At 35.6% G+C, this 72,089-nt stretch overlaps 1 pseudogene; it reads left to right on the forward strand.

The window, feature by feature from the left end:
• Positions 1-23,927: 23,927 nt before the first annotated feature.
• LOC114023821 lies at positions 23,928-25,780 on the forward strand (annotated as a pseudogene).
• Positions 25,781-72,089: the final 46,309 nt, after the last annotated feature.

A 72,089-nucleotide genomic window follows, 5' to 3' on the forward strand; every position in this document is an offset into this window, starting at 1 on the left:
CACACACACACACACACACACACACACACACACACACACACACACACACTGTCCATGCCTGAGAAGATAAAACTAATTTTATAGCTATATTTCTGCTTCTCTCTGCCATGAATGAGATGTTTTCATCTTTCCTTAAAAAGCTTTCTCTTGATCCAACTATCCCAAAAACTTATAATACCTTAAAAAATTCTATATTTCTCCTGTTTCACAATCAATCTCCAAGAAAAAAAAGTTTTCTATACTTAATACCTACATCGTCTCATCTCCTACTCATTTCTCACTCATCTTAAGATCGATATCAAGACTAAACATTCAACTGAAACTGTTCTAAATAAAATTAACAATGGCATCCTAATTGACAAATTTGATAACTTTTTCTCACTTTTTATACTGCTTTCCTTCTCTGCCATATTTAACATTCTTGATTATCCCTGCCTCATAGAAAATTTCCTCTTCCTCTATTTTAATTACTCTGCTCTCTCCTAGTTATTCTCCCTTTTGGCTACATGTTCTCAGTATCCTCTGTTGGGTAAATATCCACATCTTACCTCTTTTGTATGGGCACATCCTAGAGATCTGTCTTGGGCCCTCCTCTCCTCTCTCATCTCTCACTTTTTTATGGTCCAATACAATTCTATATGTTTAATTACCACCTTTATACTGATTACTTGCATATGTACACATATACATATGTGTATATATATACTCATGTACATGTGTGTTTACATACATAAAGAGATAGACATGTGTGTATACACATGTATTTATACATATATGTATTGTGTGTATACACACACATACATGTAAATATGTGTATTCTGAAAAGATAGGCCATCTTTAACTGATGCCCCACAGACTCCATAAACTTAATATATCTCAAAATAAACTCATCATCTTGCCTTCTAAGCTATATCTTCTTTTTAATTGTTCTATTTCTGCCAGGATCACCACCATTTTCCCTAATTTCATTGGCCGGTAGGCAAGTGGAAAGTATCTCAGTATCAACCTTGGCTCTTTCCTCTCACTCATCTTTCATATCCAAATATTTTCTAATATTTATTTTACCTTTTATAATGTCTTTTATCTCTCATATGTTTAAGAATTCCCCCTTTATCCATCATTTTGAAAAGTATTTGATCTTTTTCTATTCTTATTTTTTATGTCTTAGCTTTTTTATATGCAATCCATGTGCCAACTTTGTACTCAGTGAGGCATGTGACATAAGATGTTGACATAAACCTACTTTGTGCCAAACTGCTTTCAATTTTCATGTTTTTTTTAATTAAGCAGGAAGTCTTTCACTCCATTAATTTGTGTTCTTGAGTTTAAATAAATACTAAGAAACTACTTTTTACCATTTCTGTGCCTTGCTTATCTACTCTGTTCCACTGTTTTTCCTTCCTATTTTTAGTAAATATCAAATAGTTTTGATGATTACTCACTCAATCAATCTAATAAGCACTATCAACTTTTTTTTTTTTTTTAGCACCTGGCTGAGGAACTGAGAAAAGGTCAGTTTGGCTAATCTGTATTGGGAAAGGGATTTATACATATTATATTAGAGACATATTGTGATGGGCTTTGAAAGAAAAACATAAGAGTTTATACTTTATTCAAGATATAATAGGGAGTCAATGGATTTTATTAAGCAAGGGAGTGATATGATCAGATCGTCTGTTTCACTAAGGAAAATCCCTTTGGTAACTTTTTGAAAAAATGAGTTGACGCTGGAAAGAGACTTGAGGCAGGGAGATAAATTAGTAGACTTTTCAGTGGTATAGGTAAGGGTTAATTGGGACTCAATCTAACAATGTACCTGTATGATAGACAGAAGGCATCATGTGTGAGAGATATTGTAGAGCTACAAACAGCAAAATTGGTAACTGGATGGATATGTGGGGAAACAGAGTAAGGAGTTGAGGATGATGCTGTTGTTAAAACCTGAGAGGTTGGAAGAATGGTACTTTAACAGAAATAGATGTATTTGGAATGGTTTGGGGTAAAATGTAATCAGTTATGTCTCAGTTATTTTGAATTAGAGTTGACTCTGAGATATTTAGTTTGAAGGGCAATTGATGATGTTGTAGAGTTCAGGAGAGAAACAGGCTCAATAAATTGATCATGGAGTCATCTAAATAGGAATAATAACTAAACTGAGGAAAGTTGATGATAACTAAATATTGAGAGAGAAAATGGAATCCAAGAAAGAGCCTTTGGGTATACCTAAAAATAGGAGTTGTGATGTGAATGATAATTTCTCAAAGGTAATTAAGAAGTGATATGTAAGAGAACCAAGAATGAGAATAGCATCATGGAGATCCAAAAGATCTTTAACTGGAGAAAATTGTTAGCAGAGGTCAGAAAGGATGAAAACTGACAAAAGACCTTGCCATCTCAACTTCTACATATGACATTGTTTTTTCCTGAACCCAAGCAAAAAGCTTTACAATATTTAGTAAATGTCATTTTAGTAGATTTGCCTAAAAAATCTATTCATGATATTTTAAAATTCTGAGTCAGCCATCCACTGTTAGCTCTTCCTCTCAGCTTTGTGTTATTAGCAAATTTGACAATGATGCCATCTTAAGAAAACTCCAAGGTTTGCAATCTTAGTAACTGGAAGGATAATGGTAGCATTGCAGAATGTTGGGAGAATAAGTCAGTCAAGAAACATTTGTTATACACCTACTGTTTATTGTGCACTGTGCTATGCACTGAGGATACTAGAAAAGGCAAGAGACAGTTCCTGTCTCCAAGGAGCTTATGACTATTGGGGAAGTTAACAAGCAAAACATATGTACAATCAATATACAAAATAAATATGAAATAATTATAAGAGGTAAGACTCTACAATTAAGAGGGCTAGAGAAAGGATTCATGTAGAGGATGGAAAGAAGAGGGCAGTTCTGGGGGAAAATATGAGTAGTTCAATTTTGGACATGTTAAGATTGGAATTGCAAAAACAATCCAGGTAGAAAAGTCAACTAGGCACCTGAAAGTTCCAGTCTGGGTTTACATATTAAGCACAAGTGAATAATAAATCCTTGCTGAATAAACAAATCATCAAAAGATTCAACAGAATTTGATAAACCTACGCAAGGGTCAAAAATCAACCACAAAATTCAGAATAATTTCAAATACTTTGAATTTAAGCATGAAACCATTAAAATTGAAACTGGATTCAACCAAAATTGAGTTAATTATTTACATCTACATTAAAAATGGTGATTTGAGTGACTATATTGTTTTTTTTTCTCAAATGGTTTTAGAATTTTGAAGATCAAATTTCTAGTATAGCTTTAATCCCAAAGAGCCACATTTTTTGAGAATTACACTTAATAAAGATGTTTTCATAACATGAAGAAGGTAGAGAACATTTTTTAATTAATAAGTCTTATAAATAGAATATATTCTTGAAGAAACAAATGAATGAAATAGAAAGATAATAGCAATGAGTATTCAGAAACTTGGGCTCCAATCTTTATTCTTCTACTAACTATATCCAAGATCTTCTACAAAACATATAGCCTCTCCATTTCTCAGTTTCATTATTTGTGATAGAAAAGGTTTAGATTAGATGATGTGTAATATATCTATCAATTGTAATATTCTCTTTTCTATTACATTATGTTCCATTTATACACTGACTAAAATGGCATTGCACTGTGTTCTATTTGCTAATCTTGATTATTTCCCCTCAGCCAGATTTGCCAGAATTGTGACAGCTGAAATCTAACAGAAATCCCTCACAGATTCAATGGAAGATGAGACAGTCTTGAACCTAGCTATTATCCTATTTAAACAACCCACCCTGTAGAATTTAAGTGGTCACAATTATAGCTGCTTGCAGCATGACAAGTGTTTGGGAAATAGAATCAAGCCCAGTAATTGGGAACATACCTCATTTAGAATCCAACTTGGCTACTTGAGAGGAAGCACCCAGGAGAGGCAAGCAGAAGCTCTCCCTGAATTGTTCTCCCCAAAACTATAATTCTGGATAGTTTTGATCAAAGTGGGACAATTAGAGAGCAAGAGGTAAAACAGAACCATGATTTTTCCCAACTGATTTCTGATTTGTTTGATAATTATCTTGTACAAAAAACAATCTCCAGTCACATAAAGTTAGATTTAAATGGTATAATAATTAATGTTTCCCAAACAATATAATTAAGGATTTTACATAGGGTTTTCATCACAATCCAATTTGATCAGCATTTATTGACTGGGCTCTGTGCTAGGCACTGAGGACAGAGAAAGGAAAGAGACATAATTATATCCTTTTGGGGGGGGCACTACTACAGATAACTAAATATATAAAATGTGCAAAGTATTACAGAAAAGTTATGCCTAAGTAACCAACTGTCCCCTAAATAATCCACTTAGCAAATGTTTTAAGGCTTCAATATTTATCTGCTTTAGAGAGTATTTTTAATGATGATAAACTTCGCCTGGAGCAACAGAAAGTTAACATGTATGTCACATAGTTAAATGTCAGAAGAGGTTCTTTAAGCCCAATTTACATTTTAAATAATTTGGTTAAAGTACTTTATTTTTCCCAAGTCACTAGAAATTTACACTTAACTGGCCTAAAATCACACACAGATAGGCTTCTTCAAGAGTCTGCTAATGGAGAAAGTGGAATGATGATCCCATTTAATTAGCATTTTGAATGCTAATTCAAACCACAAATGATGGTTTTATCATTCTTCTCTGTTACCCCAATATTCCCCGTTCCCTTCTCTGCTTGATGAAATCCCTATTAGCTTGATTTTTTTTTTCTTTATGAAGGATAGCTTCTGACACATGTGTATGTCTCTGTGTGTGTGTCTGCGTATCCTCGATTTTTTTTCCTTGCAACAAAATGGAGAAAGCCTATTGTGCTTAATGAAGTGATTTCAATGAAAGACATGCACAGACTTGTAAGAAGTGTGTTCTACAAAAAGTTAGAGAATTTGACTTAACATTGTTCTATGGGATACTTGTGTAGTACCCTACAGATCAACTTGTGGACACAAACAGAATCAGTTACAAGTTTAAACCACTTTCAGAGGGGTAAAGAAATGTTTCACATTCCTATGTGAAACATTGTTCTATGTGAAAAGCCATATGCCTCAAAATGCTCTTGATTTTAAATGGCAAATATGTAAGAAAAAATACCAATTCCATTCTCTTTGATCCTTAAAAAATCATAGCCACTAATTGACTCTGGAAATTAAGGAGAGAAATAGCTCAAGAACCATGGAAAACTGATTATAAAGCTAATTTCCATTGACACAAGTTTCAATCAATCAAGAAACATTTATCCTGCCAGGAACTGGGATAAGTAAGTTAGATTACTTTACAAAGGTGCAGCAATTCTGGCTCTCAAGGAGTTTATATCATACTAGAAGTATGTAACATGCTTATAAATAATTAAGTGGGACATGTATAAAATGGGGAAGGTTGTTAAGAATTGGAAGAGGCCTCTTGAAGACGTTGGTTAAAATGGACCTTGAAGGGAGATAGGGTTTCCGTGAGGCAGACGGCATGAGGGAGAACATTCTAGGTACAGGCAAAACTATATTCCATTTCCCATCTTCCAAAGCCACCAAGATAGAAGACGGAATAGCAGTACTAGAAACAGCAAATAGGCTAGTTTGATTAAAGCAGAGTGTGTAAGAAGGAATATTATGTTATTAGCCTTGAAAAGCAGGATGGATACAGACAGTCAAAGCATTTAAAGACTCAACTGAGTATTTTGTGTTTTGTCCTAAAGAGAATAGGAAAAAACTGAAGATTCTAGAACAAAGGATTGACATGACCAGAACTACTCTTTTGAGCTCTCAATTGGGATGAATGGAATGGAGATAGGAAAGACTGGTAAGGAAAAACTTTGAAAGACCCAAGAACTCTGATCAAAGCAGTGAACTATGATGACTTCAAAGGATTAATAATGAACCATATCTCCCACTTGGCAGAGAGGTGATATACTTGTGTATATATGTATTTCTAAGCAAAGAAGGATTTTTTTTAATGTGGGGGGAAAGGTCAGTGTCTAATGATAGGTATATCTAAAAAGCATAGATAAAACATTCATAGAAGAAAAGAAGGGGGTGTGGTTAAAATTATATATATATATATAAAATATGTGTATATATATATTTTATATATACATGCACATATACACACATGCATAATACAATACACACATATGGTTGTTCAGTCATTTTCAGTTTTGTCCAATTCTTTGTGACCCCATTTGCAGTTTTCATGGCAAAGGTACTAGAGTCATTTGCCATTTCCTTCTCCAACTCATCTTATAGGTGAAGAATGCATTTTATCATTATGCCATACATTTTTTTTCTGAAATAATTTTTATTTTTATTTTTAATTAATTAATTAATTTTTAGTTTTCAACATTCATTTCCACAAGATTTTGAGTTCTAAATTTTCTCCCCATCTCACCCCTCACTCAACCCCAAGAGGGAAGACATTCTGAATATCCATTCCCCTAATGTACCCTCCTTTCTATCTCCACCCCCATTCTCTTATTCCCTTCCCTTTCTATTTCCCTGTAGGGCAGGATAGATTTCTGTACCCCATTGTCTGTATATCTTATTTTCCAGTTGCGTGTAAAAACAATTTTTAACATTTGTTTTTAAAGCTTTGGGTTCCAAATTTTCTCCCTTCCTCTCTCCCCACTCACCGTCATTGAGATGGCAAGCAACTCAATATAGGTTACACATGTGTTGTCATGCAAAACACTTCAGAGAAGTCATGTTGTGAAAAATTAACCATATTTACCTTCATCCCATCCCACCCCACCCCATTTATTTTATTCTCTCTTTCGACCCTGGCCCCAATCTGAAGTGTTTTCTTCTGATTACTCCTACCCCAATCTACACTCCTTTCCACCCTCTCCACTTATCCCCTTTTCCCCTACTTTCCTGTAGGGTAAGATAGATTTTCATAACCAATTGAATGTGTATGTTATTCCCTCCTTAAGCTAAATCCAATGAGAATAAGATCATTCATTCCCTCTCACCTTCCCCCACTTCCACTACACTTCCACTGTAAAAGCTTTTTGTTGTCTGTTTTATGTGAGATAATTTACCCAATTCTACCTCTCCCTTTCTCCTTCCAGTATAATCCTCTCTCACCCCTTAATTTGATTTTTGAGATATCACCCCTTCTTCAACTCACTCTGTGTCCTCTCTCTCTCTCTCTCTCTCTCTCTCTCTATCTATCTATCTATCTATCTCTCTATCTATCTATCTATCTATCTATCTATCTATCTATCTATCTATCTATCTATCTATTTATCCATCTATCTATTTATCTATTTTTCCCTCTCCAATTACCCTAATACTGACAAAGGTCTCATGAGTTACAAATATTATCTTTCCATGAAGGAATGTAAGTAGTTCAATTTTAATAAGTCCCTTATGATTCATCTTTCCTGTTTACCTTTTCATGATTCCCTTAAGTCTTGTATTTGAAAGTCACATTTTCTATTCAGCTCTGGTCTTTTCATCAAGAATGCATGAAAGTTCTCTATTTCACTGAATGTCCATTTTTCCCCTGAAGGATTATACTCAGTTTTGCTAGATAGGTGATTCTTGGTTGTAATCCTATCCCCTTTGGAACATCATATTTCAAGCTCTCTGATCCCTTAATGTAGAAACTGCTAAATCTTGTGTTATCCTGATTGTGTTTCCACAATACTTCAATTGCTTCTTTCTGGCTGCTTGCAATATTTTCTCCTTGATCTGGGAACTCTGGATTTTGGCTATAATCTTCCTAGGAGTTTTCTTTTGGGGATCTCTTTCAGGAGATGATCAGTGGATTCTTTCCATTTCTACTTTACCTTTGGTTCTAGAATATCAGAACAGATTTTCTTGATAATTTCTTTCTTTCTTTTTTTTTTTAAGGCAATTGGGGTTAAGTGACTTGCCCAAGGTCACACTGCCAGCAAGTGTCAAGCGTTTGATCTGAGGCCAGATTTGAAGTCAGGTCCTCCTGACTTCAAGGCCGGTGCTCCATCCACTGTGGCAGCTAGCTGTCCCTCCACTGCACCACCTAGCTGCCCCTCCACTGCACCACCTAGCTGCCCCAATAATTGCTTGAAAGATGATGTCTGGAATCTTTTTTTGATCATAGCTTTCAAGTAGTCCAATTTTTTTTTTTTAGTGAAAGACAAGGTTTATTAGAACATCTGCCATATTGGACAGACTCTTAAGGAGTCTGAACACTAGTGAGCTATTGACTAGATTATAAGAATCTGAGCCATGGCTAAATTATAAGAATCTAAGCCTAGTCCAATAATTTTTAAATTCTATCTTCTGGATCTATTTTCCAGGTCAATTGTTTTTGCAATGAGATATTTCACATTGCCTTTTATTCTTTTCATTCTTTGGTTTTGCTTTACAATTTCTTGATTTCTCATAATGTCATTAGCTTCCATTTGCTGCATTCTAATTTTTAAGGAAGTATTTTCTTCAGTGAGCTTCCTTTTCCATTTGGCCAATTCTGCTTTTGAAGACATTCTTCTCCTCATTGGCTTTTTGGACCTGTTTTGCCATTTGGGTTAGACTTTTTTTTAAGGTGTTATTTTCTTCAGTATTTTGGGGGATCTCCTTTAGCAAGCTGTTGACTTGTTTTTTTATGATTTTCTTGCATCATTCTCATTTCTCTTTCCAGTTTCCCTTCTACTTCCCTTACTTGCTTTTCAAAATCCTTTTGAGCTCTTCCATGGCCTGGGACTGATTCATATTTTTCTTGGGGGCTTTGGATGTTGGAGCTTTGACTTTGTTGGATTCTTCTGGTTGTATGTTTTGATCTTCTTTGTCAGCAAAGAAATATTTTTTTTGCACTGTTTGCTCAATTACTTGACTTTTAAGCTCTTTGTTAAGATAAGGGTCTACTTCCAATCTGGAAAATGTACTGTCCCAAGTTTTGGTGTTTTCTGCAACTGTTTTCAGAGATACTTTTAGGGACCTGTAAATTTCCAGTTCTTCCAAGGTGGTGTGATCAAAGGTGAGGTGTTTACTCCTTTCTTGTCCTGTGCTCTGATCTATGAGTGACCAGAAGCACTCTTTTCTGCCTTGGAACTGTGAGGAGGATTTTCTCTCCACCACTACCATGAACTCCACCACGTCAGCACTCCTCCTCACCCTAGGACCGCCACTCGGAACTGTGACTCAGATCCAAGCACAGAAAGAGCAATAGAATCCTCCCTCAGCACCAGCAAAGAGATCCCTGCAATCTCCCTCTGATAAGTTGTTCAATCCTCCCTCAGTCTGTGGACCAAGAGCCCCAAAAATAGCTACCACCCTGGGGCTGTGCCAGGACTGGGGCCAGATCAAGCTCCTCTCTCGCTGAGATCCAATAGAACTTTCCTAGTGACCTTCTAAGTTGTCTTTGGTGTTTGTGGGTTGAGAAGTCTTCAAGCCACCACAATTTTCTCTTATTCAGTCCCCTGAGGCCTGCTCCAGGTTCACTGAGACCTGGTCTTTCCCTTCATGGCCCACACTGAACTTGCTCCCCTCCCATCCTGGTGCAACAGAGTTTTCCAATAAACCATCCAGGTTGTCTTAGGCTGGAAATTTGTTTCTCTCTGTCTTTTATGGGTTCTGCTGCTCTAGAAGTTGTTTAGAGCCATTTTTTACAAGTATTTGGAGGGGTTTGGGGAACAGCTCAAGAAAGTCACTGCTTTTACTCTGCCATCTTGGCTCTGCCCCCTAGAAAATCTGTCATACTTCTTAACAGTACAATACACTTACATGTGTGTGAAGTTCTGTAAAGTCACAATCTCCCTGTTCCTCAGCACCCTCATTTTTAAATCATGGAGTTAGCATTAATCGTGCCTAAAATATTTTCATTTATTAAATTATCATATTGCAAAATATGTTTTATTAATGATTTGTATTTGACATAAAAGAGCAAAACTTCCTCACTTGCATGCATAGATGCTTTGAGAATAATTTATTGTTGTTCAGTAGCTTCTATTGTATCCAACACTTTGTGATAACTTTTTTGGATTTTCTTGGCAAAGATACTGGAATAATTTGCCATTTCCTTCTCCAGTAAATTAAGGCAAACAGTGGTTAAATGATTTGCCTAAGGTCACACAGCTAGTAAGCGTCTGAGGCCAGATTTGCACTCAGTAAGAAGAGTCTTTCTGTCTCCTGGCCAGACACTCTATCCACTGAGCCACCTACCTTCCCTAGACTAATTTGGGCCCTATCAAAATTGCAGACACATAAACATTTAATCACATTGACATTTTAATGTAATATACTTATTATTTCATTATGGTTTTAAACTGTCCAATCACTTTGTAATAGTTCAATCAGTAGTTTTTTGATCTATAAGAGAATGATAAAGATTATCATTTAAAAAGATGCCCAATATGAATGTCATCCAATCTGCCAGGTTCTGGTTCCCCTAAACATGTGAGTTAACTCTTAAAAGGTACTTGGGCAGCAGACAAGGGAACAGGTACATAGAGTAAGGTTCAGAAAAGATATAATGTTGAAGTGAAGATGTGATTCCCAGCCTAACTTTCAACAAAAGGTTGACCAATCATGAAGCATATCTACAACTAAGGATGGTACTAAAATTTGCCAAAACAAATGAGTTGTCATAGCAAGCTGGAAGCAAATGTTTCTGGTGAAAACATCCTGGGTTAAATTATATAACATTCACCAGCATGTGAAATCAAATTATTAGTTTATCAGGATTATAAAGGTAATCTCTATTTGAACTACAGGGGCTCATTTTATGCAGTTCTAGCCATTTGATTTGTGCCATGTTGACTCACATTTCTTTGTTGCCCTTAATCAAAAAGGATCCATTCCACTTAAAATTACTGTAAGTTAGGTTTTTTTTTTTCTCAGAAATCCTTGTTTCTCAGCAGTCTTCAGAGTAGTTGATTTGTTTGGGGTTTTGTTTCACTGTAGCCTTCAAGTATATTATGTTTAGTTGAAATAGAGCACCCCATTTGTAGTTGCATGATGTCAACTAACCATATAACAGCTTCTTGGGTTCCCTCTGGTTAAACATTCTTCACACATACCCAGCCCTGTCATTGCTTTAACAATGGTCAACTGGCTTTGTTCCCAGAGTCTTTAGAAATTTTTGCCCTGCCTTTTGTTAGGGCACTGTTGATATCAGACCACTGCAAACTTTGTTGACCTTTCAGGTCTGCATTTCTAAAACAATCTTATTACACATAGTGGGCAGATGATGGAGGAACAGCTAAGGAAAATTAAAATGATAGAAACTTTAGCACTGGATTTATAGATTGTGACACTTTCTATATGTGCATGTGTTTAGACAACTGATAACTTAAAATGTAAATATTTAAGGCCTCTATCTTCCCTTTAGTTCCTGTGAACATCACCTATCATGAAAACCACCTATCCCAATTTCTTTTTCAATTTTTGTCTTATTTAATAAACTGTAGGCTGCTACAGTGTTTTGTATTATGTAGGAAAAAAGTTTGTATACTCTTTTCTTTCTTAGCATAGTTAAGAATTGTCATTATCCAGAGGTACTTGGAAGGTCCCCAATCCATACAGCCATCACCTTAGTCTTCAGCAGTTAAAATCCATCCACAAAGTACAATATTCTGCTGGTCTGTTGACATTCTAACTCTTGTGCTGACTGAGATGCTGCCTCTGTGGATCTTGAATCAACAAGCTAGAGCTGTATGTCACAGAGTTCAACAGGCCTCTCGTTAGATCTTTTCAGATAAACTCCATTGCATTCATTCTTGCATATTCATAGGCTTTAATGTATTTTGTATTCCCTTGCCTACTTCTGGAAGATGAAGAAATTCTTTAAAAAGTGGCCCATAACAACCACATCTTAAAAACTGAAATATTCACTGATCTGTGGTTCCTGTTGCAATATCACCAGTGTTGGTGAATAATTCAAATTAGAGTACTTGCCTATATATTCCATTTTTAAAGGGACTTCATTTACTTCTTTCAATGGTTTTCTCTTGTGCCATTCTCACCCTGCATTATTCATGTGCAACCTTGCAAATTGCTTCGAGTTCGAACAGTGCTGATATAAATCACAGGGCCATTTTCTCTGGAGGACTTCAGCCTTAAGCTCCACAGCTTGTTTTAAAATGAAAACTGTGTTCAATTAAGGTGATTTGTTTGCTACAAAAATTGTTAAATATCTCATATTGCCATTTTCAGGAACAGAAGACTGAAGCTGCATTCCAGGATATGGATATTTCTTAGTCATCTTATTTGCCGCTTCATTCACTCTTTGTAGCCTTGTCTCCCACTTTGCAGTGAATTTCTTTACAGATGGGACATAATCCCCTGGTTGAAACTTTTTGATATTTAAACTTGCATTCCTGGAACTGCTTTGCAATTTGACTTTCAGATAGGACTATTGTAAACTGGAATAACTGAGAACTTCCATCCTTTTCATTTCAGTTTTTTAATAAAGACAGAGAAAAGGTAATAGTTTTTTTTCTTTCATAAATGAATGTAAATGCTAGAAACCTTGCCAAAAAACCAGCATGCTCGTTTTGCAAATATATGCAATAAAGTAGCAGTTCAAGAAAAGGTATGGACAGGAACTGAGAATCTACACACAGTGCCTTAATTCCAGTCCCTAACAAATTGGAGATACCCATGCATGCTCAGAGATACCAGCTGCTCTCCAAGTATCCAAAGACTTTTCAAATCCAAATAGTTATCAGAAGCTGAGTGCAGACACCTGGGCATGATATAGAGTACTGCTTTTAAACATGGACAGAACCAGAGAACTAAAAAAGCCTGATTTATTTTTATGGTGTTTTCTCTAGGGCCACCCTGAGCAACATATCATTTTGGTTGTCTCAACAACCACTAATTGACTAGTTTGCCTGGAAACCTAACCTTGATATGACAGAACACAATGGTTTCCACTATAGTGATTTATAAAGTGTTTTATTTGATAAATGTAGTCTCATCATTAAGAGAATGACATTTGGTTCCTTCCCCACATGTTTATTCCTTAAATGTAATCTCCCTCCCCGACAGGTAGATGTGGCCATAAGGTAATTGGAACTTGTTAAAAAAAATGAACAAATGGAGAAACTTTAAATAAACTGGACTTACTTCATCTCCATTTATTAAAAAAAAAGAATCAGAAAAAATTAATCTCAAAGTAGCATAGAGGGGGGGAATGCACTTTACGCAATAGAACAGTTGTTCTGTAGAAAAAATACTTTTAAGAGAAGGTTCTTTTTTAATTGATTGATATAATTTCATTTTAAGCTTCCTTACTGTTTAAAATATTTCAGATATGAATTCTGTTTTCCTGTAAAATTCTAAAGATATAATGTATTCCTATTAGTTGTCAACTTGGAAAAAATAAATATTGCTTTAAAAAATAAAAGGAAATTATACCTGGAATAAACAGATTTTTAATAATATTACTATGTTTCTTTTGCAAGCAAAGATGCAAATTAGAAGATATTTCATTTCTTCATAATCAAAGAAATAGAATCACATATTTTATAGGCAAAATCCATGGGCCAATGCTACCAAATTCTATGCTCCAATGAATTGTGTCTGATTTCGAGGAATTGGTCTAAAAGATTACACTCTCTTTGGTTCATATTGTCTTCATCCAGAGTTTCTTCTGGGAAAATAATCTCATATACTCCTTGTCTATGTCTCCAAAAATGTGGGTAAAAGTAACCCTAGTTCTCTTATATGTGCTTATATATAAGGTAAATATCATTTCATGCCAAAGAAAATGAAGGAGACTGAATCACAGGAATGCTTAAAGTCAGGGGAACTTATTGGGGGTCCATGAACTTAATTTAAAATATAATATATTATACATATATATGTATATAATTATAAATACTATGTATTTATATATATCATATATATTATAAATACTATATGTAATATGATATATTATATATACATATATAGTTGAGATATATAATACATGTCAATTGGTTTCCTTTGTCATCATATGTATTTCATTTTATGCATATAAAAAACCTACCCTGAGAAAGAATCTATAGGCTTTATCAGATTTCCAAAGGAGTCCATAGCACAAAAATAATGAAGAATCCCTAGCTTAAGCAAGAGAAAAAAAATGCATGAATATCTTAAAATAACCTAAAATCAACCAATGCAATTCTCCTCCCTCTCCAGAAGGTGAAACTTTTGCCCAGGGCTTAATGTTCTCCAAGAGGCTGTGTTACCCGATTTATCTTAGGGGCAACTAGCAGAGAAACCCATTCCCCAGAACCTGACAAGGGGCTTTTACAAACCAATCAATCCAAGGTAGAGGGGAGGGGAGGAAGGGAGAAAGAATTCCACTAACTGATGGCTTTAGTATCTCAGTGGGGTGACAGTAGGAATTTTCATGCCTTGGAGAATAAGAAGCTTTTGAAAAGTCTAAAAGTCTGCCTGCCCTCTGAGCTTATTGATTGGAAAGGGAAATTCTTTGATCAACTCCCTATATAAGTTAATGCTACTCATAACAAATTGTAATTGCTAATGTTCATTTATGGTCTGGTGTCTTCTAAACTCCATTATTTGGGCCATTCCAAACCACATTCTTCATTCATTGAAATGAGCCTCTTTTCTAAATCAATGAAAATAAGCATAAAATTTTATCTCTACCATAGAAACAGTAGAAATAAAATGCCAGAATACTCGGTTGATTCCATGTTTAATTGAGATATGTTTCTTATATTTAAAACTCAAATTGTCTTTTGAACATATGCTTATTAAATTCACATACATCCCACCTACTCAGCTTCTGTAATATCTATAGCTACCATTTTCCAGTGTTTTAAATATCAACTGTAACTCCATTTTCTTTTTAGCAGTATATTCTCTGATAATGAGCTGGTGACAGTATCCAAATGATCTCTAATGCTTCCCTTCCAACTGGCTTGGTTATTTTTACACTGTTTCATCCAATCTGATGTGAAGATTCTCTTGAAGCTTTCAGCTTGAAAATACCCTTGAGAAATGTGCCTATTTTTAATGAAGGATATTCTGCTTATAACAAACTCAAGGACAGTAACAGCATTTGGGTAACCACTGCCACTTAACATTAGACCAGTCCATTACCAAACTACCCACTGCATGTATTCATGGATTTCAGGACATTACAACTGATCTTGACTTTAACTTTACTAGGCATTTAGGCAGGGTCAGCCCCAGGCAAAAAGGATGAAGTAGTATATTTTGTCTTTAGCTTTCTCCTTTCTTTCTTATTTTGGATCCACCACTTTTATTCTTGGCATCTAGTATTCTCATACTTATGTCTGGCTTCTGGACAGCTCTCCATGCTCTCTTGTAGGCATTTCATCCTCCTTACTCAAAACTTACCTCTCCTGAAACCCATCCTCGCAGATTTACAGCTTCTCCCCTATTTCATTGCTCAGATAAACAAATACAGGATAAGGTGATAATGAAAGTTATCATTTATTACACTTATACAAGAGAACAGGTGATTTCCAGAGGAAGTTCTTTAGACCTAAAGAGTGGCACTATTTGAGAGAGCCTTGGCTGTCTAGTTGAGGAAACATTTTAATTACAATTTCAGCTTTTTTTTTTTCATGGTCCTTTAGATGAAATTAGTTTTACTTGGCTTCAAGACAGAGTGAAGACCAGTAAGTGGAAAGTGCAGAGAGGAAGACCAATAAAATGTAAGGGAAAATGAAAATAGAAACATAAAAAGTGAAATGAACTAGCTCAGGTGATAAAGTCTTCCCCATCACAAGAGATATCCAAGCAGACACTGTGATGAGTTATCTGGAATGTTGTACAAGGGATTTCAAGTTCTCTCTCATCTCTGAAATTCTATAATTCCATGAACACTATTCTAAAATTATATAAACATTATGCTCAAATCAGTTTTACCATTAGATATTAAATGTATCTCACATATAAGTCTGCTAAAAATGTGTATGTGACACATAGAAGCAAGTTCTAATATCTATGTTGCTTACCACATATTGCTTGCTATAGCCACAAAGGCTATCTCTGACACACGCTAGTTGTGTGGCTTTGGGCAAGTACTTCACTCTCTCATTTCCCAAGAAAATTCCTAAGACAATGAGTTGCGGAAAGAGTGTCAAACTGCTTTGTTAGAGGCAGTTTTTTCCTTAGGAGTTGCCTATGCTGATGAAATCGCAGGTCTATTCTCTACCCCTATTTCTTACTCATTGGGAAATACATCACTTAATTGTAGAATTCTGAGGTTATAAGTTCTGTGACAACTTTACACTTCTGGATAGGTTTTCTGAGGTTGAATTTGGTTGATGACCATAATCTTCAGCAATACTGTACCTTGCCTTTGCAAATTGTATCATAATCTTGTGGGGGCATTTCTTAAACATTATCAGTTACAAGCATGACATCTAGACATGTTTTTTTAATGCTTTAGAATCAGAGAGATTAGAGTGGAATATTGAAGAAGCATGGTACAAGAATTGGACTACTTTTCTTGGAGTCAGGAACACCTGAGTATTAACTGTTGTGAAGGTATGCAAGAAGAATAATTGTCCCTTATGTAGCCTGATTGTTTAGTGAAAGGGTCCACTTCAACAAAGAATCTGGGTTTGCTATAAAAAAAAGCTGTCTTATTAGTAAAGTGAATATTTCTAACTTAAAAGACACATATGGTTTTTAAAATTAAGATAAATGAGGGGGTGGGAAAAAGCTAAGTTAGCAGAGAATGGGCAGCAACTCAGCTGAACTCTCTTAACATTCCCCTTCAAACAACTTTAAAATAATACCTGAAATAAAATTTTGGTATTGCAGATCCAACAAAATGTTGGGGAGAGATATTTTTTTTCCAGCTGAAGACAACTTAGGAGGTAAGCAGAAGTCTGTGACATCAGGTTGGCAGCCAGTCCAGAAAGTAACAGCAGTAGTAGCATGTTCTAGAGTGCACAACACAGAAATGATGAGGGAGTTGGACAACTGCTCAGAAAAAGATTACAGGGGACGCTTTACTGGCATTGGATGCAGTTGGCACTAATTAGCAACTCTATTGCCCATAAGCAATTTTAAGTCACAGTTTCAGGGTAGAGAGGGAGTGCTCACAGTCAGACACAAGGGAACAGGGACCTTGCTCACAGTTTCAGGGTCAAGAGGGACACTAGTATTCATGGCTCTAGGAATCCAGGGCTTCTGTCTAGGTAAAGACAGGAATTCAGACCAGGAGAGCAATAACCACACCTCTCCCAAGATAACACCATCTCTTGGGGCAGCTAGGTGGCGCAGTGGATAGAGCACTGGCCCTGGATTCAGGAGGACCTGAGTTCAAATCCAGCCTCAGACACATAACACTAGCTATGTGACCCTGGGCAAGTCACTTAACCCCATTGCCCAATCAAAAAAAAAATGATAACACCATCTCAGAAAGTGGTAAACTCCTAGAATTAACTTTGAAAACAGCAGCATGAAAAATCCTAAAGCTTAGGACGGCGCCTCCCCACCCCAAAGTGAGTAGAGCCTAACTTTAACATACAGTTCAAAATTAAGAAATAGACTGGAAAATTTAGCAAACAACCACAACAACAGAAACTTGGCCATAAAATGCTACTGTCAGGGAAGAACAAGACATAAACTCAGATGAAGACAACAGTGAGAAAACAGCTAACAGCAAAGCCTCAAAAAGGAAATGTTAATTGTACTTAAGTCCAACAAGAGTTTCTAGAAAAGTTAAATGGTAAGAGTGGTAGAGAAAAAAAAATTGAGAAAATAAATGAGAACAATGCAAGAAAATTATGAAAAGAGAATTAGCAGCTTGATAAAAGAAATACAAAAACATACAGAAGAAAAAAAAACACCTTAAAAATAGATTTGGCCTAATGGTAAAAAAGAAAAGAAAAAAAAATTAAAAAGCACAGAGTTCATTAAAGAAAAGAGCTCCTTAAAAAGCAGAATTATCCAAATGGAGAAAGTACAAAAGCCCACTAAAGAAAATAAATTTTTTTGCCTTTAAAAATATTTTATTTTCAGTTCATAGAACAAAATAAGCATTTCCATAACACAGTACAATTAAAAAAAACATGATTGCACACAAAACTGCAAATCTACCATGTAGAACTTGGTATTCCCTCCAAATATACAACAGTTATCATGCATGAGAAATTACTCATTCAGACTCAGGAGGGATGAAGTTAAAAGCCCAGGTTATTACATAGTTGCAAAACTCAGTGTCCTATTGATTAGGCACCAATGCAATAGATCACTATTTATTTCTAATCCCAGCCACAAAGTCCCTCCTCTGTTTCCTAATTGGCTGAGTACTCCAGATTGTATACTTTCAGGCATGCCTATTACACATCTACTCCTTGACATGTCCTCCTTCCTTCTACATACATTGCATGTTCAAAAAATGGTATCTTAGCCCCACCTAGAGATGGAGAAGTTGATATTCATGAGCCTATTATGCATGCCCACTCTAAGCAAAACTTAACCTTTGTCCTTCTTACTGATTTCTAACCACAAAACAAGATAAGACTGGCTGTATCCCATTTTACTTAGTTACTTTTTTAGTGGTTGTTGCAATTTTATGGAAAGAAACATTTTCATTATATCTCTCACATACAAATTTCTTTTTTTTCTCCTTTTTTCCTGCCCTCCCTAGATGGCTACCATTAGATACACATAAGTATATGTAAGTAAAATTATTCAATGCATACTTATATTTATCACTTCTTTCTCTGGATGCAGTGTCTTTCTTCATGCGTTCTTTATTTTTAATTTCAAAGCTGTTCTTAAAACAATGTTGCTGTTACTGTATACAATGTTCTCTTGCTTCTGCTTACTTTGCTCTTCCATCATTTTGTGCAAGTCTTTCCATGCCTTTTTTTTTTTTAAGGCAATTGGGGTTAAGTGACTTGCCCAGGGTCACACAGCTGGTAAGTGTCAAGTGTTGGTTCTGATGCCGAATTTAAAGTCAGGTCCTCCTGACTTCAGGGCCAGTGCTCTATCCACTGTGCAACCTAGCTGCCCTTTCCCATGCCTTTCTAATATCAGTGAGCTCATCATTTCTCACAGCACAGTAGTACTCCATCACAACCATAAACCACAACTTGTTCAGCCATTCTAATTGATGGGGATCTTTGCAGTTTCCAATTTTTTGCCACCCAAAGAGGGCTGCTATAAATATCCCATTCACATTCAAAGTTATAATGGCCATCTTATTTTTATTCACTGTTTTCTTTCTCAGTCTCTTTTTACCCTATCCCTGTTACTTTATCTTCTCCCCTCACTCTCCCACATCCACTTCACCCACCTCTCCAAGGGTTCTTTTAAAAAAAAAAGTTTAATTAATATTTTTTGGTTTTGTATTGGCTTAATTTCTAAATAATTCCTTCTTTACCCCATCCCCTGTAACAAAAAATAAAAAGTCAGAGGTAAAAATAGTTTAGCAAACACATCAATAGTCTGCCAGTGTATGTAAAATTCCACCTCTACAGTCCCTTACCTCTTCACTCCAGCTTCAGAACTTAACAAAGCATTTGTCTGGTGTGAGGGCTTGCTGGGCCCTTTCAGGGATGCTCATCCATTTCTGGTGTCTACCTTTCACCCAACTCTCACGTGGTTAAGAATTTGATAGAATCTTACTTAACTCCTTGAAGGCAGGATAAGTTTTCTATCTTCTCCCGCTGACCATTTTTTCATCAAAACCCACCCCTTCCATACTTCTGTAGTTCTGTTGAGATTACCATGATCTTCCTAGTTGCTCAGGTTCATAATCTCATAGCCATTCTTTACTTTTCCTTCTTCTTCACTCTCATCCACTGTATAGGTTGATCAGGGAGGACTAGCACTTCTGGTTTGAGGACTTGCTGAGCCCATTTCAGGGCTGCTCATCCACTTTTGGTATCCACCTGCCACCCAACTCTACCCTGTGGCTCCAAGAAGATGTATTGGCCATACCGCAGTAAAACCATCAGACCAGGTTGAGGATAACTGGCAGGCCTCAAACCCATAGCCTGTCTGTGAGTTAGGAGATGTCTACCCCAAGCACATGAAGACTTTTCTCATTGGGAATGGGCAAATGAGAACAATTTGTTCCAACGGCTGCGAAGGTGGTTGAAGCAGGCAGTGTGGAGCACTTAGAGCTTGGTCAGGCACTGAAGACACCAAGTTCATCCATTGCATCCTGGGCCATCGCCAGTCATCCTGACTTTTGTCTTGGCACTTGACTTCTTTGACTCAGGAAAGACTTCTCAGCAATGCAAAGACCTAAGACATCTACAAAGGTCTCATGATGGAAAATGCTATCCACATCCAAAGAAAGAAGTATGGAATTTGAATGCAGATCAGTACCTGCTGTTTGCTGTCAACTGTATGTGAATGGCCTGTAGTCTGGAATCTGACAAAAAAAACTGCAGGGCCCAAATGATAGGATAAAACATCCTTAGCTCTGTTTGGATTCAGATAACTCAGTTTTCCAACCATGTAGTATCAAATCCACCTCATAGCCAGACTCAGGAATAGCCAGGTGGGTAACATTCCTTTTTTAAAGGAACATAAGAGGGAAATTGAGCCAGGAGGATACTGAGGCTAAAATTGTCCTTTCAGCTTTTCCAGATGCTAACTTCTCACTAGTGCCACATTCTCTGAATAACTTGTAGCATTTTTCTCAGATGGTGGATTGTTGATTATCAATGGATTATGATCCATCAGACAACTCAAAATAAAATCCTAGGAACTTTTACCTCAAACAACAAGTTTCATTAATCACAGCTTAGAAAAAACTTCTCCAGGATTTACATCTCAAACTTAAATTTGTCCTGATGTAAAAAGTCAATCAGTAGAGATTTCTATACACTTGCAAATTCTCAGCAAGCCATACATAACCCAAACAAGCTTTTGGCTAGTTTACATATTAAAACAATAACCAATAATAGCCAAATTATTTTAGCGGTAACCAAATTATGAAAAGTTGATTGACAAAACTGACACAAAAAATTTACCAATTTGAAACTTGAAACAAACCCATTACCATTCAGGTGACTTCAGTTTTTTTAAATGCATTTCCAAATTACTTTACACAGTGAATCAACATCTCATCATTAATAGTTAAAATTAAAAATTTAAACGAGCATGCTTACCCAAGTTCAGAGGTTAGCTTCATTACCTTGAGCAGGATGTGCTGAATCTGGTTGAAGCTTCCAGGCAAAGGTTGCCCTAGGGCCCAGGGCGGGGGGGGGGGGGGGGGGGCCCACACTGTAGCTGCTGCCCCTCCCATCTCCTTCCTTTCCCAGGTGGAAAAGGGTAAAATCAAAGGTGAGGGGTAAAGGATGAAACTCTCTTCTCCTATGAGAGGGATTAACAGATACTCTCTTGACTCAAGGGAAGGGAGTGGGAGAAAAGAGTGACCAGGGTTGTAAGGAGGAGTTTCAAAACTCCTTAATGATTGATCACAAAGCCTCCAGAATTTGCCAAGATATTTTTGGCTGTTCTAACTTTTCCCTGTAACCTCCATGAAGGAGGATTCAGGGATGTAGAGGGAAGGGAAGCCTCAGGGAACTAAAAAGCAACTGCAGTTTTCCCCAATTCCCTGGTGCCAAAAGAATTGACAGAATTGGGCATACACTTCCTAAATAGGGCACCTGTCCTTGTCCTCTATGCTGCAGAAGGTGTACTCAGGTCTATGGCCTCAATCTGAACCAGTGGACTGAGAGCCTGAAAGTGTCAAGCTGAGTGCCAGACAGTCTCATAACTGTCTGCCAGAAAAGCACCTCCAAGCCTTGGTGCTTGGAGAGCAACCCCAACTGCAGAGCAAGAAAGGAGTGGGGAGAGGCTTACATTCCTTCCAGTCCTGACTGGAGAAGAACTTGGGGTTAAGGAGTTTCCCCATATGGGCCACCAAAATGGAAATCACAACATGCAGGTCCTGCCTGAAAGAATTCTACCCAAGCCTTCTTTCAGTCAAAGACAAGGTTTATTAGAACATCTGCCATATTATACAGAATCTTAAGGCATCTGAACATTGGTGAGCTATTGGCTAGATTATAAGAATCTGAGCCCAAAATAATCCTTTAAAAATTAGATTTGAGACCAGTGGTGAATAGAAAATTTGACTCTCAAATACAAGACTCAAGAGAAGCATAAACAGGAAAGAGAAATCATAAGGGACCTAATAAGGTTAAACTGTTTACATTCCTACAAGATGATATTTATAACTCATAAGACCTTTCTCATTATTAGGGTAGTTAGAAAGAGTATATACATATATATATATATATATATGTAAACAGAGAATATGAAGGGATGATATAAAAAAATAAAATTAAGGTATGAGAGAGGATTGTACAGGGAGAAAGAGAAAAGGAGAGCTAGAATGGGGTAAATTATCTCACAGAAAAGAGACAAGAAAAAGCTTTTACAATAAAGGGGAAAAGGCACGAGGTAAGGGGGAGTGAGTGAATCTTACTGTCATCAGAATTGGCTCAAAGAGGGAGTAAGGTGCACAGGCAATGGGGTATAGAAATCTATCTTACTCTACAGCAAAGTAAAAGGGGAAGGGGATAAAAGAAGGAGGGTGATAGAAGGGAGAGTAGAATGGGGAAAGAGTAGTCAGAAACAAAACACTTTTGAGGAGGGAGAGGGTGAAAGAAGAGAGAGAGAATAGAATAAACGGGGTTGGGGGCAATAGAATGGGGAGAAATAAAGTTAGCAACAGTAACTAAAAAAAAAATTGAAGCAAGTTTCTCTAATAAAGGCCTTATTTCTCTAACATATAGAGAACTGTGTCAAATTTATAAAAAAAATAAGAGCCATTCTTCAATTGACAAATGATCAAAAGATATAATCAGTTTTCAGATTTGTTAATTAAAGCTATCTATACCCATAGGGGAAAAAATTCTTTAACTCACTATTGATTGGAGAAATGCAAATTAAAACAATTCTGAGGTACTACCTCATAAGTTTGTCTAATAGGAAAGAAAAAAGTAAATGACATATGTTGGAGAGGATGTGGAAAAAATGAGATGTTAATTTACTGTTGGCAGAGTTGTGAACTGATTCAACCATTCTATAGAGCAATTTGGAACTATACCCAAAAGGCTATAAAACCATGCATAACTTTTGACCTAGCAATACCACTTCTAGGACTGTATCCCAAAAGAGATTAAAAAAAGAAAAGGACCTCTATGTACAAAATATTTACAGCAACTCTTTTCTGGGGATAAAGAATTAGAAATTGAGAGGATGCCCATCAATTGGGAATGGTTGAATAAGTTGGGGTATATAATTATGATGGAATACTATTGTACTCTAAGAAATGATGAGCAGGATGCTCTCAGAAAAACCTTTAAAAGACTTGCATGGGTTGATGTAAAGTGAAATGTATTGGGTACAAAGTAACAGCAATATTGTAATACTGACTTAGCTCTTCTCACAATACAGCAATCCAAGACAACTCTGAAGAACTTAGGATAAAAAATGTGAACCATCACCAGAAAAAGAACTGATGGTGTCTGAATACAGGGTGAAGCATACTTTTTTTTTAACTTTATTTTTCTTGAGGGTTTTTTTTTTGGTCTATGTTTTCTTTCACAACATTGCTGTTATGGATATGTTTTACATGACTACACATATATATAACCTATATGGAATTGCTTGGCTTCTCAGTGAGGGGGGAGGGAGATGAGGAAGGAGGAAGACAAAGAATTCGAAACTCAAAGTTTTAAAAACAAATGTTAAAAAAAATAGTTTTGTCCCATGGAAACTAATGACTCCATGAGACAACAAGAAACAGTAAAACAAAATCAAAGTTATGAAAAATATAGAAGAAAATGTGAAATATCTTTTTGGAAAAACAACTGACCTGAAAAATCATGACTTAAGAATCATTAAAGGTCTGCTCCAAGAAGCAGCAGCCATTTTTACTCCATAGTGGTCAGTTATGATCCTGATGCTCCAGCAACCATGTCAAAAGGACACACCATTGACATAGATCTTGGCACCACTAATTCCTGTGTGAGAGTCTTCCAATATAGAAAGGGGAGATCATTGTTAATGACCAAGGAAACAGGACCATGCAATCTATGTCACCTTCACTGACACAGAACTTTTAATTGGTGATGCTGCAAAGATTCAAATCACAGTGAAAACCCCAACCCCCCCCCAACAGAGTCTTTGATGCCAAAGAGTTGATTTGTCACAGATTTGATAATAAAGTTGTACAATTAGATGTGAAGCATTGGCCTTTCATGGTGGTGAATGACACAGGCACAAGGTCCAAGTGAAGAGGAGGTCAAATGTTTATAATTCAGAAGAAGTATCTTCTATGGTCTTGATCAAGATGAAATAAGTTGCTTGGGAATACCATTACAAATATCCTCACAGTACAAGTCTACTTCAACAATTTCCAATGTCAAGCTACCAAAGGTGCTGGAGTCATTGCTGCTTTCAATGTACTCCAAATCATCAATAAGTCAGCTGCTACTGCTATTCTTTATGTCTTGGATAAGAAGGTTGGTTCCAAAAGAAATGCATTAATATTTAACCTTGGAGGTGGCACTTTTGATTTCTCCATTATTACAATTGAAGATGGCATCTTTGAAGTCAATTCCAGAGCTGGGAACACTCACCTGGGTGGGGAGGACCTTGACAACTGCATAGTCAACCATTTCATTGCTGAGTTTAGGTGATAGCACAAGAAGGCCATCAGTGAGAACAAGGGAGCCATCTGTCATCTGTTCATTGCTTGTGAATGTGCAGAGTCCACCCTCTTTTCCAGCACCCAGTGCAATATTGATATTGGCTCCCTCTATGAAGGTATTGACTTCTATCCTTCTTTCACCTATGCCCGGTTTGAAGATCTGAATACTGAACTTTTCCACGGGACACTGGATCAGGTGGAAAATGGCCTAAAAGATGCCAAGTTATATAAATTACATATTCATGACATTGTCTTGGTGGGTGGTTCCACTAAAATTCCAAATATCCAGAGGTTTCTTCAGGACTTCTTCAATGGTAAGAAGCTCAAAAAGAAGATCAATACTGATGAGACTGTTGCCTATCCAGGCTACCATCTTATCTGAAGATAAATCTGAGAATGTGAAGGACTTGTTGCTGTTGGCTGTCACTCCTCTTTCCCTTGTAATTGAAATTTCTAATGGAGTAATGACAGTTTTGATCAAATGCAATATCACCATCTCTACAAAACAAACACAGATTTTTACCACCTACTCCGACAATCAACCTGGTATTCTTATTCAAGTCTATAAAGATGAGAGAACAATGAAAAAGAGCTACAAGCTCAGCAAGTTTGAGTTGACAAAAACCCTCCCGTTTAGCCCAGGGATTTTCCTCAAATTGATTTAACATTTGGTATTGATATGCTTAACATTTCTGCTGTCAATGAGATCACAAGAAAGGAGAATAAGATCACATCATCAGTGACAAAGGTCATCTGAGCAAAGATATTCAGCATATGGTCCAGGAGTCTGAGAAATACAAGGCTGAAGATAAGAAGCAGAAAGTAAGGTGTCTTCTAAGAACTCTCTTGAATCTGGTACTTTCAACATAAAGGCTACCATAGGGAATGAGAAACAACAAGGCAAAATTGGTGATGAAGGCAAACAGAAGAGCTTTGATGAATGTAATGAAATAATTAACTTTATTAATAAGAATCAGATTGCTGAGCATGAAGAATTTGAACATTAGCAGAAAAATAATTGAAGAAGGTCTACAGCCCCATCATTACTAAGGTGCATAAGACTGCAGGAAGCATGTCGGGAGGCATGCCTGGAGCAGCATTTCTTGAGGTCGTGTAACTGAATGCAAGTGTTGTAAAAAAATTAGATACAGTAAAAGATTTCTGAATGCACAAAGACCAAAAATTAATTCAAAATCAAACATGAATCCAAGGTATTTCTGGCAGCACTTGCCCAAGTAGCATCATGTGACTTCACCGCAGCCACGGTTCGGAACACACAACATGCACCCTTTGTACTGTGCATGTTGTCACGTCATGAAATGCCAATGAATGCAGCCAGAAACACCTCAGTTCAAATTTGAGACCACTGTATGTTATGGATTGCAGTGTTTTTACTGTATATACAAAATTTTCTGCTGTTACAGAAACATAATAATTTCATTATGGAAAATAAATTTTTTATATTTTCCTACCATCATACCTCAGCATGTAAGTATTAAATTAGTATATCTTTAGATTGTTTTGTGTTAAAATGCTTGTTTTTTAAAAAAAATACTGTTATCTTCTTCTTTTACAGAAACTGTGTTTAATTGCAGTAACTAAAGACAAAAGCCCTTTAATATTTCTCCACCATCACCACCATATATGTAAGTGTGAGCATCACTTTTTTTAAATTAAGCACAAACAGACATAATTTCATAAACTAAAGCTAGTATTTATTTGAGAAATTATGAGCAATATTTATTTATATTTTTAGGACAAAAATAATGTTCAGTTATGGATAAGTAGCTAAATTTGGACAGAAGAGGTAAAAATACTGATGACAATGCAACAGAGTCTTTGCTACCAGGTTGTGGTACACCTTAATTTACAAGAAACAGAAAATACGTCAAATCATTTTTGTAACATGTATTTACTTCAAATAATGATGATGGTGTGGCAAAACCTCTTTACTTAATTTGTAATGAAGTTTTAGCTGCAGATACCATGAAACTAGCCAAACTAAAATGGCACTAAAATGCATGCAGCATACTGCAATAAACCAAAGTAATATTTTGAATGACTTTTAAAATCTTCAAATAAAGAAAAACAATGTTTTGACAAATTTGTTTCTGTCAATGAAAATATTTACTTGCAGCTTATGAAACTTTCTATTTAATTGCAAAAACTAAAAAGTCCTATATTATAGGAGAAGATCTCATGTTACCTGTTACTATTAAAATGTCAGAAATAGTTCATGGGAAAAAGTATGGAGATGATATTTGTAAAATTCCTTTATGTAATGATACTGTTTCCAAAATAATTTCTGAAATTGGTAATGATCAATTCAAGCAGTTTATTACCAGATTGAAAGGCAGCTCAAAATTTGCAATTCAATTAGATGAAACAACTGACATTTCTAACATGGCACAGTTGTTACTTTATGTGAGATACATTTATGAAGGAAGCATCCATTAGGAATTATTGTTTTGTTGCCCTTTGTAAGGGAAGACAAGAGGGGAAGGTGCATATCTTAAAGCCAATGAACTTTTCACAAATGAAGGATCTGGAACAATGAGGAGAGAGAATGTTGGATTTGTAGCAAAAATTAAAGCTGGTGGCAATGAACATACCACTTATACTTAATGCATGATCCACTGGGAGGTACTCATAGCCTATATATGTCACCAGAGTTAAATATTGTGCTTTCAATAGTATCAAAAGCATAACTTCATTAAAAGTCATATTGTTAACAGTTGTTGTTTTCAAACATTTGGAAAGACATGGACTCCAATTATAAAAGCTTATTAGTACATGCAGAGGTAAGTTGGCTCTCAGGATGGCAAAGTTTAAACAGATTATTGAAATAGAAAGATGAAGTTGTTTTACTTTTGACTGAGCAGAAATCTGGTTTTGCTATTTTTATAATGACTTATGACTTTCAAAACCATGTTATTTGTCAGATATTTTTGAAAAACTCAATGATTTAAATATGTTGCTTCAAGGAAAAAAATGTAACAAAGTTGATAGGGTGGAAAAAGTTCTTTAGAAATGTTTACGTCTACAGATGATTTTATAATTGAAAATAACCTTCCTAAAGACTTAATCATAAGTTATAATTGACCATCTGAAGTGCCTAGAGGCCTAGTTTCAGAAATTCTTCCCTTCAAATTTTGATTCTAAACAATTACCTTGGTTTCATAAACCATACTCAATTGAAATTTTAAAAAAAAGTCAGTCATCTGCCATTTAAAGTTCAAGAAGAATTTGTCAAATTATCAAGTGACACAGGTTTAAAACTTGAGTTTCCTAAAAAATCATTAAATGAATTTTGGTTTGGGATTAGTACAGAATTTCCATTTCTGAAATAGCCATAAATCTACTTCTGCCATTTTTTAAACTACATATTTGTGTGAAGTGGCATTCTCAGCATTGACAATTATAAAATCAAAATATTGATCAACTCTGAAAATGCTGAAGATGTTCTGGGTCCTGCAGTATCAAATATTCCACCAAGACTTAATTTTTTATGTAAAAATAAACTAGCACATCCATCTCGTTAGTATGCAAATTTGCTTTCATCTTTACTAAATGGTAAAATCACATGTATACTAAAGAATTATGTGTTCTAAACTTTTTTCTTATAATAATATTAAAAATGCAAGGACAGAAGCATAATGCATAATACTGCATGATCAATGAAGCAAGTAATTATCAAATAGAGTCATATATGAGCTCCGAGAAAGAATTGGTGGGATCAGAGAAGGCTTGACGGATAAGATGGTATTTGAGTACAGCCCTAAAGCATGGGTTATGATTGAACAAGTTAAGATAGGGCATTCCTAGCACAAGAAAATTGTATGAAAAAAATCATGCAGTTGTGAGAAAATGGTATATATTGGGGGAGTATATGGATGGTGAGGGCTGGGAGGAAGTGAAGCGTATTTGAGTTTGACTGGAACACAGAAAGCTGAAGGAATTAAGTGATATAAATTTCACAAAGTGCTTTACTACACAATCTCATTTGATCTTTACAAAAACCAAATTAGGTAAGTTCTTTATCTATTATTCATATCATTTTGCAGGTGAGGATTCACTGTATATTGAAGAGTTTAAATGATTTTCTTTAGGACAGTCACATGCCTAGTAAATATAAAATGTGGAATTTGATCAAGTTCCACCTGTTCAGTGAAACTGCTCCCTTAAATATGGTGATACATACCTATCCTTTATTTGGCTTCTTTGAAATCTGCCTTCACAGAATCTAGGGTGTACACATCAAACTATTTCTATTTTTTGTCTCTTCTGTTGTGAATCCTGAATAGTAGTCACTTCTTCCCATGGTTTATATCATTTTTGCTTCAGGAATTGGTTTGACATTATTATTCAGAATAACATTTGTAAGAGGATTTTCCCTCAATGATTTATCCTCACTTTTGAAGAATGAAATTATCATGAAGTCAAGATATACCTCACTCTTTTGCCCTACCATCTTATCTCCAATGGACTTCTTAGAATGGATATAACACTGTTGAAAGACTTAATTGTTTCAGCGCTAGAAATCCTGCCCTGCAGCTTCAGAACTCCTGAGTGGTGAGTGCCTCAAATATAGTTCACTACATTAAGCTCATTACAATAGCCATACCTTTTTTAGTTTTCTACCATCCAATCCCAATTCTGTTTTCTAGCTCTGGAACTGTAATCAAATCAGCACTACCACTGTTGTAGGTAAGAGCATGTCTACCCACTCACCTATTTCTCCACTCATTATCCATATAACTCTTCTTTTTTTAAAATTAAATTTAAATAAATAAATAAAATTAAATAAAATTTTAAATTTTAAATTAAAATTTTAAAATTAATTTATTTAGTTTTAATTTATGAAATAAAACAAGCATTTCCATGTGTAGCAGGAAAAAAAAGATTATTCCACATGAAACTGCTAATCCATTATGTACAACTTGCTATTCCTTTTAAATATATAATAAAGTTCTCATGTATTTTTTCCTTTTTTTCTTCTCTCTCCCTCAATGTAGAGATAACTATCATAACACACACACACACACACACACACACACACATAAAGACACACACAGATAGTCATTCTAGACATTCTTCTATTTATCAGTTCTTTCTCTGAATGCAGATAGTGTCTTCATAGATCTTTTGTAGTTAATTTGGGTATGTATAATAGTCAAAATTATTTAGTTGCTTAAAGTTGTTCATAAAACAATATTGCTGTTACTGTATGCAACCTACTCTTGGTTCTGTTCATTTCACTCTTTATTATTTTGTGCAAATATATCCACATTTTTTTTTTAAATCAACAATCTCATCATTTTTTTATAGCATAGCAGTATTTCATTACAATCATATACAACTACTTGTTCGGTCATTGCCCAATGAAACAGCACCCCTACAGTTTCCAGTTCTTTGCCACCATAAAGAAAGCTTCTATAAATATTTTAGAACGTGTAAATTAATTTATTTTTTCCCCTATACTTTTTTTTTGGCAGTTGGGGTTAAGTGACTTGCCTAGGGTCACACAACTAGTAAGTGTCAAGTGTGTGATCTGAGGTCAAATTTGAACTCAGGTCCTCATGACTTCAGAGCCCATGCTCTATTCACTAGTTGCCCCCTCCCCTATATGTTTTCAAAACAAAATATCACTGTCTACCCACCAGTACCCCATGTATAATTACTTCTTCTATTAGAATAAAAGTACTTCAAAGCCAAAGACTATCTTAGTTTTTTTTTGTGTCACAGTTTTATAAGATATTAAGTACTTAAATAATGATGTTTTTTTATTCCTTCATTCAAAAGCTTAGAAGCCACTATAGTCCTGACAGAAAAAAAAAAAAGGATCTAGCGGAAGCTGAAATATTTGCAAGTCCCTTCCTCCTAATCACTTAGGTAATACTCTCATAAGCCAGGTTTATGACATGATCCCTAAATTTCTCACCTATTTCCTCCATCTAGTTGGGTGTTCTACATTATACCCTCAGGGCAATCCTGTTTCTGTTTCTACCTTGACTAATCCTTTCCCCAAATGCTCTCCACTGTGGTTCTTCACTGCAGTTCCTAGATTTTCTTGTAAGCATTTATCTTGTTAACATATAATGCTACTACTCTGATAGTATTGTATAATTTTATTTATGTCTCTCAAAGAATTATAGCTCATAGAATTAATGTTGAAAGGGATCTAAGATGCTATCACAGCCAACTTCCTCATTTTAAAGGTGAGGAAACAGGCACAGAGAAGTTAGTTGACTTACTCAGGGTCACCCAATTAGGAAATATCTGAGTCAGGATGTATACTGAGGTCTTCCAAACTCAAAACCTACTATTCTTTACACTAGCTGTCTCTTCTTGGATACTGTCTCCTGTGAATTCTTAATAAATTCTGTTATCCTTCTTCCTACAATGCACATTCTACTCTCTGTGGTATGTGGATTAACTGTCACACAGGGAATATTTTCTACCTCTCTGTCCATTTTCAGTTTAAAATGGAACTATTAATAAATAAATTATTAGTAAAAATCACTTAGATCAGATATAAAATAGAGAAGAAAATAAATGGGATAGGCATCTACAGAGAGAAAATAAAAGAAATTTTTTTTAATATTTTTTTTCCAAAAGAAATGGCTTTGAAGCATTATTTTATTGCACTTCAAAACAGAAAATCTTTATATTTGTCTCTCTAATATAATCTGACATTTCATGTGGCTATTTTTCTTTCCTTTAAACCAATATTCTACTTGATATTCCATAAATACCTGAAATTTCTTCTTGTATTTGCTGAAAAAAGTAGATCACATCAGTTCATCATATTAAATATTTAATTTCACTCCCAAGTGGTTCATTTTCCTAAGTCCTCATTCAACAATAAAAATCATTAGTAATTGTCCTCTTAATGTAAAGGTTAAGGTCTGTCTCTACTTCTAACTTTGAAATAGCATTTGATTCTTTCATTATCTTCTAATGTTTGTCATAAATAAAACAGATTTTCCTAGAAGACAATTTCTGAGAGATTGAGGTTTCTTGCCAGAACTCACTGAAAAAAAAATAGAACCACAATGACCAAGTCATTGAAGCAGGCAAGTTAGAAATTGTTTTAAGTTATATTCCCTTTAGGTTTCAGAAAGTAATTATATAAAAATAATGTAAGGTATTCAGGCTCCAGTTAATCATTCTAAATATTCATTTTTAAATTGTAATATGGACATGCACTTTTATTATTCAAATTAATTAATCTCTCCATATTCCTCATGAATTAATTACATTGACTTTTAAATTGCTATACAATTGCCATGCTCTGGTTAATACTGTTCAGGATCCATTTGGGAGTGTGAAGCCACAGCATAGTAAAAAAAAAAAAAATCATATAATTTGTGAGTGTCTGTGTGGAACACACGAATGGGAAACTTGGACTTTGGGGATTCCATATTCAATACTGCTCTGAAATGTAAGAAAGTATAAGATATGGGGAGAGGATTCTGTAAAGATGGTGGAGTAGGTCAGAAAATTCCAAGCTTTCAAGATTTTTCCCCACAAAAGCCACAAAACAGCACCTTAGAGTGAACAAAGTGCAGGTAAAAATAAATAAGAATAGGGACATAACAAGAGTTTTCCTGCTACAATTTGAGAAGATTAGAAGGAAAATCCCAGGATAAGGTTTGATCCCTGTGAAGAGTAAACACCAGGCCAGGGTCCACTTTCACAGTAAGGGGCAAGCTGCTTAAAAAACAAGTGGCAAGCCCTGGGACAAAGAACACCAAACTCAGCTGTGCTGAGGGGGGACTGGGTGCCCAGAAGGAACCAGTACACACCCAGTGAGTGCAGAAGCAGTGGAGCAGAAGGCCCCTGGCTGTGGTTTGGCTTTTGTTCCAGGGTAGAAGGGAGAACTGAAGATCTGGGACAAGAGGCACCATCTCCCATATCCCAGGGCTGAAGGTGATTACAAAAATGAAACTATTACTACAAAAATGCAAATGCAGAGGAGAAAGAATCCAACCATAGAAAGCTATTATGGGAATAGAAAAGATAGGGGTTCATCTTCAGAAGAGGATATTGCAGCAACAAAACCTTTTACCCCAAAGAGTAATATCAAATGGTCACCTGCCCAAAAAGAATTCATAGAACTTAAAAAAAAAAGACTTTAAAAATCAAATGAGAGAGATGGAGGAAAAGTAAAAAAAAAAATAAGAATAAAAATAATCCCAGAAAAACAAGAAGAGTATGAAAGGAAAGTCAACAAATTAGAAGAGGAGAACCAGAATCTTAAGGAAGAAAATGACATCTTGAAAATTAGAATTGGGCAAGGCAAAGCTGGCAAAATTATAAGAGATCAAGAACTGATTAAACAAAATATCAATAATGAAAAAATAGAAGAGAAAGTGAAACATCTTATAAAAAAACAACAGATCTAGAGAATAGATCAAGAAGGGAAAACATAAAAATAATCAGATTAACTGAAAGCTATGATTTAAAAAAAGGAATCTTGATACAATAGTAAAAGACATAATTAAAGAAAATTGTCCTGAAGCATTAGAGCAATGGGGGAAATTAGAAATAGAAAAAAAAAAATCCATCAATCATCACTTAAAAGAGATCGTATTAGGAAAACACATAGGGAATATAGTCAAATTCTGAAACCCCCAGCTCAAGGATAAAATATTAAAAGTAACGAGAAAAAATTAAATATGATGGTGCCACAATTAGAATCACACAAGATCTAGCAGTGGAGATATTAAAGGACTGCAGGTCTTGGAGCACTACATATTGAAGAGGAAAAGAACTGGGACTCAGGCCAAAAATATTGTACCCCACAAAGTTAAGCATACTCCTGAATGAAAAAAAGCACAATAAATCAACTGTCAGACTTTCAAGATTTCATTAAAAAACAAAACAAATTTGAACTTAATAGAAGATTTTACATAGAAGAGTCAAGAGAAACATAAGGTACATACCAAAGACAAGGGATTCAGTATGGACAGACCATTCACTTTTCATATATGTAAAATGCAAAATGTATGTCTAAGATTCTTTTTAATAATTGGGTAGCTCTTAAGAAAGATTGGGATAGACCTGAGTATGCTATGACTTTAAAAAGTAAAACCATTTAGGAAAAGCTAAAAAGAGTAATTATCTTTTTTTATTTTTAACGTGTTTTTAAAACTGTGGGTTAAAATTTTTCTCCCTTCCTCCCTCCCTACCTGCCTTCATTGAAAAGGCAAGCATCTCGATACGGGTTATAGATGTGTAGTCATGCAAAACACTTCCATAGTAGTCATGTTGTGAAAAACTAAGTATATTTCCTTTCATCCTATCCTTACCCCCATGTATTCTGTTCTCTCTTTTGACCCTATCCTCCTCAGAAGTGTTTGCTTTTGATTATCCCCTCCCCCAATCTGCCATCCCCTCTATCAACACCTGCTGTCTTGTCCCCTTCCCCCCTTATTTTCCTGTAGGGTAAGATAGATTTCCATACCCAATTGTGTATGTTAATCCCTCCTTAAGCCAAATGCTACCAGAATAAGATTCACTCATTCCCTCTCACCTTCCTCCATTTCCCCTCCATTGTAAAAGCTTTTCCTTGTCTGTTTCATGTGAGATGATTTACCCCATTCTACTTCTCTCTTTCTCCTTCTCCCAATATAATCCTTTCTCACTCCCTAATTTTATTTTCCAGATATCACCCCTTCATCTTCAACTCACCCTGTGCCCTCTATTTATCTATCTATCTATCTATACAAATAATTTTCCCTCCCACTACCCTAATACTGACAAAGTACTCATGAGTTACAAAAATTATCTTTCCCTGCAGGTATCTAAACAGTTCAACCTTAATAAGTCTCTTACGATTTCTCTTTCCTGTTTACCTCTACCATGTTTCACTTGAGTCTTGTATTTGAAAGTCAGATTTTCTATTAAGCTCTGGTCTTTTCCTCAGGAATGCTTGAAAGTCCCCTATTTCACTAAATGACCATTTTTTTACCCTGAAGGATTATACTCAACTTTGCTGGGTAGGTGATTCTTGGTTGTAGTCCTATCTCCTTTGCCCTCCAGAATATCACACTCCATGACCTACGGTTCCTTAATGAAGAAGCTGCTAAATCTTGTGTTATCCTGATTGTGTTTCCACAATACTTGAATTGTTTCTTTCTGGCTGCCTGCAATATTTTCTCCTTGACCTGGGAATTCTGGAATTTGGCTAAAATATTCCTAGGAACTTTCGTTTGGGGATCTCTTTCAGGAGGTGATTGGTGGATTCTGTCAATTTCTATTTTGCCTTCTGGTTCCAAAATATCAGGGCAGTTTTCGTTGATAATTTCTTGAAAGATGATGTCTAGGCTCTTTTTTTTTTGATCATCACTTTCAGATTGTCCATAATTTTTAAGTTCTATCTCCTGGATCTGTTTTCCAGATCAGTTGTTTTTCTGATGAGATATTTCACAATATCTTCTATTTTTTCATTCTTTTGGATTAGTGTTACAGTGTCTTGATTTCTCAAATTGTCTCTAGCTTCCAATTGCTCCATTCTAATTCTTAAGGAAGTATTTTCTTCAGTAAGCTTTTGGACTTCCTTTTGCATTTGGCCAGTTTTGCTTTTTAGGGCATTCTTCTCCTCATTGGCTTTTTGGACCTCTTTTGCCATTTGGGTTAGGCTATTTTTTAAGGTGTTATTTTCTTCAGTATTTTTTTTGGGTCTCCTTTAGCATCACTTTCAGTTTTTTCTCTACTTCTCTTACTTGTTTCTCAAAATCCTTTTTGAGCTCTTCCATGGCCTGGAACCAATTCATATTTTTCTTGGAGTCTTTGGATATAGGAGCTTTGGCTTCATTTTCTTCTTCTGGTTGTGTGTTTTGATCTTCTTTGTCACCAAAGTAAGATAATATAGTCTCTTTTTGCACTGCTTACCCATGATCCTGGACAATTGCTTGAGTTATAAACTCTTTGTTAAGGTAGGGGTCTGTTTCCAATGTAGTTTCAGAGATACTTCTAGGGATCTGTAAATTTTCAGTTCTTCCAAGGTATTATGATCAAGGGCGAGGTGTTTACTCCTTTTCTATCCTGTGTTCTGGTCTATGAGTGACCACAAGCACTCTTTTCTGTCTTGGAACTGTAAGGAAGATTTCTTCTCCATGGCCACTACAAGCTCCACCAGGCCAGAGCTCCTCCTCACCCCAGGACCTCCACCCAGAACTCTGACCCAGATCCAAGCATGGGCAAACCACGAGAATCCTGCACCAGCAGAGAGATCCCTGCAATCCCCCTCTAATCAGCCACTAGATTCCCCTGCAGTCTGTGGGCTGGAAGCTCAGGAGGCAGCTGCTGCCCTGAGGCAAAGCTCAGGGACTGGGGCTGGAACCCCACTGTGCTTCTCTCTCACCACCGCAAAAACAGACTTTTCTCACTGACCTTCTATGTTTTCTTTGGCTTCATGGGTTGAGAATTCTGGAAACTGCCACAGCTGCCTGAGATTCAGTCCTCTGAGGCCTGCGTGCCCACACAGAACTGTGTTCTCCTCCCAGCCCTGCAGGATATACCTTTCCAATCAACCATCCAGGTTATCTTGGACTGGAAATTTGTATCACTCTGTCTTTTTGTGTGTTCTGCTGCTTTAGAATTTCTTTAGAGCCATTTTTAATAGGCATTTGGAGGGGTTTGGGGGAGAGCTGAAGCAAGTCACTGCTTTTACTCTGCCATCTTGGCTCCTCCACCTAAAAAGAGTAATTATTTTATAAAAATGAGGTGCAAGAGGAAGAATCAATATAAAAGAATTAGATGGGGAAGTAGGGCTGGTAGTTCTGGTAACCTCCTTTCTTGGGGAATGATTTTAAGAGGGAAGAATACACATATATTTAGAAGAGTATAAAAGTCTTCTAAATTTAGAAGAAATAAAACTATGAGGGGATAGGGAGGGAGAAGACAAGGCAGGGGTTTCTAGAGGGGAAAGTGAGAGAATAAGTTATAGGGAGATCTAAAAGGGTGTTTATATTTATGGCAATGGGCAGATAGGAGAGTGATCCTTGGAGGGGGATAGGCTAAGTAATAGAAGAGCAAGGTAGTGTTTAGAAGTAAAGTAGAGGAGTCAGAAAGGATAGGAAACAAGAGATATGCACAAACATAAAAACAAAGTTCAGGAGTAGAATTTGTTTTGGAGAGTATATGTCCATATACTTAAGTATATATGTGTATATAAGTCTATGTCTATGTCTATGTCTATGTCTATGTCTGTGTCTGTGTATGTGTATGTGTATGTGTATGTGTATATGTATATGTATGTATCTATAGCTATAGATAAATACATCCACACTCAATTGTAGCCTTTTTTTTTGGTGGGGGGGAGAGAAATATATATTGAGGTAAAGAAAAAGAACAAAGTAAAAAAAAAGTGCACAGCAAAGAACAAAAGAAAATTTACAAGGAAGCAAAGAAATGATGGACAGCTCTTGACACAACATGTAGTATTTATTCTATAGGCTTTCTTGAAATGAAAATGTATTGTTACATATTTTGAATCTTCTATGTTCTGCTATGTACATGACTATGCTTTTTTTTCTTTTCTTACTTTGTAATTAAGTTCCAATATTTAAGTTTGTGACATATATATATATATATATATACACACATACTTTTTTTCTTTTTCTTTTCTGTATTCATGTGGCATTTGAATCTAAAATACAATTCAATTAAAAACAATAAAAAAAGTATGTTATGGCATTTTTCACATGACTTTGAGTTTGTCATTTGTTGATTACTTTTATTGTTCTTTAAATATTCATCTGTAATTAACACGAGAAATACACAAGTTCATATACCTACTTCAATTGTAACTATGCTGTTTCATTGTTTTCTCCCTTTTTTTCATCACCAAATCAGATTTAGTAAACATATAACACACAGTGAATGCTATTTTGGATATTCAGGTAGATGCACACTTCTGTTGGAAACAACATCAGAGATCATGAGGCCATAGAATCATAAATTATGAGGTCTTATATTAGAGTTGAAATAGATCTTAGAAATCATCTAATCCTACCCCTTTTTGGAGATGAGGATCTTGACGCCCAAAAGCTATCAGTATGGGAATCACTAGCAACGTGAAAAATTCCAATTCATGAATAATTAGATAAATGCAAAATATAGCATCTTTTAGGTTCTACCTCATACCAATCAAATTGAAAAAGTTGACAAAAAAGGAAAATTATAAATGGGAATGGTATGAGAAACAAGTATATCAATGTATTATTGGAGCTCTGAATTGGTACAGTCATTCTGGAAAGTAATCTGGAATTTCGCTCCAAATATTCCTAAAATGTGTATACCCTAATAAGTCTATATGCCAAAAAGAACAAATAAAGAGATAAAGGTCGTGTGTGTGTGTGTGTGTGTGTGTGTGTGTGTGTGTGTATGCATCAGTTCTTTTTGTAGAGTCAAAGAAGAGGAAACTAAGGAGTGTCTACCAGTTGGGGAATGGCTGAAGAAATTATGGTATATTGATATAATGGAATGTCATTTTACTGTAAGAAAGGATCAAAGGCAGAGTTTGAGAGAAACCTGAAAACATTTGTATGAAATGATATAGAATAAAGTGAGCAGAACTTGGAAAACAGTTTGACTATAATGACTTTGAAAGACATCATGATTGAATAATGATTCCAGAGGACAAAGGATGCCAAATATTATCCATGCCACCCACCTTCTCACAGAGATGTGTTGGAATAAAGATGCAGAATAAGGCACACATTGATGGATATGGTTATAATAAGAATTTGTTTTCCTTGAATAAGCAAAGAAATGTGTATTATGAGAATTACAGATACCACCACACAGAATCAGTGCAATAATATATGAACAAGAGAATCATATATGCAGAGCTAGAAATTAACTTAGAATACATGTAGATAAGGAAACCAAGGCTCAGAGGGGTTATAATTTGCCCATTGCCACACAGGTACCTAATAGTCCTCAAATCACTGCCCATTTCCAAACACATCACAATGCTTACATGTTTTGCATCATTCTTTGCCTTTAAAAAATAATTGTCCCATATGCTGTCAGTGCTGAGAATCTTTCAAATAAGCAAGCTTTTTGTGCATCATTGCATACTCTATAAAACCACTTTTTATTACAGTAGTGTGTCCTGCTGACCTTAGCCTAAATTTCTTGTCCTTAATTGAAAACAAGAGTTTAGAGTATCAGTCTCCCCATGAAACTTGCCTTGTTAACATGGCCCTGCAGTACTCTTATGACCTCTTATTGTTCAGTAAGGATTGTTATTTGACAAATATTCATTTTAACTTGTATTTCTGTGTTACCCTCCTGCAGAGGGCTTAATAGATTATATTTAGAGAAAAACTTATTACAACCTGGCATTGCAGTAGGATCATGTTTTCATTCTATAGGGTATTTAACTACTGGGTTCCATATGTTAATGGTACATAAACCATAGGTTCAGAAGCAACAACATATTTGTGATAGCAAGAAATACAAGAAGAGGGAAAACATTGAATAGAAAAATAAAAGCTACATTAATAGTTGCAAGGCAGCAAAAGTTTCCGTTGACAACTGAAAGAAAAAAAATGTCCTAATACTGCTTTATAACTCAAAGGAGCTAACTTATCGTCATGGTGATATACTCTTTATTGAGGATGCTCCTACATGCTTTGCTGCAGAAACTACTGAGAAAAGTTAAAACAAAAGATAATGATCACTCTTCCTCCAGGAGTTTCTATTTTTGAAAATCGATGCCCTATTTGTACCTGAATTCAATGCAGTATAATGAAAGCAGGGGGGTGGACTTGTAATTGTGAAGATATGGGTTTAAATCCCACCTCTGACATTTACTAGTCAAATAATTGATCAAACAAGTATTTGGTAAATACCTACTAAGAGAGTCACTGTGATAGGTCCTGGGAAGACAAGGCTGGAAAGGAAACTGCCCAGCCTTCTGTCTTCAAGAAGCAGGAAAAATTACATGTAGATACATCAGTATATAAAATAATGTACAAATGAATGTAAAATAAATTGGGGAAAGTTAGTAGTAACTAGTCCCTTGTGGTATGATCAGGAAATCTTCATGTCAGAGGTAGCACTTGAGCTGAGCTTTAAAGAAACTCTAAGTTCTAAGAGGAAGGGGTGAAGAAAGAATGCATTCCTGGCATAGGGGATCAGCCTGTGTAAGAACACAGAGATGGGAGGTGGAAAAGTAGTTTATAAGGAATATCATAATGAGCACATAATTTAATCTCTCAGACTGAGTTTCTTCACTGCTGAAGTAGGAAGAATTAAATTTCTTGTACGTTTCTCACAAGGTTTTTGGAAGATGCTACTGACAGAACTGAAGTAAAGTGCTTTGCAAATTTGAGAGTGGCTATAATTATCAAGTATTATATTTGGAAATTTTTTATATTTTCAAACACAAAATTTTGGGATGATCCCCATACAGGAGAAAACAAAAGTTAGGGAAGGACTCAACAATTGTGTCTATACTGGCAAATGTTTTGATTCAAGTCAGTCAGCTTGCCCATAGACTGGGATGTTGAAATTCTGAATTATACCCAGGTGGCAACTGATGCTGTGCAGATAAAATAAGGTAATTAGAGCAAATCCTAGCTTCCAGTTCCAACCTAATCCAGTTGCTCTATAGATGCAGTGGTCTATATCCCACTTGAAAGCAGTAGGACTTTGAATTCTAGTCATCCAGCATTTGTTAAACACCTACTATATTCCAAGTCCTCAGCTTCCTGCTGGGGATACCAAAATAAAAATTATACAGTCCTTGCCATGAAGCAACTTTCATTCTCCTGACAAAAAAGTCCAAAATTAACATTTTTAGAAACCCAGCCAGAAATCGAAATGTCTGACTGTACAGCACTATGTTACACACATCGGAAGCCACTGGACTCTTTTCCTTTCCTCTAGATCCTTGACTTGGTGTAGACATGACCTACTTTACTTGCATCCCCAGCCTTCATTTTCAATAAAGTATCGAGAGAAAGTAGTTCATTTCTCCTTGAGTCATTTCTTACTCAACAGCATGCACTGTTCATTTGTTCCAGTATGTCACACAGCCTGTGGCTCTGTCTGTTGCCAGCCCTGCTCCCTCCATCTGACTAGAACTTGCTTTATCTATTGATGGTAACACCTTCTCTGAATCTCATCATGTCGAGCCGCCTTCCCTTCTCCTTCTGCCTCAGTGACTCACCAGCTATTTCAAATCTCATCCAAGAAAGCCATTCTCATCCATTTCCCTCTCCAACTAGTATTTGCTGTTAGGGATTTTAAATCCGAATTTCTATAAAATAAAACACCACTTAGGTTCCAAAAAGCTCTGATGTAAGCAGTGTGGCATTTTGCTTTGTGCAGTTGTTATTACTGCTTCTCTGAGATACATGTGACTATATTTTTCTAAGTTCAGGGAGACTTTTCAAATCAAGGGCTTAGCTAGTTTGGGAGAGTTTTCTAATGAGCTAAAAAATCTTCATAGATATAGGCATTTCAGCAACACACTTGCCCAGACTCATTTATTGTGGGAGAGCTAGAGAAATGAAAACATTTTCCTTTCTTCTTGCTCACAGAAATCGGAAATAGCTTCCTTTTTTTTTCAATTACTGCTGCTGTAGGTGTCACTGTTGCTGTTGCCACTACTGAAATCAGCTCCTAGAAGTTCATTTGTGGGTCCTGTTAATTGAAGTGATGCACCCTCTGATTTGCTCCATCTTTTGCCAATTCAGGAAAGTCAGGCATTCAAACTGAGGGAGAATAGATGACAGGTCCCCTCTAATTCTGAATTTCTGCTTAAATCATACTGGAAAGGGGAAAGGATAGGGATGAGAATTTTCTCATGATGTGAAAAATCCAAATGCTGTATTTACAAAAACACACACTGCTGTAAAGCTGAGAGAAAACAGAGGGCTTGCACTGGCTACATTTCTTTGCTTTTCTCTGACAGAGAAATATATCATTACCTCACTCTCTGTTTATCTCCATTTACACATGCTTTGAAACACAGCCTTACGCCCACAGAGGCTTCACTCATTACTGTTTTGTGGTTTTTTTATTTTTTTTCCCTTGAGCTCTATTGTTTTGAAGCTTTTCTGAGAAACCGAAAGAGAAACGGCCTTTCTCACGAGCTGACAAATGTTCAATTTGGTTGCATTTCTTGTGCAATAGAAAGGTAGATGGCTTGGTGGCTGTGTGGGTGAATGGTTAGCATAACAAACTGGTAATCAAGACTCAAGGGTTCTATTTTAGGTTCTGAGCTTACTCTGTGACTTGCTGAGTAATTGTGGGCATCTTTTACCCCATTTTGTAAATGGGAGGGACAATAGTTATTACTGCCTGGGGGCCAGAGGTAGGAGGTTGGGTGACTTTGAAAGCTATACTGATAGAATAGTTTGAAATTGTAGGCTCAATTGCATCTGAGCATTGCAGAGAAAGAACATTCAGGAGGCTGTTGTGGAAAAGCTTTTTGCCATTAACTATTTCAGCTCAATCATGGGTTATTTTTCTTCCTCATGTCATTCATTTGAAGAGACACTAGGTTATTCAGACAAAAAGATTACTTATATGGAATAAAAAAGGATACTTTACACAAGTCCATGATCTTTGGATGCTGGTATAATTCAGATCCATAACTATGTTATCATAAAAAAAAAAGAATTTGTTCCTTGATGCTGAATTGAGGAAGCACCAACATTCGCTGTCCTTAGGAAACATGGAAACAACAAAGCCTAGCATCTAATTAGCAAGAAAAATGCAAAAAGTCAATTTAACAATAGTAATGATAACCTTGCAAGAATAATCAAGTAAACTAGGAAGTTATCAGATAGTTCACTGAGGTGAGCTTTTTGCCCACGTCCTGGTGTTTTGAGAAGACTTGCACCTTTATCTCAAAGTTTCATCTTTCCTCTCCCCCAACATTCACTGGGGTGATATGTACTCTTTGCCTTAAATACAAAAAATCATACTTAAAGTCTGGTGAAATTGATAAAATAGAAGAAATAAGCTACTATATGTATATATATATATATATATATACACACATATATGTGTGTATATATATATATTTATAATCAAGGCAATATGTGATTCTTGAAATTTGTTAGAGATCAAGAGACTATCTCTTAGCAAAAATAGTTTGTTCCTTTAGAGTAGGAGTTCTTAATATGGGGTTATGACCTTTAAAATATTTTGATTACTGTATTTCAATATAATTGGTTTCCTTTGCCATCGAATGTATTTTATTTAATGGATCTAAAAATATTATTCTGATAAGGATCTATGGGCTTCATGAGATTTCCATAGTCATCCATGAGATTAAAAAAAAAAGGTTAAGAAATTCTACACTAAAGGATCTCAGTGTCATAAACAATATGTTTTCTATGATTTGGATATTAAGACTCACGAGTACATAGCAACTTGTTGAACCACTTTTTTTTTTCTTCTTCCTATTTATACTGGTAACCAAAGACATGTTTTCCACCAAGTTCAAAATCAAATTACTTGTATCATTTTTGAGGTTGTTCCTACAAAGGACTATTTTGATTAGTTATACAATTGATAGTAACTGGTCAATGGAGAATAGTTAGTATATATTAAGATTATTTTGAGCCATGCAGGCAGGAACTCATTACTATGAAAGGAATGTAATATATTATAAAGTGTTGTATCATCTATCTACTCATTCATCTTTTATGAATTCATTGGTGTAGGAAAAGTCCCTCCATCAATGCAGATACTTGTCCATAGTTTTATCTATTTCTGTCCATAATATATCATTTTAAAGAGTCTCACAAGAAACTGAAAACATTAATTGGTCTATGGTCACATAGCTAGCTGGTATGCACCAATTTCAACTTATACATTCAAACTAGGAGTCTATCAGATGAAATTACTCTGAGTCGATGGTTAGCTTTCTGTTCACTATATCATACTACCCCTCTACATTACCATTGAAAATTAAGATATAAAATATACATGTGGAAATCAAAGAAATGCTAATTTTATTTAGAAGTTCAGATGAAGCTGTTATAATTATGGACCTTGAACGACAATAATGTAAAAATGAGAGGATTTAATATTCTTTCCAAAAATGGGTGTTATTCCAAATTTGCCATGGGACAATCTATATGGTACAGGGCTAGAAGGAGGTAAAGAAACTGTGGAGAGAAGGGAGGAGAGTAGAAAACATTTCATTGATGTACATTGAAACATGACTAAAAATAATTTTAATAAAATTCATGTCCAGCTGAATAACAGTGGCAATGGAGTGAACTGAGCCTTCACCTAACCTATTCAGCTCAATGAGGTGTTAACACCATGTCCAATAAGAGCACTTATATTAGCCATGGACAGTTTCTTTCTATTTTTCTTCCTTTTATTGGTTGCTAAGTCATTTACATCTTTAAAGTCATGCAATATTAATTTCTAACAATTAAGTCAGAAATATTCTTAATTTTCAACATATACTATTATCACTTGGCATGTAGGTGAATGATTATTTTCAAAACTGATAGAAATCATTCCATGCTTCAAAGAGTAACATTTAGGACTGGTGGTAACCTATCATCCTTGATTTTTTTCTTTATACTTTCTAAAATTTGACCTTCAATCTGAAACACAACTTGGTGGTTTTCAGCTCCAAAGGATTTCCAAACTCAGGAGAGAGAATAATCTTGACTAAAATTTTGCTTTTCATAAAGAAGCATCAAGATGAAATAATAGACTTACAAATCAACATTCTTAGTAATATCCTACTGTAATGTCTCATGGTATATAGAGATAAACATGGCTTACTGAAAAGCTCTTCCACCAGAAAATAAGAACTGACAGATCTTAGTTCATGGTAAGGCTTGAAGCACCACTGATGGAGTTCTGTGTACATTCTTTAAAGATCAGTATAGCTAAGGACAAAAAAGACATCACCAGAAATTTGTCCTCTAAGTGATATCATTTCTTTTGGGTGGTGGAGGAGGGGAGTGATGATAAATCTTAAGGTAATGATTTCTGTTCATGGAACATCCATAGCAATGAAATATTAAACCTTTCAGGGTATCAAAGAAAAGCAAGCAAAATATAGTTACATAAATAAAGTTTTTATGAAAACAGAAGAGGAATTCAATGACAACTTTTGCATAGTGTTTTTTTTGCCTTAACAAGGAAAAAATAATCCATTAAAACCGACAAAGAAAGAAGAGGAAAAAAGTCAATTATATGAATGTTTGGTCCATAACATATGAGCTTCAAGCTATATGTGTTTATTTTTTAAAGGCAAAAATCATCTATTCAATTTTATAAGGCACTAATGCAGGTGCTAAGGCTATAAAGTAAGAAGGAGATAATGGTCTCTGCCTTCAAGGGGTTTTTATTCTACTGGGGACACACACAAGTAAAAAGTTAAATAAATAAAATTTAATTTGAAGAGTCACAGGGTTCAGAAAGGCATCTAGTAGGAAGTAGCATATGAATTGAAACTTAAAAGTGAATAAGGATTGATTCTAAAGGTGGAGGTGAGGAGGAAGGGCATTACCTGCATGTGATATGTGAAGGTGTAGGAATGGAGAAAGAATGTCAAGTTCAAGGAAACAGCCACTTTGATTGGAATGCAGAGTTTGTCAAGGAGGGTAACATGAAATTTCTTGAAAGAAGAGTGGCACCAAATTGTTCAAGGCTTCAAATCAGAAGCTAAAGAGTTTATAATATCCTCCATCAAAGCAATACGAAGCCACTGAAGATTCTTGATAAAAAGCCTTGATGTGGTCAAACCTGTGCTCTTGGAAGGTTATGTTGGTAGCTTCATGGAGGTTTGATTTTTTAAAGAGGAATAATACTGGCAAGAAGGAGTCTATTATTAAGCTATTGTTGTTATTATCTAGGAAATAGGTGATTTTTTTAGGGCCCGGACTAGGGTGGTGGTCATGTAAGCAGAGAAAAGAAGTAGATACAAGAAATATTATGGAAGTGGAATGGATAGGGCTTGATAATTGATTGGATGGGGAGAGGGAGAAGAAGAAAAGGGAAGACAATGACTCTGAGGAAATCAACCTAAGTAACTAGAAGGATGATGGTGATTTCAAAAAAAAAATAAAGTTCATGTGTTAAACACCTTAATTTATTTATTTCTTGGTTATTTACTAAACAGCTACCTTATAGTTAGTATTATGCTAGTTAGTAGAGTATACACAAGGAGGTATAAGGCCTTTCTTCATGAAGTTTACAATCTACTTCAATAATTTCGCACTCAAATTCGATTTGTTAAGAATATCCCCCAAACTATTTGCACTACAATTGAAAACTTGGTTTTCACAAAGAATTGCTTTTAATATTAAATATTCATCTGAACAAAAGGACAAAGGCCTAAGTAATAGGACTTTGGGGGACTACAAGAAGCTCTAGGGGCTCATGGGTTTGAAATACCCATCTAGTTAACAGGGCTCTAATCAGAACTATTCCTTCAACCAATTGAGATTATCTGAATGGTAAAAACTAAATGTTTAGAGAGAAAACAATGCCTACTGACTAGAATATAGGAGCCTAAAATTACTTGAGTTTAAATTCCACATTTCTTTTGTTGTCTTGAAGAAGTTAATTAACCTCTCAGCCTTAGTTTCCCATTCTCCAAAAAAAGATAGTGATATTTGCCTTCTTGCCTTACTGGGATCTTGAACTAATTAATTAGTTAATTTGAAAAGTGCTTTGAAGTAAAGAGTGCTATGTAAGTATTACTTAAGCAAAAGTCTTGTTTGCCTAAGTGTGGGACTTCCCCCTCCTTCTATTTAATTTCTGTTTATCTTTTCTCCATGGATTGTATAGGGTTGATGAATCATCATAACTTGGAGTGGCTGAAGGAAGCCAGCCAGAGAGAAATGAGACATCCATTCAAAAAAAAAAAGTCTCAAACATGTAAAAATAACCTTTGAAGGACGGAAGGAATAACACTATGTGCTTCTGTGACATCTTGTTGTTTAAAAGATGTGCAATATTTTACATATATTTCCAGGATTATCCAATAAAGTTTCAGTGAAAAATTCTTAAATGCACCCATTAAAAAACCACTACGAATATCACTCAATTACTGCTATTTTAATGGGTAGTGCAAACAACAAGAAATTATTAGAACATTGATGTGTTTCTCATCACAGCCTGTTAGACTCAGAATGGATGTTGAAGATTATCTACATCAAACCCATTTTATTACCAGCACTACCACCACCACCACTACTATCACTACTTCTACTACTATTACTACTATGACAACAACTGTGAGTAAGACTACATCTGCGACTACCCCTACTCCTACTACTACCACTACTACCACCACCACCACCATCACCACTAATAATAATAATAATAATAATATCATTTATATAGTGTATAAAGGTTCGCAAAGTGTTTTACAAATATTATGTTCACAACAACCCTGAGAGATAAATGTTATTTTTATCTCCAAATTATAAGTAAGGAAACTGATACAGATTAAGTGATTAAGTGACTTACCCAGTGTCATATAACATATGAGTCAGGACCCTTATTTGACCTCAGGGCTTTGTGATGTTAGGTCTAGTACACTATTCACTGTGCTACCTTACTGCCTCTAGATAAGTAAACTGAAGCCCAGAGAAGTTAAACATGCTTCAAGTTATATGCGTAATAAAAGGAAGGCCAGTTCTCAAACCTAAATCTTCTGACTTTAACTCCTGTGTACTATTTGCTCTATGTGTGAGGTTATGCAGTAGTCTGATCAGCTAAACTATCATTGCTAAATGTTTTCCCTACTAAATCTGAGAGAGTTTTGAATTATAGTGTACTATTCTTCAAGAAACTTTGTTTGCCTTCCTGCCTGCCCCACATTTCCAATTTTTATAATACTTTCAAAAAAGTATTAGCATAAATCCTGAGGAATTTTTTTAATAGTGAGTCCAGTTAAACCCTACTGTTTTCTAGGGAAATGAGTAAGTCTTCCTCATTTAAGCATTCCAAGGACATGTTTATGGTATCTCTTCATTCATACACTCAATAGTCTAGTTACACTGGCCTTCCTGCCCATGATTCCTCATTTCCTTTCTTTGGTTTTCTCTAGAGGAAGCCTTCCATTTCTGGAATGTACTCTCTTTTTCTTTTTGCCTCTTAGAATCCATGATTTCCCTCACTATTCAGATCAAGTGCTACTTTTTACATAGAGTCTTACTTGCTTATCTTGTATTTACTTTGATTAAATGAATAAAGTTATTATTTTTTAAAATTCTATACATTGTAAATATAAATAGAAAAGAAAGCCAGTCTGTACTCTTAAGGATTTCACATCCTAATAGGGGAAGACAGATAGGGTTCAGATGCAAATCAGATGAAAAAACTCAGTGGCCTCTAGTGCACAACAACAAAGATAAATGCTATTGCATTTTCTTTATAATTTCTATTAATAAATATAAATTGTATCTGTTTCTGGTGTTGAACTATTTGATAGTATCAAGTACTTGAGTGGTGAGAACTTTCTTTTCTCAGGCTTCAGTAGTTGTGGCTGCAGAGGGAGCAAGAGTTGTAGCACCTGAGGGAGCAGTTGCCATGTTGCATTTCCACAAGGATTGGTTCCCTAGATAATGGCTGGGAGGAGGGTGTTTTGCTATTCTTGGTGCTCTGGGACTTGCCTTACTGTAAGTGGAAGTTGGCAAGAGGTCTTCTTCCTCAAGAATTGTTTCAATCTAGATGACTGCAGATGGCAAAGAAGCAGGTAATCTGGGGATTGGTGTGGGAGGAAGACTGTTATTCCCAGGGCTCTCCACTTGGATCTAAGGGAATATGATGGGCAAGGTAATGGTTATGGTTTGAGTCACCTGGCACATACTGCCTCTATTTCTCCTCCAGGGTCTTTTGTTACTTCAATTAGGCAGGTTTGCCTAATTGTGGTGGCAGTTGATCAACAGCTGTTGGTTATAATGTTTATATTTTTGTGTACTTTATTTACATTCCCTCTTCTAATAGAATCTAATGTTCTTGAGGACAGTAACTTTAATTTTTTTTGTATCTCCAGTGCCTGACAAATAGCAGAAACTTAATTAATGTCTATTGAATGTTTGAAAGCTGGACCTTATCTTAGTATATGGAGAAAAATAATAGACAAAGATCAAAAGAAAGGAGAGAAGCAGAGATCCAGTAACATAAATGATTCTTTGAAAGCAGAGATTACTTTTTCAAAATAATCTACAAAGGGATAGATCCCTTAAAGCAGCATCTTTGCAAAAACTTCTCCATAAATAATTATTTAATGATTTCCCCCCACTGAAAAAGTACATTTTACCTTCTAAATGACATAGTACATAGAGTGCTGGAAGTGGAGTCTAGAAGACTGAAGTTCAAATTCTGCTTCAGATACTCCTGTATGACCTTGGACAAATCATTTATCCTCTCTCACCCTCAGTGTCTTCATCTGTAAAATGGGGAAAATACTAGTACCCCTTTCATAGAATTATATTGAAGATTAAGTGAGAGAATATCTAAAGTACTTCACAAACCTTAAAACACATATACTCTATCCTGATTCACTGATATTATTTTCAATAATGATTTTAATATTTCCATTCAAACTAAATAAAAATTGTTAATTTTTTTCTCCTTTGTATTTTCTTTATAAATACAATTGAATGGTATGATAAAGGAACTAAAGATCTATAACTATCTGAAATCTTTGCCAAAATAAATCCTGTAATTTGGATGAAAAAAAAGGATTGCTCTTTTTTTTTTGAGCTGTGATTTATTGCATTGTACTAATTACATTGAGCCCTAGAACACTACAAAGCTTTCCCATTGAGCCCTTCAGTAACTGGAAATTAATCTTCCATGCTATAAAAATAAATACTTCAATACTTCCAATGAATCTGGGATCTCATTGATATGGGCACCCCTTTCAACAGATCACAGTACACCTCTGCTTTCTTGTTCTTTGTGACTCTTATCCGTGTCCTCACATAATTTATCACCTGGAAGTCATCTCTAGATCAGATCTTTTGTGTGTATGTGTGTGTGTGTGTGTGTGTGTGTGTGTGTGTGTGTGTGTGATGAATATACTTCAGCAGTCTGATCAAGACTAATGATTCCTTTGAGAATAGTGGGTTCTTTTAGAATTGTAATTGAAGGAAATCTTAAATTTTAGTGAAAATTTAGTGAGAATAAATATATATGTTTTGTTTTCTTTTGTTTTTTTCCCCCACATAAGTTCACAGACTTCAGATTAAGAAGCCCTTCTTTCGATCTCTTGATATTTCATGGGTGACAATGCAAGATACATGCTATTCAACCATACATGGTATCTTATTTTTTTTTCAATTAGCAAGCATTTATTTTTTCTCCCTTGCACTGAAAAAAATATGAAGAGTGGTGGCCTTATACAAAGGCACCGGTGTAGGTCAAACAAATCTCAGGGGCCTTGAATACATTCATCATGAATAGGTCAAACTAGAAATACTTTGGTTTCATGGTTTACATTCATGGATTCATTAGTCAATGTGGTAGCTCCCTTCCACATATTCCCCCCCTCACGAAGAAGTTGTCTAGTCTTACCCAACTCCATCTATGACATTATTGAGAATCTTTATTGAGCATTTTTATTATATTAGTGACATTTTTGAGGGCTGGAAAGGAGGTAGATCAGTCATGTAGCTTTCATTTTAAGTATTCTCAGAGATTTCATAGCCTAACCATGTCACACCAAAGTACGCTCTTTGGATTCAACCTCATTGTCATTACATTCCCAAGGGAAAAAAACAAAAACAAAAACAGAAACAAACAAACAAACAAACAAAAACAGAACAGGAAACTCATCATCCTAGATACTGCATCAGCTTTGGTACTCATACCTGATTAGTATCCTCAGTAGCCTCTGTTCTTCTAATTGGAGGGCTGAAGGGCACAGCAAAAATCTGTTCTTAAAGCCTCCATTTCAAAAGAACTCAGAGGACTCACAGCTCAACCGCTATCCAGCACTGTACTCACTATCATCATGATCCCTGTCTCAGCCCCAGTACCTTTTCCTCTACTACTTTTCAGTTTTCTTTTGTGTGTTGTATTCCCCTATTGAATTGTAAGCTCCTTGAGGGAAGGGATTGTGTTTTTTTCTTTATCTGTAGCCCCTGCACTAACTATAACATAATAGGTGCTTGATAAATACGAACTTAATTGAATTGAGGCAGCTACGTGGTTCCATGGATAGAGGGCTATAAGGCCTGGCGTCAGAAAGGCTCATCTTCCTCAGTTCAAATCCAGCCTTAGACACTTACTAGCTGTGTGACCCTGGGCAAATCACTTGATCCTGTTTGATTTAGTTTCCTCATCTGGAAAATGAGCTGGAGAAAGAAATGACAAACCACTCCAGTCTCTTTGCCAAGAAAACCCCAAATAGTGTCACAAAGAGTCAGACATGACTGAAACAACACAATAACAACAACAGTGAGCTAAAAGGTGAATAGCCTAAGTGAATAGTACCTTGGTAATGCCTAGATATTAAAATCAAAAGGTCTCTAGAGTAGTGAGTATTTCCCAATAGAGAGTTTATGGAAGGAAAAATGGACAAGTACTTATGGTATCTCTTTGAGTACTCCCTCCATGAAATCACAAACATTATACGCCCAAAAAAACTAATAAATAAAGATGTGTTAGAGAAACATTACATATGGACTGAAAATGTGTACATAGAAAATAAATTTTTGACAAAAGAAAACTAAGGGAATGTCTTCAATGATTCTCCTTTCAGGTTACATATCTAGATACAAATGTGGGGTATTCTTTTTATGTTGACTAACCCTAGTTTATGGTGAAATCACTATGACTTAACATTGCTGCCCATGTTAAATACTTTTTCCTGTTAAGTAGGGAAATGGGGGGAAAAAAGTTTACACCTATAGTGCCATATTTCCAGGTCCTAACATCGTGGGAAAATCTTAAGTATTTCTTTTTGTCCCTAAACTTGAAAACAACAGGTTAGGCAAGCTTATGAAATCTATCTGCTCATATATATTCCAAGAGTGGATGATATCCATTTATTCAATAGGATTTTTTTTTCAATAAATCAATCTTGTCTTTCCTGCCCATATGCATATATAGCTAGGTATTACATTCAGTAGGCTATTGGAATTTCTGTCAGGAAGACCTAAGTTCAAATATTGTCTCAGATGCTTCCTAGTTAGGTGACCCTGGACAAGTAAGTCATCTTATCTCTTTCAACCTCAATTTTATCATCTATAAAATCAGGATAATACTAACACCTACATCTATAAGATTGAGGTGGTGCTCAAATGATATAACAATTACAGTAATTTGCAAAACTTAAAACACTATATAAATGACAGCTATTATCATTAAGTAGACAATTAATAATTTCCTGTGTCCCTTTACTTCTGAAAGTCACCATCATTGAGGTTCAATTAGTTACTTTATGGGTTAGCACAAAACACTATATTGAATGCCTTAAGAAATATCCTACTGATGGGGACCATTATGTTGATCACAATTTGGAAGTTAACAATAAGAACTGATACTGGTGTACTTTCAAAATTGAAAATATGTTGTTTTTTCTTCAGTCTGTATTTCAGGCTGGAGTTGGATTTTGTATTGGATGCTTTAAAAGATAGCATTGCTGTTATACCTGTTTACTCCTCAAACTTCATATTAATACCAGTGAAGTCCTTAATCCCATTTTTATTAGGTGATAAAACATGCTGTATTAAACATACAGGATTCTTTTAGAATGTGTACTTTATCACGTTTCACTGGTAAGCCAGGATTTAATACTTTTATTGCACCATTCTGACACATTAAAACTTAATAACATTTGTTGATGAAACAAATAAAGCTAACAACATTTTAAAATAAATTACTACCAACTCACTACCTACAAATTGTGAAGTTGTTAAACTGTTGTCTAGAATATTTGGAAAGCAACTCCCCAAAGTATTTTATATTTTAACTCAGTTGCTTTTGATTCATTTGGAGCTCCCTTTGAAATTTTAAGCAACATCAGAAAATGAGAAGAATGGTACTTTATGCTATCTCTCCATTCATTTGCAACCTCACAGGAAATTTCTGTTACTGCAAAGGGAAGTTCTATAGCCAACTTTTCCCATTAGTCTTCAAGGCCTAAATTTGCAACTATATTAAAACTTGTACAATTTTTGGAAATCAATTTCACATCTTCTCTAATTTGTTAGTACAAATTATTGCAACTCATTTAGCCTGAACAAAGAAAGAGCAATATTAAAATATCATCAGATGGGAGTCATTATTATTAAGATCTTTTTTTCATATGAGAAAAAGCAGAGACATTCTAGAAACAAATTGTTGGATTGATTTTATAACTGTGTACATTGACAGTTGGAATAAAATTAAAAAATATTTAAAATGCTTATGATTCCGAGTATAGAAATGGGTATAAAGGCAGTATTATACCAATCATAGCTTTATCTTTGATATGTTACCCTTTTACTTTTCATATTCCCTGCATACTATAATCCCTTATTTTTCATCAACCACACCTTCAGTTTGGGATGTTTAGATAATGGATATTCACAAACTGACTATTAGGAATGCCTCTTGCTTTGTTCACTTTTTATCTGGTAATATAGTAATTGACCATTAGTCATTTGTAATATCTCGGACATCCTGCATACTTCTGACTTCCTGCCAATGAACATCCATTGTGCTACCATCACTCTTTCCACTCTATACATAAACTTGGAGGAAGACTATTATAGGTTGACACAAGGAACAACAAATTGGCCATCATATAAAGCATTATCTTCCTCATTTGGAATCATGCCTAATGATATTTTGAAAAATAAAGTTGACCTTGATTTCAGTTTTCCAGTTAGAAAGTTTTTCCTAGCCATGTAATTTAATTCAGCAAATTCAGTCTATATATATATAGTCTACTGTATTAAAGGTGATATGCCAGACAATTGAAGGGAAGAAATATCAGACAAGATCATGAAGATAGGTGGAAGCCAGATTTCATTTGCTTATAGATATCTTTGATTTCTTCATTTTAAAACTGCCTGTTCACAACCTTTGACCATTTATCAATTGGGGAATGACTTGTATTCTCATAAATTTGACTCAGTTCTCTATATATTTGAGAAATGAGGCCTTTATCAGAGGCTCTTGCTGTAAAGACTGTTTTCTTGCTTTCTACTTCTAATCTTGGTTGCATTGATTTTGATTGTACAAAAGCTTCCAATTTAATATAATCAAAATTTTGTATACTACATTTCATAATGCTCTCTCTCTCTCTCTCTCTCTCTCTCTCTCTCTCTCTCTCTCTCTCTGTCTTTTTCTCTTGTTTGGTCATGAATTCTTCCCTTCCCTGTAGATCTTATCAAATAGACTATTCCTTGGTCTTCTAATCTGATTGTTTTGTTGTCTAGGGTACTTGTTGCAAGTTGTAGTTTCCTTTCTTTTATCTTTTAATTAGGTTTGTTTTTGCTTTTACTTTGTCTAAAATCAGGAATGCTACCCTTGCATTTTTTACTTCATCTGAAGCATAATACATTCTGCTTCAGCCCCTTACCATTGCTCTATGTGTGTCTCTCTGCTTCAAGTGTGTTTCTTGTAAGCAACATATTGTAGGATTCTGGTTTTTGATCTACTCTGCTATCCATTTTTGTTTAGTGGGAGAGTTCATTCCATTCACATTCATAGTTATGATTACTACCTGTGTATTTCCCTCCATCCTATTCTTCCTGCTGTATGCTCTCCCTCTGCTTTCATCCTTCCCCACCTCACCAGTGTTTTCTTCTGTCTACCAACTTCCCTGATCTCCACTCCCTTCTGTCAGTCCTACCTACCTTTACTTAATCTCCTCCCTTCCTACTTCCCATCACATAAGATAGATTTCTATATTCAACCAATTGGGTATATTATTCCCTCTTTGAGTCAATACTGATAAGAGTAAGGTTCAAGTGATGCCCATTGCCTATCCTCCCTTCTTCCCCTCCACTGTAATTGGTCTTTCTTGCCTCTCCATGTGAGATAATTTACCCCTTTCTATCTCTCCCTTCCTTCTGTCCCCATTGTACTTCTCTTTCTCATCCTTTTTTATGTAATCCCCTCAAATTTACCTCATATCTGTACCCTCTGTTTATTTCTTCTGTCTTTACTGTTAGTGATACAATTTTTTAAGAGTTACAAGTATCATCTTCCCATGTGTGATGTGGAAGTCAGATTTCAGGTGGCTTTAAGAGCCATGATATGAACTCAGCAAAGTAAAATCATATCAAAGACTTAGAACCTTGGCCACAACCCAATGTTAATGCACCTTGTGGGGTCCCAATTGGTGAAAGCCATAATATGCAGTAAGAAATGAAAGCCATAAACTCAAAATTCTGGGAAATGTGGAAGCCCAGACATGATGACCTGTTGAAAATCATAATTTAGACATTAAGTCATAACTTAGATATTGTGACCAGTGAAAACCACAACTTGGGTAGTGTGACTGATGAAAACCATAATACAGACATAGCGACCAGTTCATGTCCACTACATGACAAGTACACAATCTTGTGTTTGGACATTTGTCCATCAACATTGGTTTAATTTCCAAACATGGAAATGGGCTCATTATTAAGCAGAAAACCAAAATATCCACAAATTAGTAGTACTCTATGGCTCCTCCTCCCTTTGTCTGATATTTATAATTACCATGGGGATATTTTTGGGGGTGTGGGGTTTGTAGGGAGCCACTGGCTGCCTCCCTAGATTGTCCCTGTTTTGTAAGTAATCATAATGATAGATTAAACTCCTGTAATCAATCTGAAACTCCTTGACCTCTTCTTTTTGGTATCAAACTAACCCCACAGTTATGAGGGAGTTGCAGGGTTCCCCAGCCAAGGGAATGCTGAACTTTACACACTTTGATCACTTACTTAGATAGTGTTGAGATCATACTGGTATTGATTCTACTGTTTACAGGTTCAGATTTTAACTTGTTTACACCTCATAATATTAGATTTTTATTCACGCTCTTCTGATAACTTTTTGTTTAAAAAAAGAAACACTTCCAATGACCTGGAGTTCTCTATTTTGTTTTGTGTTGTTTTATCCCATATCTCAGTGTAACAAAATAGAATTATGGATCAAGCAGATAACCATTCTTTCCTTTTCCACTCATACATGTACTTAATAACACTTGTACCATTTCTTTCAGACAGGTAATCATTAGAACAATGATAAAGCATACTTACACTGACATTTTGGGTTGCTAATGTATTTATTCTTCCAAAATTATGAAACTCCATGTTTCCAATCATAGAGAATCATTGAGAGAATACTGATGTTGTAGTAGTGGACTTTTAAAGTCATAGAAAGTTTTGCATAGTTCTCCATATGGGATTTAGTCTTACTTCCTCCTCCTAAAATCTGGACCCTGCTTGTTCTCCGTCTGCACTGTTTGTTCAAGACATGTATGTACATGTGGGTTTGTGTGTGTGTGTGTGCTTTCACAAATTGAATACCCTGTGATTTCACATCACATGATATTGACAGAGGACCTGGAAAACTGTCTTTTCTACTTTCTACCCAGCTATTTAGTATCATGTATATATATGTATGTATGTATATATATAATATATATATATATATATATAAGAGTCAGGAAACCTCTGTCAGTTTCAGTTTTTTTAAACCTTTAAAATTAGTTTAAGAATAACATAACTAAAATTAAGTTATATAATATCATAGAAAAAAATAGCTAGTCAGTTTTTTGAATTTTTTTCTCTTTTTATTTATTTATTATTATTATTTGTAAAAAGTGGGTGACTGAGTAGGGAAGTAAGGGGATATAAACCAAAAGATACCAATAAAAATTTAATTTAATTTTTTTGTTCAAAAAAAGAATAACACTATGTTAAAAATACAAATTGGCTTGAATAATTCTCATTGCCTCTGTAAATATTACTTTCTGTGACAAATTGGAATCTTTGAAAAGATGAGTTAATCTCTCAGGCAAGTAGGTCAGTGAACCCACTAGAATTTTACCAATGAATTATCCTTCTACAAGTAAATAACTAATGAACACAGGTTTTCATAAAGTCCCTGTCATTTCTCCAGTCTGTTTTAGTTGACACCAACATTGTTACATACTCCCAACTAATGATTTATTTTTGAGCCAATTTGCAATCTTCAACCCAAAGATGAAAACTATTTTGCAAGGACAAATTCATTTTTGCTTTAATCCATTTAAAATCCCAAATGTTATCATTTGGAATATTTATTTTAACCAAGTTGTCACTTAAAATAAAATATTTATAGATAGCAAAATATAATAAATGTAGAAACAAGAAAACTAAAGAACTTAAATGATATTGCAAATCATTCTTAATGAACAATGCACAATGAGTACTTTATCTCTTACTAAGCAAACAACAGAGCAAAACTGACAAAAGGAAATCTTAATGGACAAAATGTTCCATGTCCTGAGGTCTGTATTTTAAATTGGCAGGCTAACAATACAAGACCATGGTAACAAATAGCTAGTAACATTTTATCTTTTCATAGCAAAAGAAACTTTCATCCAAGGATTTTACAGACTTTACAAGTGAGTATTTCTTATTAGAATGCTACCTCATATGGAATATTTTGCATCTTTCCTACTTAGGACTCAAATTAGTTTCAAGCTCACTAACTTATACCTTGTGGGCATGGCTCAAGATAGAACTACAAATTGAATTGCAGAGTCAGACTGACTGAAGAAACCCAAATTCAAAACATTACCACACTGGGAGAATTGACAGGAATCCATGTTTTTGACACTGATGTGACAGTACACCTACAAAGTAAAAATGCTACGAATCAAATTTAGCAGTCTATTTCTGCCATTTTGTATAAATCCATCCCAATCAACCAACTAATTAGAATGTATTTAATGTATGATCATTTTAAATTGATTAATAAGAGAGATAAGGAACACAATACCTCCCATATGCTTTGGAGAGACTAGTAGTAACAATGTAGTATGAACACATCTTTGAATTCAATAACAATGAATATCTATAAATTCCTAATATTTAACCTTTATTATGAATCAACTAGAATTTATTAAATACCTGAAATGTGTCAGTTGATAACTTCTTGAGGGTCAGCTTTCTCTTTATTTGTATCCTCAGCTTTTAACAGAGTGTCTGGCACATACAGATACTTAATAAATGCTTGTTGACTGAGTGAATGAGGTGAAAGAATGTGCCATCAGCCTAGAATGCTAGGAAGAAATGAACCAGTGAAAAGTTTTATTATAGCAAACAGCAGTGTTTTTATCTTATCCTGTATATAGGCAGTGGGGAGCCATTGAAATTTTTTGAGCAGATGAGTGACCTGGGATCTATGCTTTAAGAAGACTAATATCATAGATATGTGGAGGATGCAGTAAAGACAGTAGTTACTGGATACAAGAAAACAATGAATACCTATATACCTACAATATTCTCAAAATTAAGAAAGAAAATATCTCAGATGAAACTTTAAAAATTTTTTTGGGGGGGCAGAGTTAAGTAACTTGCCCAGTGTCATGCATTTAGTAAGTGTCAGATTTGAACTTTTGACTTCCTGGCCAGTAGTCTATCCACTGCACCATCTAGCTGACCCTAAAACTTGGTTTTTAAAATGACCAAAATGGAAAATCTCAGAGAGGTGAATGTTCTCTATAGCTCTAGATATTTTATGGTAGATGCCATAATTTATGATAAGATGTAAAATGTCCCACTTTGAATAGTGCACACTATTGAAGCCAGGTGAAGTATGTGATTTAGTCTAAATACTTATCTCACAAGCTATTATGGAATAATTGAAGGACTTGTCTTCATATTTCATTGACCAACATATTGAACAGTTCAGCAATTGAAGATTCTATTCTGAAGCCTAAACTTCTTGTCTGGGGAAGTATTTTATTGAGAATTTTAGATCTATTATTGGCAGAGGAATCTGTTGTCACTCCTATATGGCACAAGGACTTTGGATATTTTTTTTCCACTGCAGATATATGGTCTAGCTTTCCATAAAAGGTATTGACTGCTTATTCAGGTATCATGGGATATAGAACTTTTGAAAATTCAATCGATTTTTGAAAAAGAAAATCACCACACAATAATAGCATACTATCACTCTTTGAGTTGTTTGGTGTTCTATAGGTATTCTAGACTATAAAAATCAGCATTTGACTTGAGGGGGGCAGAGCTAAGATGGCAGAGTAAAAGCAATGACTTGCTTGAGCTCTCCCCCAAACCCCTCCAAATACCTGTAAAAAATGACTCTAAACAAATTCTAAAGCAGCAGAACCCACAAAAAGACAGAGTGAAAGAAATTTCCAGCCCAAGACAACCTGGATGGTTGATTAAAAAAGTATATCATTCCAGGCTGGGAGAGAAACTTAGTTTGGCATGGGCATGCAGGCCTCAATGAACCTGGAGCAGGTCTCAGAGGACTGAATCATGAGCAGCAGTGGCAGGTTCCAGACTTCTCAACCCATGAATGCCAAACACATCTTAGCAAGCAAGAGAAGTAGAGGAAAAACTGAGAGTGACGCAAGAAAATCATGAAAAACAAGTCAACAGCTTGATAAAGGAGACCCAAAAAAGTACTGAAGAAAATAACCCCTTAAAAAATAGCCTAACCCAAATGGCAAAAGAAGTCCAAAAAGCCAATGAGTAGAAGAGTGCCTTAAAAAACAAAATTGGCCAAATGGAAAAGGAAGTCCAAAAGCTTACTGAAGAAAATATCTCCATAAAAATTAAAATGGAGCAATTGGAAACTAGTGACTTTATGTAAAACAAATTCAAAAGAATAAAAAAAAATAGAAAACAATGTGAAATATCTCATTGGAAAAACAACTGACCTGGAAAATAGATACAAGAGAGAGAATTTAAAAATAATTGGACTATCTGAAAGCCAAGATCAAAAAAAGAGCCCAGACATCATCTTTCAAGAAATTATCAATGAAAGCTGCCCTGATATTTTAGAACCAGAAGGCAAAATAGAAATGGAAAGAATCCACCGATCACTTCCTGAAAGAGATACCCAAAGGAAAACTCCTAGGAATATTGTAGCCAAATTCCAGAGCTCCCAGGTCAAGGAGAAAATATTGCAAGCAACCAGAAAGAAACAATTCAAGTATTGTGGAAACACAATCAGGATAACACAAGATTTAGCAGCTTCTACATTAAGGGACCAGAGGGCATGAAAAATAATATTCCAGATGTCAAAGGAACTAGGATTAAAACCAAGAATCACCTACCCAGCAAAACTGAGTATAATTCTTCAGGGGAAAAAGTGGTCATTCAGTGAAACAGAGGACTTTCAAGCATTCTTGATGAAAAGACCAGAGCTGAATAAAAAATTTGACTTTCAGATACAAGACTCAAGAGAAACATGAAGAAGAAAATAGGACAGAGAAAGCATAAGAGAGTTATTAAGGTTGAACTGTTTACATTCTGCATGGAAAGATGATATTTGTAACTCATGCGACCTTTGTTAGTATTAGAGTAGTTGGAGGGAAAAAAATATATATATGTATAGATACATAGATAGCTAGAGGGCACAGGCTGAGCTGACCAGGGGATGATATCTGGATAATAAAATTAAGGGGTAAGAGAGGATTATATAGAGAGAAGGAGAAAGGGAGAGGTAGAATGTGGTAAATTATCTCACATAAAACAGACAAGAAAAGGCTCTTACTGTGGAGGGGAGACAGGGGAAGGTGACAGAGAATGTGTGAATCTTATTCTCATCAAATTTGGCTTAAGGAGAGAATAACATACACATTAAATTGGGTGTGGAAATCTATCTTACCCTACAGGAAAATAGGGGGGAAGGGGACAACAAAGCAGGAGGATGATAGAAGAGAGGGCAGATTGGGAGAGGGGGAAATCAGAAGCAAACACTTCTAAGGAGGGACAGGATCAAAAGAGAGAATAGAATAAATGAGGGGAGGGATAGGATGAAGGGAAATATACTTAGTTTTTCACAACATGACAACTATGGAAGTGTTTTGCATGACTACACATGTATAACCCATATTGAGTTGCTTGACTTCTCAATGAGGGTGGGTGAGGACGGAGGAAGGAAGAAAATCTGGACCCCAAAGTCTTAAAAACAAAATTAAAAAAAATATTTTCACATGCAACTGGGAAATAAGATATACAAGAAATGAGATATAGAAATCTATCCTGTTCTACAGGATAATTAAAGGGGAAGGGGATAAGAGAAGGGGGGGAGAGATAGAAGGTAGAGCAAATTAGGAGAAGGGGTATTCAGAATGCATGCCATCTTGGGGTGGGGGGAGGGACAAAATGGGGAGAAAATTTGGTACTCAAAATCTTGTGGAAGTGAATGTTGAAAACTAAAAATAAATTATTTAAAATAAAAATAAATAAATAATTAAAAAATCAGCATTGGAAAGGACTGAGGTCCTATTACCTATTACCTATTACACTTATTTCCCTAAGTAATCAATCAGTCAATGCACTTAATCAATATAATCAAAACATTTATTAAATATTCACTATTTTTGGTATTCAGAAATTAGAAAAATGCCAATTCAGTCCTTAGGAAAATAATTACAGACCTGGCACTAGTAAGTTGGGTTTGGAGACTGACATTATGCTATGTGCTAGGGATCCAAAGGGAAAAAAAAAGTGAAACAGGCTCTGTCCTCAAGTAGCTTCCATTGTCATGGGAAGAGATAATTTATACATATATGAGTATATGAAATGGATATAAAAACAGATAGAAGAGAAGCTAGGGAAGATGGTATTTGGTGGCTCATGGAAAGGCTTCATGTAGAAGATAATACTTAAACTGGGTAACTCAGGATTCAAAGAGGTAGAAGTGAAGAGAGGATACTTCAGGCATAGGGAACAGAAATGCAAAAAACAGAGATGGGAAATGCTGGATTATATATTAGGAAAAGCAAAAATGTCAGTATTCTTGGACCACCCAAAGAAGTAATATGTAAAAAGTGTGGAAAGGTAGATTCACAGCCTGGTGGTTGTGAAGAGTTTTAATTGCCCAGTGAGAGCAAGAATAACCACAATGTTATGATCCTAGATGACAAGTGGTGGTACCCTAGACAAAGATAGTAATGCTTCATAGATTATCTTTCTCAGAAGTTAAATAAAGATGATATGTTGATGGACTCTCAAACTAATGTAATAGAAACTTAGTGCATGCTTTTGAAAGAGCAATCTTGTCTCTGAAGGGAATCTGTGTATAGAAAAGAGAAGGACCTTGGGTTCAATAGAAATTTTAACTTTTCCTTCTTAAGAGGGCCATAAATGTTTGTTTAAAACATTGCATACTTTAATAGTGAAATGAAATATCAATTTTAAGTGTAATTAGGGTTACGATTAGAGTTATGAGGTATTAAATATTATAAAATTAGTATTTTAGACCTTCAAATCTTCAGTGATATATAATCCTAAGCATCAGTTGTGAAATGATGTAGAATATACATTATTTTCATATAGTGATATTACTTTTTTTCTGAATTCATAAATCCATGTTGCATATAATATTGACATAGAGTTAATATATACCTAGAATCTATATTCATCTTAATGAAGATTGCAAATTAAATAGACTAAATATCTATAATTTGTATTAGTATATTTGCATTCTGTGCATATCTACATAAATGTGCTTTGTACAAATGTAAAAACATCTTCACGTAGGTGCTTCTAGTTTTATGGACATATGTTTAAAATATATGTGTATGTTTTATGTGTAAGTATATGTTTCTTATGTACATGTATTTATGTAAATATAAATGTGTGTACCCACAAGGTATTTCAAAAGTTTTAATGTAGTTTTAAACTTTAATAGTTCAAAACAACACTAAAACGTTTTGGACATGCTGTTTCTGTCTGCTTATTTACTTATTAAAATAAATTGCAACCCACAATTGCCAGATCTGCAATTATTCTCCCAGGGGCTGAATTGGCACTTTTCAAATCTCTGAATACCAAGAATCTCTACATAATAAAAAAATCTATAGGTGTCAGATGCTTGCAGGCCTGAAATGTCCTCCACAAGAAGTCTCCAATGAAACATAAAGTATTAACACAGTTGTGATACGGAAATGGGTTTGACAACGTAAAACCTAAGTATTAAAAGTCATAAACTATACAGCACTCACCCCTAGGCTTTTCATTGCTGTCATGAAGGGATCCCTTGAAGAAAAATGGTTTGAAATGAACCTCTTCTCTGTCAAGAAGACTAGATCATCTGGAACTAATGACTACTAGCCAACTGGAAAGCGTTACTGCACAGCCTTTCAAACTGAAACCAAGGTCTCTTTAAAACATGTCTCTGTACTGATCTCCAACACATCCACCACTTTTTTACTGCCCAAATGCAAATATGCTAATCAAGGAAACATGTTACCAAACTTGTAAATGCAAAATAAGTTTTGTAGGATTTTTTAGGAATAATTTTGCATCCATTAATAAATGAGAAATAATATTTGAGTGTACATGTGAGCATTTTCCCAGAATTATTTTGTGGGTCATATTTTCTGTTTTTTTTTCTCCCCTCTAATCCCCTTGTGATTCAGTGAGATATTCCCCATGTTTTGCTGAATCATTTACAGAAATATTAACACTGCTTCATTCCAACAGTTAGAGCAGAAAACTAAGAATGAGGTGATTTTTTTCCCTCCCCATCCAAATTTCACTATTGAATTTTAGGGTCAATTGAATCTTTCAACACTCAATTCTTAACAGCTTCTCCAAATGCTAGAACCAACCTCTGGGGTCATTTCAGTGTAATTACTCTTTCTCCACTTTTGTAGATCTGCATAATACTGCTGTACTGAGGAAACTGCTCCTGAAAAATCTGCAGCTGCAGTTGCCTCCATTCAGTACTGTCCCAGAGACTCTAGACATGCCTGAATGGAAACTGGTACAATCTTACTATAATTATGTCCCTGGAGATGGGGTGGGGGAGCATAAAGGGAACAGGATATCTCATGGCATTCCTTATAGGGTGGGAAGTTCATTTTCCAATAAAGTTCAACAGTCCAATAAAGTTCCAAGAGGTATTTTAGCTTGACACATCAAGATCAGAAATTGACTATGCTAAAGTATTAAGGCATTTGCCCATAATTCAATAAATATAGGTCAAATAAAACACCAGAAATATAAGTATTTTGATAGATATGGAGGGTTAAAATAGAGGGAGAGAGTCTTTCCCAACTTATTATGGTTGCAGTTGTGTGTGGTTTGTTGTGAGGACTGTGACATCAGAAAGATGATGACATGACTTGCAATTGACTTTGATTTGAGTGAGAGAGGGCTGCACAAAGTCACCAGCCTCACTTTCTCCTCCAGAGCCATATGGATCTAGTGGCCAGATAGCAGTCAGGATGAGTGGAGATGGCCCAGGATGCAGAGAGAGACCTTGACGCTTTTAAGCAAAGGTCTTTACAGATTCTCACTGTCCATTCAGTGAATAGGCTTCTTTAAGGAGTAAGTCAAGGGGATACCCCCTTTAATAATAAACAAACAAACAAACAAACAAACAAATGAATGAATGAATGAATGAATGAATGAATGAATGAATGAATAAATAAATAAATAAATATGAACTGAAAGTGGAAGATTCTTGGTGCTGCTGGCCAAAAGAGAAACCTTTACTATTTACATTCATTCTGAGCCTGGAGGGCCCCCCTAAAAAAATACCGTTAAGTGATGCTTGGGCAGTGACCTATCATACAATCCGTGGGATCCAGAGTGAATTGGATTTCAGGCTTGTTGTTTGAGAAAGATCTAGCCAGGAAACTCCACGCTAACTAGGTAGCTTTTGGCCATCAAAATTTGCCTTCCTTTGGACAGAAACTTCAGATAAGGGGAGGGGAGAGGAGAAGAGAGGAGAGGAGAGGCTTAAGGCACATATTACATTCATGACAGATCTAGGACTAGAACCCAGATCCCCTTCCAATTCATTTTGCAGTCCACCACTCCATATATTGCTAACATTCTCATTTTTTCACATTATTTGGAATGTGTGAGTACATTTATAAACACGTTCAATACGTAATGAATATATGTGTATAGACTAACATGAAATTAAATATAAAGTTATATTGCTTTAGAAAGGGAAGTTGACATTCTCAAATCCCATCTGCTTATAAGAAAATTTGCAATCAATGTAAGTTAGAACATTAATCAAACACTATATTGCATATGAAGACAGATAAAGAAGGGACAGAAGCACTGATGGTAGGTAGAATGAAAAAAAATATCAGAGGGAGAAAAATTAAAGAGCTTTATTTTGCTTCTGTCTTCTCCTTTGAGAAAAAAAATGTTACTGGATTACTTCTTGTGATCTTTGAAAAAATCATGGCAAATGAAAGAGATTTCAAAGGCTGGAGAAGGATGTATGTTGTTCCAGTTTTGGGGGAAAAGGGTACAAGTAGGGTCTGTTATCTATATATTACTGACCTGGATTTCAAATTTCAAAATTCTGTGTTAGCAAAAATTCTAAAAGGTATTGATTCTAAAACAAAAAACAAAAAACAAACAAAAAAAAGGAATATGTGATTACAAAGAGCTGAAGAAGGGGACCTAAACAGATGATGCTAGATGAACCTCAATTCCTGCTTTGAAAGAATAATTAGTCCTTAGATATAATCTATATGAGAAAACAAGACAAAGGAACTGAAAAACAGGAGAGTCTGTTGGGGAGTGGAAGGGTGAGAGGTACCTGGCAGGGGTATTGTAGAAAGTCCTCTTGGATCTGGAGATACATCAACAGTGCAGCCTAGAGAAGGATGAAAACATATTTAGCCTAGGCTTCCTCCTTAAACTGGAGTTTCTAGGAGGAACCAGATAATCAGGTTTAGAGACTACTTCCAATGAAAGAAGTAGTTCAGGGATAGAATGAGCTTCCAGATTCAAAAGGTTTCTATGGCAGAGAAAAGTCCTATGCAGGTAATTGAGAAGTGCAGGCTATAAAGTTATGAAAATGAGGGATAAACACAGACATTTTTTCCCCCCATCTTACCCATACTCAAGAACATGAATTTCCTTTTTGAAAATTCATTTTCATGTGCTAAACTAAAGAAATTCTTTTGGAGGCAGAGCCAAGATGGTGGAATAAAGGCAGGGACTCACCTGAGCTCACCCTCAAATGCCTTAAAATACCTTTAAATAATGACTCTAAACAAATTCTAGAGTGGCAGAACCCACAAAATAACAGAGTGAAATAATTTTCCAGGCCAAGACAACTTAGAAGGTCGGCAAGAACAATCTGTTGCACCAGGGTGAACAAAGAGCACAGCCTAGCACAGGCCACACAAGCACAGACCCAGCCCCAGCAGACCAAGAGCATGCCTCAGTGTGACTGAGTCAGTGGCAGCAGTGTTGGTTTCCAGACCTCTTAGCCCACAAACATTAAGGGAATCAGACAGTGGGTCAGAAAGAGATTTGCATGGGTCCTTTTGCTGGCATCAGGAGCAGGACTCTGTTGCATTGCCTATACTTGGATCTGGGTCACAGTCCTAGGTCTTAGTCCCAGTGTGAGTTAGTCCCAGTATTTATAACTCCTAAGAGAACTAGCACAGCACAACTTGTGGCCATGGAGGATCAGGGACTCTGGTCACAGTTTCAAGGTTGAAAAGAGTGCTTGTGGTCACTCACAGACCAGAGTATAGTACAGGAGAGTAGTAAACACACACCTCTCCCACGATCACACTTGGAAGAGCCAAAAACTTACAGGTACCTTGAATTACATAAGAGAACAGCTGCACAAAACTCTGAAGCTTGGGACAGTGCCCCCTCCACTTGGGAAGCAGAGCCTCACTTTAGCATAGAGTTAAAAGTCAAGAAATAGGCTGGGAAATTGTTACTATTGTGACAAGGAAAATCAAAACACACACTCAGAAGAAGACAATAAAGTAAAAATTCCTGCATTCAAAGCCTCTATAAAAAATATGAATTGGTCTTAGGCCATGGAAGAACTGAAAAAGAATTTTTAAAAATCAAGCAAGAGAGGTAGAGGAAAAATTGGGAAGAGAAATGAGAATGATGCAAGAAAATCATGAAAAACAGTCAACACCTTGGTAAAGGAGGCACACAAAAAATAATACTGAAGAAAATAATATCTTAAAAAACAGACTAGGTCAAATGGTAAAAGAGGCACAAAATTCCAATAAAGAGAAGAAAGCCTTGAAAAGCAGAATTGCCCAAATGGCAAAAATAAAAAAAAATTAAAAAATTCACTAAAGACAAGAATTCTTTAAAAAGTAGAATTGGCCAAATGGAAAAAGAGGTACAAAAGCTAATTGAAGAAAATACTTCCTTAAAAGTTAGAATTGGGAAAGTGGAAGCTAATTACTTTATTATTTTATTTATTTGTTTATTTTTATTTTTCAACATTTACTTCCATAAGATTTTGAGTTCCAAATTTTCTCCCCATATCTCCCATCTCTTGACCCCAAGATGGAATGCAATTTGATATAGGCTTTACCTATACATTCATATTGAACCCATATTCACATTAATCATGTTGTAAAGAAGAATTAGAACCAATAGGAGAAACCATGAGAAAGAAGAAACAAACAAAAAAAATGGTAAATAATATGCTTCAATCTGCATTCAGACTCCACAGTTCTTTTTTCTAGATGTTGACAGCATTTTCTATCACGAGACCTTTGCAGTTGTCTTGGATCCTTGCATTGCTAAGAAGATATGTCTATTAAAATTAGTCATCATACAATGTGGCTTTTATTATGTACAGTATTCTCCTGATTCTGCTCACTTCACTGAGCATCAGTTTATTCAAGTGTTTCCAGGCTTTTCTGAAGTCTACCTTTTCATCATTTCTTTTTTTTTTTAAATTTAAAAAAAAATTTTTAATTTATATATATTTTTTTATTTTTTTAATTTTTTTAGGTGAGCTCTGAGGTCTCTTATTTTATTTTTTCATTTATTTTTTATTTTTGGTTTTCAACAATTACTTCAACAAGATTTTGAGTTCCAAATTTTCACCCCATCTCACCCCTCCCCCCACCCCAAGATGGCATGCATGCTGAACACCGCTTCCCCTAGTCTGCTTTCCCTGCTATCTCTCCCCCCCTTCCCCTTCTATTTTCCTGTAGGTCAGGATAAATTTCTGTACCCCATTTCCTGTATTTCTTATTTCCCAGTTCCATGTGAAAACATTTTTTTAAACGTGTTTTTTTAAACTTTGGGTTCCAAATTTTCTGCCTTCCTCCCTCCCTACTCACCCTCATTGAAAAGGCAAGCAACTCAATATAGGATATATTTGTGCAGTTATGCAAAACACTTCCATAGTAGACATGCTGTGAAAAACTAACTCTATTTCCCTTAATCCTATCCCACCCACCCATTTATTCTATTCTTTCTTTTGACGCTGCCCCTCCTCAGAAGTATTTGTTTCTGATTACCCCCTTTCCCAATCTGCCCTCCTCTCTATCATCTCCCTATTCTCTTGTCCCCTTCCCCTCCTATTTTCCTGTAGGGTAAGAAAGATTTCCATATCCAATTGAGTGTGTATGTTATACCCTCCTTAAGTCAAATCCTATGAGAATAAGATTCACTCATTTCCTTTTACCTTCCTGCGGTTCCCCTCCACTGTAAGAGCCTTTTCTTTTCTGTTTTTTTTGTGAGATAATTTACCCCATTCTACCTTTCCCTTTCTCCTTCTCCTAATATAATCCTCTCTCACCCTTTAATTTTATTCTCCAGATATGACCCCTTCATCTTCAACTCACCTTGTGCCCTCTATCTATCCATCCATCCATCCATCTATCTATCTATCTATCTATCTATCTATCTATCTATCTATCTATCTATACATACATACATATATTTTTTTCCCTCCAACTACCCTAATACTGGCAAAGGTCTCATGAGATATCATCCCTTCATTGTCAGCTCAGCCTGTGCCCTCTATCTATCTATCTATCTATCTATCTATCTATCTATCTATCTATCTATACATTTATATATTTTTTCCCTCCAACTATCCTAATACTGATAAAGGTCTTATGAGTTACAAATATCATCTTTCCATGCAGAATGTAAACAGTTCAACCTTAATAACTCTCTTATGATTTCTCTGTCCTATTTTCTTCTTCATGTTTCTCTTGAGTCTTGTATCTGAAAGTCAAATTTTCTATTCAGCTCTGGTCTTTCCATCAAGAATGCTTGAAAGTCCTCTATTTCACTGAGTGACCATTTTTTCCCCTGAAGAATTATACTCAGTTTTGCTTGGTAGGTGATTCTTGGTTGTAATTCAATCTCCTTTGCCCTCTGGAATATTATATTCCATGCCCTGCGGTCCCTTACTGTAAAAGCAGCTAAATCTTGTGTTATTCTGATTGTGTTTCCACAATACTTGAATTGTTTGTTTCTGGCTGCTTGTAATATTTTCTCCTTGACCTGGGAGCTCTGGAATTTGGCTACAATATTCCTAGGAGTTTTCCTTTGGGTATCTCTTTCAGGAAGTGATCGGTGGATTCTTTCCATTTCTATTTTGCCCGCTGGTTCTAAAATGTCAGAGGGGCTTTCATTGATAGTTTCTTGAAAGATGATGTCTAGGCTCTTTTTTTGATCATGGCTTTCAGATAGTCCAATAATTTTTAAATTCTCCCTCCTGGATCTATTTTCCAGGTCAGTTGTTTTTCCAATGAGATATTTCACATTGTTTTCTAATTTTTCATTCTTTTGGATTTCTTTTACAGTGTCTTGATTTCTCATAAAGTCATTAGCTTCCAATTGCTCTACTCTAAGTGTTTAAGGAAGCATTTTCTTCAGTAATCTTTTGGACTTCCTTTTCCATTTGGCCAATTTTGCTCTTTAGGGCATTCTTTTCTTCATTGGCTTTTTGGACTTCTTTTGCCATTTGGGTTAGGCTATTTTTTAAGGTGTTATTTTCTTCAGTATTTTTTTGGGTCTCCTTTAGCAAGCTGTTAATTTGCTTTTCATGATTTTCTTGCATCACTCTCATTTCTCTTCCCAGTTTTTCCTCTACTTCTCTTACTTGCTTCTCAAAATCCCTTTTGAGCTCTTCCAAGGCCTGGGACTGATTTATATTTTTCTTGGAAGTTTTGGATGTAGGAGCTTTGACTTTGTTGTCTTCTTCTGGTTGTATGTTTTGATCTTCTTTGTCACCAAAGTATGATAATATAGTCTGACTCTTTTTTCACTGCTTGCTCATGATCCCAACCAATTACTTGAGTTTTAAACTCTTTGTTAAGGTAAGAGTCTGTTGCCAATGTGGAGAATGTACTGTCCCAAGCTTTGGGAGTTTGTACAGATGTTTTCAGAGACACTTCTAGGCTCCTGAACAGTGTCAGTTCTTCCAAGGTGCTATGATAAGGAGCAAGGTGTTTCTTCTCCACCGCCACAATAAGCTCCACCATTCCAGAACTCCTCCTTGCCCCAGGACTGCCCCTCAGAACTGTGACCCAGATCCAAGCACTTGTAAAGCAAGAGATTCCTGCCTCAGTCCTGGCAAAGAGGTCCTTGCAATCCCTCTCTGATCAGCCACTTGATTCCCCCTCGTCTGTGGGCCTTAAGCTCAGAAGCCAGCCACTGCCCTCGGGGAGGCTGAGATCTAGCTGCTTCCCTTACCTCAGTCACAGACTTTTCCCACTGACCTTCTAAGTTGTCTTTGGCATTCGTGAGTTGAGAAGTCTGGAAACCACCACAGCTGCTCCAGGGTCCCTGCGGCCAGTGCACCCACGCCGAACCGTACTCATCTCCCAGCCCAGCATGATATACCTTCCCGATCAGTCATCCAGGTTGTGCTGGGCTGGAAATTTGTTTTACTCTGTTTTTTTGTGGGTTCTGCTGCTTTAGAATTTGTTTAGAGCCATTTTTTGTAGGTATTTGGAGGGGTTTGGGGGAGAGCTCTAGCAAGTTACTGCTTTCCTTCTGCCATCTTGGCTCTGCCCCCCTCATCATTTCTTTATAGAACAATAGTATTCAATTCCATTCATATACCACAGCCTGTTCAGCCATTCCCCAATTGATGGGTATGGAAGCTGATGACTTTATGAGACATCAAGAAACAATTAAACAAAATCAAAAGAATGAAAAAAAATAGTAGAAAATGTGAAATATCTCATTGGAAAAATAACTGACCTGGAAAATGGATCCAGGAGAGATAATTTAAGAATTATTGGACTGCCTGAAAGCCATGATCAAAACTACCCTGATATTCCAGAACCAGTTGGTACAATAAAAATTAAAATAATCTAATGCACCTCTTGAAAGAGATCCCAAAATGAAGACTGCCAAGAATATTATAGCCAAATTCCAGAGTTTCCAGGTCAAGGAGAAAACATTTCAATTAGCCAGAAAAAAAGTATTCAAGTATCATGGAGCCATGGTCAGGATAATACAATATTTAACAGTTTCTACATTAAAGGATCTGAGGGCTTGGCATATGATATTCCAGAGTGTAAAAGAGCTAGGATTACAACCAAGAATCACCTACCCAGCACAACTGAGTATAATTCTTTGGGGGAAAAAGAACATTCATTGGAATAGAGGACTTTTAATCATTCCTGATGAAAAGACCAAAGATGATTAGAAAATTTGAATACAAGATGCAAAAAGAAGCATAAAAAAGATGAAAAAGAAAGAAGAATCATAAGAGATTTGATAAAATTAAACTGCTTATATTCTTACATGGGAAAATGATATTTATAACCCCTAAAAATTTCTCATTATTAGGGCACTTAGAAGGATTACACATCAATGAAAAGGTGAGGTTTGAGTTGAATGCAATGGCAAAAAAAGAATAAATTAAGGGATGCACTAGAAGAAGGGGAAAGGGAGAGGTAGAATGAGATAAATTATCTGACATAAAAGAGCCTGAAAGAGATTTTACAGTGGAGGGGAAAATTGGGGAAGTGGGGAGGGGAGCACATGAACATTACTCTCATGAGAGTTGGCTCAAAGAGGGAATAATATACATATTTGGTTGGGTATAGAAATCTATATTACTATACAGTAAAATAGGAAGGGAAGGGGATAAGAGAAAGAGGGCAGGGAGCTGATAGAAGGAAGAATAGTTTGGGAGAGATAAAAGTCAGAAGCAAAACACTTTTGAAAATGGACAGGATAAAAGTAAAGAGAACGTAGGATAAATGGGGGAAATAGTATGGAGGGTAATACATAGTTGGTAACCATTACTGTGGAAAAAATACAGTGAATTTCTTTCATAAATATTTTGTTTCTCAAACATTTGGAAAACTGAGTCAAATTTATAGAACTAAGAGCAATTCTTCCATTGGTAAATGGTCAGAGGATATGAGCAGGCAATTTTCAAAGTAATCAGAGCTATCTATAGTCATGTGAAAAAATGCTCTAAATCACTATTGATGAGAGAAATGCAAATTAAAACAACTCTGAGCTACTACCTCACACCTGTCAGATTGG

Source organism: Vombatus ursinus, unplaced genomic scaffold (assembly GCF_900497805.2).
Source record: "Vombatus ursinus unplaced genomic scaffold, bare-nosed wombat genome assembly UNPS02014818.1, whole genome shotgun sequence".
Classification (NCBI taxonomy): Eukaryota; Metazoa; Chordata; class Mammalia; order Diprotodontia; family Vombatidae; genus Vombatus; species Vombatus ursinus.